The sequence below is a fragment of the Bufo bufo genome, chromosome 2, assembly GCF_905171765.1.
Source record: "Bufo bufo chromosome 2, aBufBuf1.1, whole genome shotgun sequence".
NCBI classification, from domain to species: domain Eukaryota; kingdom Metazoa; phylum Chordata; class Amphibia; order Anura; family Bufonidae; genus Bufo; species Bufo bufo.
Window position 1 is genome coordinate 2,992,610 of NC_053390.1, and position 67,094 is coordinate 3,059,703.

The window sequence follows — 67,094 nt, forward strand, 5'->3', positions numbered from 1 at the left end:
CAGGGCCCCTCCCAGTGTACGGCATCAGGGCCCCTTCCAGTGTACTGTGTCAGGGCCCCTCCCAGTGTACTGTGTCAGGGGCCCTCCCCGTGTACGGCGTCAGGGCCCCTTCCAGTGTACGGCGTCAGAGCCCCTCCCAGTGTACGGCATCAGGGCCCCTTCCAGTGTACTGTGTCAGGGGCCCTCCCTGTGTACGGTGTCAGGGCCCATCCCAGTGTACAGTGTCAGGGCCCCTCCCCGTGTATGGCGTCAGGGCCCCACCCCTCTATCATGGCTCTCTACCTCCTGCATGAAAACTGACATCAATGTGGGTGGAGCTCACCGATGTGACCTGTTGGGGGCGTCGCCCTCTGTGCGCTATCAGTGTGAGCTCAGGGGCACCAATCCATTTAACCCTTTAAATACAGCAGTTTCTTATTAAAGTAAGGCCTCATGCACATGACCGTTCCGTTTTTTGCGGTCCGTAAACCGCGGATCCGCAAAACACTGAAGCTGCCCGTGTGACTTCCGCAATTTGTGGAACTGAATGGGCAGCCCATTATAGAAATGCCTATTCTTGTCAGCAAAACGGACAAGAATATGACATGTTCTATTTTTTTTGCGGGGCCACAGAACGGAGCAACAGATGTGGACAGCACACGGATTGCTGTCCGCATCTTTTGCGGCCCCATTGAAGTGAATAGGTCCGCACCCAAGCCGTTAAAACTGAGTTCTCCTGCCCGGTCATGTGACCACCTCAGCCGCACTTCCCTCTGTCAGCACTAGAGGTCGCCGCAGAGTTCTCCTGCCCGGTCATGTGACCACCTCAGCCGCACTTCCCTCTGTCAGCACTAGGGGTCGCCGCAGAGTTCTCCTGCCCGGTCATGTGACCACCTCAGCCGCACTTCCCTCTGTCAGCACTAGGGGTCGCCGCAGAGTTCTCCTGCCCGGTCATGTGACCACCTCAGCCGCACTTCCCTCTGTCAGCACTAGGGGTCGCCGCAGAGTTCTCCTGCCTGGTCACGTGACCACCTCCGCCGCACTTCCCTCTGTCAGCACTAGAGGTCACCACAGAGTTCTCCTGCCCGATCATGTGACCACCTCCGCCGCACTTCCCTTTGTCAGCACTAGAGGTCGCCGCAGAGTTCTCCTGCCCGATCATGTGACCACCTCCGCAGCACTTCCCTCTGTCAGCACTAGGGGTCGTCGCAGAGTTCTCCTGCTCGGTCATGTGACCACCTCCGCCGCACTTCCCTTTGTCAGCACTAGAGGTCGCCGCAGAGTTCTCCTGCCCGGTCATGTGACCACCTCCGCCGCACTTCCCTCTGTCAGCACTAGGGGTCGCCGCAGAGTTCTCCTGCCCGGTCATGTGACCACCTCCGCCGCACTTCCCTTTGTCAGCACTAGAGGTCGCCGCAGAGTTCTCCTGCCCGGTCATGTGACCACCTCCGCCGCACTTCCCTCTGTCAGCACTAGGGGTCGCCGCAGAGTTCTCCTGCCCGGTCATGTGACCACCTCCGCCGCACTTCCCTCTGTCAGCACTAGGGGTCGCCGCAGAGTTCTCCTGCCCGGTCATGTGACCACCTCCGCCGCACTTCCCTCTGTCAGCACTAGAGGTCGCCGCAGAGTTCTCCTGCCCGGTCATGTGACCACCTCCCCCGCACTTCCCTCTGTCAGCACTAGAGGTCGCCGCAGAGTTCTCCTGCCCGGTCATGTGACCACCTCCGCCGCACTTCCCTCTGTCAGCACTAGAGGTCGCCGCAGAGTTCTCCTGCCCGGTCATGTGACCACCTCCGCCGCACTTCCTTCTGTCAGCACTAGGGGTCGCCGCAGAGTTCTCCTGCCCGGTCATGTGACCACCTCAGCCGCACTTCCCTCTGTCAGCACTAGGGGTCGCCGCAGAGTTCTCCTGCCCGGTCATGTGACCACCTCAGCCGCACTTCCCTCTGTCAGCACTAGAGGTCGCCGCAGAGTTCTCCTGCCCGGTCATGTGACCACCTCCGCCGCACTTCCCTCTGTCAGCACTAGAGGTCGCCGCAGAGTTCTCCTGCCCGGTCATGTGACCACCTCAGCCGCACTTCCCTCTGTCAGCACTAGAGGTCGCCGCAGAGTTCTCCTGCCCGGTCATGTGACCACCTCCGCCGCACTTCCCTCTGTCAGCACTAGAGGTCGCCGCAGAGTTCTCCTGCCCGGTCATGTGACCACCTCAGCCGCACTTCCCTCTGTCAGCACTAGGGGTCGCCGCAGAGTTCTCCTGCCCGGTCATGTGACCACCTCCGCCGCACTTCCCTCTGTCAGCACTAGGGGTCGCCGCAGAGTTCTCCTGCCCGGTCATGTGACCACCTCAGCCGCACTTCCCTCTGTCAGCACTAGGGGTCGCCGCAGAGTTCTCCTGCCTGGTCATGTGACCACCTCCGCCGCACTTCCCTCTGTCAGCACTAGAGGTCACCACAGAGTTCTCCTGCCCGATCATGTGACCACCTCCGCAGCACTTCCCTCTGTCAGCACTAGGGGTCGTCGCAGAGTTCTCCTGCTCGGTCATGTGACCACCTCCGCCGCACTTCCCTTTGTCAGCACTAGAGGTCGCCGCAGAGTTCTCCTGCCCGGTCATGTGACCACCTCCGCCGCACTTCCCTCTGTCAGCACTAGGGGTCGCCGCAGAGTTCTCCTGCCCGGTCATGTGACCACCTCCGCCGCACTTCCCTTTGTCAGCACTAGAGGTCGCCGCAGAGTTCTCCTGCCCGGTCATGTGACCACCTCCGCCGCTCTTCCCTCTGTCAGCACTAGGGGTCGCCGCAGAGTTCTCCTGCCCGGTCATGTGACCACCTCCGCCGCACTTCCCTCTGTCAGCACTAGGGGTCGCCGCAGAGTTCTCCTGCCCGGTCATGTGACCACCTCAGCCGCACTTCCCTCTGTCAGCACTAGAGGTCGCCGCAGAGCTCTCCTGCCCGGTCATGTGACCACCTCCGCCGCACTTCCCTCTGTCAGCACTAGGGGTCGCTGCAGAGTTCTCCTGCCCGGTCATGTGACCACCTCCGCCGCACTTCCCTCTGTCAGCACTAGGGGTCGCCGCAGAGTTCTCCTGCCCGGTCATGTGACCACCTCCGCCGCACTTCCATCTGGTCAGCACTAGAGGTCGCCGCAGAGTTCTCCTGCCCGGTCATGTGACCACCTCAGCCGCACTTCCCTCTGTCAGCACTAGAGGTCGCCGCAGAGCTCTCCTGCCCGGTCATGTGACCACCTCCGCCGCACTTCCCTCTGTCAGCACTAGGGGTCGCCGCAGAGTTCTCCTGCCCGGTCATGTGACCACCTCCGCCGCACTTCCATCTGGTCAGCACTAGAGGTCGCCGCAGAGTTCTCCTGCCCGGTCATGTGACCACCTCCGCCGCACTTCCCTCTGTCAGCACTAGGGGTCGCTGCAGAGTTCTCCTGCCCGGTCATGTGACCTTCTCAGCCGCACTTCCCTCTGTCAGCACTAGGGGTCGCCGCAGAGTTCTCCTGCCCGGTCATGTGACCACCTCCCTCGCACTTCCCTCTGTCAGCACTAGAGGTCGCCGCAGAGTTCTCCTGCCCGGTCATGTGACCACCTCCGCCGCACTTCCCTCTGTCAGCACTAGAGGTCGCCGCAGAGTTCTCCTGCCCGGTCATGTGACCACCTCAGCCGCACTTCCCTCTGTCAGCACTAGAGGTCGCCGCAGAGTTCTCCTGCCCGGTCATGTGACCACCTCCGCCGCACTTCCCTCTGTCAGCACTAGGGGTCGCCGCAGAGTTCTCCTGCCCGGTCATGTGACCACCTCAGCCGCACTTCCCTCTGTCAGCACTAGGGGTCGCCGCAGAGTTCTCCTGCCTGGTCATGTGACCACCTCCGCCGCACTTCCCTCTGTCAGCACTAGAGGTCACCACAGAGTTCTCCTGCCCGATCATGTGACCACCTCCGCCGCACTTCCCTCTGTCAGCACTAGGGGTCGTCGCAGAGTTCTCCTGCTCGGTCATGTGACCACCTCCGCCGCACTTCCCTTTGTCAGCACTAGAGGTCGCCGCAGAGTTCTCCTGCCCGGTCATGTGACCACCTCCGCCGCACTTCCCTCTGTCAGCACTAGGGGTCGCCGCAGAGTTCTCCTGCCCGGTCATGTGACCACCTCCGCCGCACTTCCCTTTGTCAGCACTAGAGGTCGCCGCAGAGTTCTCCTGCCCGGTCATGTGACCACCTCCGCCGCACTTCCCTCTGTCAGCACTAGGGGTCGCCGCAGAGTTCTCCTGCCCGGTCATGTGACCACCTCCGCCGCACTTCCCTCTGTCAGCACTAGAGGTCGCCGCAGAGTTCTCCTGCCCGGTCATGTGACCACCTCAGCCGCACTTCCCTCTGTCAGCACTAGAGGTCGCCGCAGAGCTCTCCTGCCCGGTCATGTGACCACCTCCGCCGCACTTCCCTCTGTCAGCACTAGGGGTCGCTGCAGAGTTCTCCTGCCCGGTCATGTGACCACCTCCGCCGCACTTCCCTCTGTCAGCACTAGAGGTCGCCGCAGAGTTCTCCTGCCCGGTCATGTGACCACCTCCGCCGCACTTCCCTCTGTCAGCACTAGAGGTCACCACAGAGTTCTCCTGCCCGATCATGTGACCACCTCCGCAGCACTTCCCTCTGTCAGCACTAGGGGTCGTCGCAGAGTTCTCCTGCTCGGTCATGTGACCACCTCCGCCGCACTTCCCTTTGTCAGCACTAGAGGTCGCCGCAGAGTTCTCCTGCCCGGTCATGTGACCACCTCCGCCGCACTTCCCTCTGTCAGCACTAGGGGTCGCCGCAGAGTTCTCCTGCCCGGTCATGTGACCACCTCCGCCGCACTTCCCTTTGTCAGCACTAGAGGTCGCCGCAGAGTTCTCCTGCCCGGTCATGTGACCACCTCCGCCGCACTTCCCTCTGTCAGCACTAGGGGTCGCCGCAGAGTTCTCCTGCCCGGTCATGTGACCACCTCCGCCGCACTTCCCTCTGTCAGCACTAGAGGTCGCCGCAGAGTTCTCCTGCCCGGTCATGTGACCACCTCAGCCGCACTTCCCTCTGTCAGCACTAGAGGTCGCCGCAGAGCTCTCCTGCCCGGTCATGTGACCACCTCCGCCGCACTTCCCTCTGTCAGCACTAGGGGTCGCCGCAGAGTTCTCCTGCCCGGTCATGTGACCACCTCCGCCGCACTTCCCTTTGTCAGCACTAGAGGTCGCCGCAGAGTTCTCCTGCCCGGTCATGTGACCACCTCCGCCGCACTTCCCTCTGTCAGCACTAGGGGTCGCCGCAGAGTTCTCCTGCCCGGTCATGTGACCACCTCAGCCGCACTTCCCTCTGTCAGCACTAGAGGTCGCCGCAGAGTTCTCCTGCCCGGTCATGTGACCACCTCCGCCGCACTTCCCTCTGTCAGCACTAGGGGTCGCCGCAGAGTTCTCCTGCCCGGTCATGTGACCACCTCCGCCGCACTTCCCTCTGTCAGCACTAGGGGTCGCTGCAGAGTTCTCCTGCCCGGTCATGTGACCACCTCCGCCGCACTTCCCTCTGTCAGCACTAGGGGTCGCCGCAGAGTTCTCCTGCCCGGTCATGTGACCACCTCCGCCGCACTTCCATCTGGTCAGCACTAGAGGTCGCCGCAGAGTTCTCCTGCCCGGTCATGTGACCACCTCCGCCGCACTTCCATCTGGTCAGCACTAGAGGTCGCCGCAGAGTTCTCCTGCCCGGTCATGTGACCACCTCCGCCGCACTTCCCTCTGTCAGCACTAGGGGTCGCTGCAGAGTTCTCCTGCCCGGTCATGTGACCTTCTCAGCCGCACTTCCCTCTGTCAGCACTAGGGGTCGCCGCAGAGTTCTCCTGCCCGGTCATGTGACCACCTCCCTCGCACTTCCCTCTGTCAGCACTAGAGGTCGCCGCAGAGTTCTCCTGCCCGGTCATGTGACCACCTCCGCCGGAAGTGGCTTTGAAATGCCCGCGCAGGGAGTCGGCAGGCAGGTCAGTGGTTCTTCCTGCGGCTGATTCGGATGCTGAGCAGTGAGAGATCTACTCCGGCATCAGCCTCTGATACATTGCTACAGCGGTCTGGGCTCCCTACTGTGGGGGGAGGAGGAGGAGGTGGTGAGTGACGTCACTGTGGGGGGGAGGTGAGTGACGTCACTGCCCGGCGGGGGACGAGGTGAGTGACGTCACTGTGGGGGGCGGAGGTGAGTGACGTCACTGTGGGGGGAGTGACTATTAACCCTGTAATACCTGGACATTACTCACTGTTACCCGTCCGTCTGTATCTGTTTAATCCTTTATTATTTAATAACCGGCAACATGTCTTTCCACCTCTAATTGACAGTCGTTTAGAGGCCCCGCCCCCCGCTCCTGAGAGGCCCCGCTTCTGAGAGGCTCCGCCCCCCGCTCCTGAGAGGCCCCGCCCCCCCGCTCCTGAGAGGCCCCGCCCCCCCGCTCCTGAGAGGCCCCGCCCCCGCTCCTGAGAGGCCCCGCCCCTGTGTTGTGCTGTTCCTCTGTTATTCCTGCTAGAAGTTCTGAGTGGCCAGCAGTCTGCAGAGAGGGTCCAGAGGGGGGGCACCTGCACAGTCTGACAATGGCAGCACTGATTGGATGGAGTCAGTCTGTGCAGGTCCCCCCCTCTGGACCCTCTCTGCAGACTGCTAGTAATTCCTTTCCAGTAGAAATAATGGAGCCATAAGAACAGAGGCCCCAGGAATGGTTATCGCAGGAAACCTCCAGCCGGGCCCCATAGAAGTGACTGCTGCTGAGCAGCAATACCCCACACGGCCACTATACACTGTGCGGCGCTGTGCTCGGCCAGAGCTCCAGAGAGCGGCTAATGAGCGGAGGTGCTGGGGGATAGGTGACGTCACTGGGAGGCTGATGACAGTGCTGGGGGATGGGTGACGTCACTGGTGATGACAGTGCTGGGGGATAGGTGACGTCACTGGGAGGCTGATGACAGTGCTGGGGGATAGGTGACGTCACTGGGAGGCTGATGACAGTGCTGGGGGATGGGTGACGTCACTGGTGATGACAGTGCTGGGGGATAGGTGACGTCACTGGGAGGCTGATGACAGTGCTGGGGGATAGGTGACGTCACTGGGAGGCTGATGACAGTGCTGGGGGATAGGTGACGTCACTGGGAGGCTGATGACAGTGCTGGGGGATGGGTGACGTCACTGGTGATGACAGTGCTGGGGGATAGGTGACGTCACTGGTGATGACAGTGCTGGGGGATAGGTGACGTCACTGGTGATGACAGTGCTGGGGGATAGGTGACGTCACTGGGAGGCTGATGACAGTGCTGGGGGATAGGTGATGTCACTGGGAGGCTGATGACAGTGCTGGGGGATAGGTGACGTCACTGGGAGGCTGATGACAGTGCTGGGGGATAGGTGACGTCACTGGGAGGCTGATGACAGTGCTGGGGGATAGGTGACGTCACTGGGAGTCTGATGACAGTGCCGGGGGATGGTGACGTCACTGGGAGTCTGATGACAGTGCCGGGGGATGGTGACGTCACTGGGAGGCTGATGACAGTGCTGGGGGATAGGTGACGTCACTGGGAGGCTGATGACAGTGCTGGGGGATAGGTGACGTCACTGGGAGGCTGATGACAGTGCTGGGGGATAGGTGACGTCACTGGGAGGCTGATGACAGTGCTGGGGGATAGGTGACGTCACTGGGAGGCTGATGACCGTGCTGGGGGATGGGTGACGTCACTGGGAGGCTGATCACAGTGCTGGGGGATGGGTGACGTCACTGGGAGGCTGATGACAGTGCTGGGGATAGGTGATGTCACTGGGAGGCTGATGACAGTGCTGGGGGATGGGTGACGTCACTGGGAGGCTGATGACAGTGCTGGGGGATGGGTGACGTCACTGGTGATGACAGTGCTGGGGGATAGGTGACGTCACTGGGAGGCTGATGACAGTGCTGGGGGATAGGTGACGTCACTGGGAGGCTGATGACAGTGCTGGGGGATGGGTGATGTCACTGGGAGGCTGATGACAGTGCTGTGGGATAGGTGACGTCACTGGGAGGCTGATGACAGTGCTGGGGATAGGTGATGTCACTGGGAGGCTGATGACAGTGCCGGGGGATGGTGACGTCACTGGGAGGCTGATGACAGTGCTGGGGGATGGGTGACGTCACTGGGAGGCTGATGACAGTGCTGGGGGATGGGTGACGTCACTGGGAGGCTGATGACAGTGCTGGGGGATGGGTGACGTCACTGGGAGGCTGATGACAGTGCTGGGGGATGGGTGACGTCACTGGGAGGCTGATGACAGTGCTGGGGGATAGGTGACGTCACTGGGAGGCTGATGACAGTGCTGGGGGATAGGTGACGTCACTGGGAGGCTGATGACAGTGCTGGGGGATGGGTGACGTCACTGGGAGGCTGATGACAGTGCTGGGGGATAGGTGACGTCACTGGGAGGCTGATGACAGTGCTGGGGGATAGGTGACGTCACTGGAGGCTGATGACAGTGCTGGGGGATGGTGACGTCACTGGGAGGCTGATGACAGTGGTGGGGGCTAGGTGACGTCACTGGGAGGCTGATGACAGTGCTGGGGGATAGGTGACGTCACTGGGAGGCTGATGACAGTGCTGGGGGATAGGTGACGTCACTGGGAGGCTGATGACAGTGCTGGGGGATAGGTGACGTCACTGGGAGGCTGATGACAGTGCTGGGGGATAGGTGATGTCACTGGGAGGCTGATGACAGTGCTGGGGGATAGGTGATGTCACTGGGAGGCTGATGACAGTGCTGGGGGATGGTGACGTCACTGGGAGGCTGATGACAGTGCTGGGGGATAGGTGACGTCACTGGGAGGCTGATGACAGTGCTGGGGGATAGGTGACGTCACTGGGAGGCTGATGACAGTGCTGGGGGATAGGTGACGTCACTGGTAGGCTGATGACAGTGCTGGGGGATAGGTGACGTCACTGGTGATGACAGTGCTGGGGGATAGGTGACGTCACTGAGAGGCTGATGACAGTGCTGGGGGATAGGTGACGTCACTGGGAGGCTGATGACAGTGCCGAGGGATAGGTGACGTCACTGGGAGGCTGATGACAGTGCCGGGGGATAGGTGACGTCACTGGGAGGCTGATGACAGTGCTGGGGGATGGGTGACGTCACTGGGAGGCTGATGACAGTGCTGGGGGATAGATGATGTCACTGGGAGGCTGATGACAGTGCCGGGGGATAGGTGACGTCACTGGGAGGCTGATGACAGTGCCGGGGGATAGGTGATGTCACTGGGAGGCTGATGACAGTGCTGGGGGATAGGTGACGTCACTGGGAGGCTGATGACAGTGCCGGGGGATAGGTGACGTCACTGGGAGGCTGATGACAGTGCTGGGGGATAGGTGACGTCACTGGGAGGCTGATGACAGTGCTGGTGGATGGGTGACGTCACTGGGAGGCTGATGACAGTGCCGGGGGATAGGTGACGTCACTGGGAGGCTGATGACAGTGCTGGGGGATAGGTGACGTCACTGGGAGGCTGATGACAGTGCTGGGGGATGGGTGACGTCACTGGGAGGCTGATGACAGTGCTGGGGATAGGTGACGTCACTGGGAGGCTGATGACAGTGCTGGGGGATGGGTGACGTCACTGGGAGGCTGATGACAGTGCTGGGGGATAGGTGACGTCACTGGGAGGCTGATGACAGTGCTGGGGGATGGGTGATGTCACTGGGAGGCTGATGACAGTGCTGGGGATAGGTGACGTCACTGGGAGGCTGATGACAGTGCTGGGGATAGGTGACGTCACTGGTGATGACAGTGCTGGGGGATAGGTGACGTCACTGGGAGGCTGATGACAGTGCCGGGGGATAGGTGACGTCAGTGGGAGGCTGATGACAGTGCTGGGGGATGGGTGACGTCACTGGTGATGACAGTGCTGGGGGATAGGTGACGTCACTGGGAGGCTGATGACAGTGCTGGGGGATAGGTGACGTCACTGGGAGGCTGATGACAGTGCTGGGGGATGGGTGACGTCACTGGGAGGCTGATGACAGTGCTGGGGATAGGTGACGTCACTGGGAGGCTGATGACAGTGCTGGGGGATGGGTGACGTCACTGGGAGGCTGATGACAGTGCTGGGGGATAGGTGACGTCACTGGGAGGCTGATGACAGTGCTGGGGGATGGGTGATGTCACTGGGAGGCTGATGACAGTGCTGGGGATAGGTGACGTCACTGGGAGGCTGATGACAGTGCTGGGGATAGGTGACGTCACTGGTGATGACAGTGCTGGGGGATAGGTGACGTCACTGGGAGGCTGATGACAGTGCCGGGGGATAGGTGACGTCAGTGGGAGGCTGATGACAGTGCTGGGGGATGGGTGACGTCACTGGTGATGACAGTGCTGGGGGATAGGTGATGTCACTGTACTAGTAGGCGACGTCATTGGGGGAGGATCTAGAGCAGGAGAACATGTGACTCCTCTCTGGTTACATATGCCCCTCCCCTGAGCAGCACATGACTTGAAGGCTCCGCCCTTTATTCACAGTTGGGGTCATGATGAGGTCAGTGAGCGCAGAGTCCCCTGTCCGGGATCAGAGACGTCGCTGGGAGCGGAAAAGAGGACGGACGGCGCGGGAACTGCTGGAGACAGAGCGGGAGTACGTGGAGGACCTGGAGCTCATCACAAAGGTGACATCATTGTAATCTGTGCCCCCGATATCAGCCGCCTCCCCCCACATAAGAGACGGCGGAATATCCTCTGTTACTCCTGTTATCATTTCATTCCCTCGGGGAAAGAATGTGACTGATATCAGCCGCTCCTCTTATAACGCTCCAGTACTGATATAACCTCCAGAGACATTACATCATATGTGACTGATATCAGCCGCTCCTCTTATAACGCTCCAGCACTGATATAACCTCCAGAGACATTACATCATATGTGACTGATATCAGCCGCTCCTCTTATAACGCTCCAGTACTGATATAACCTCCAGAGACATTACCTCATATGTGACTGATATCAGCCGCTCCTCTTATAACGCTCCAGCACTGATATAACCTCCAGAGACATTACATCACATGTGACTGATATCAGCCGCTCCTCTTATAACGCTCCAGCACTGATATAACCTCCAGAGACATTACATCATATGTGACTGATATCAGCAGCTCCTCTTATAACGCTCCAGTACTGATATAACCTCCAGAGACATTACATCATATGTGACTGATATCAGCCGCTCCTCTTATAACGCTCCAGCGCTGATATAACCTCCAGAGACATTACATCACATGTGACTGATATCAGCCGCTCCTCTTATAACGCTCCAGCACTGATATAACCTCCAGAGACATTACATTATATGTGACTGATATCAGCCGCTCCTCTTATAACGCTCCAGATCTGATATAACCTCCAGAGACATTACATCATATGTGACTGATATCAGCTGCTCCTCTTATAACGCTCCAGCGCTGATATAACCTCCAGAGACATTACATCATATGTGACTGATATCAGCGCTCCTCTTATAACGCTCCAATACTGATATAACCTCCAGAGACATTACATAATATGGTACTGATATCAGCCGCTCCTCTTATAACGCTCCAGCGCTGATATAATCTCCAGAGACATTACATCACATGTGACTGATATCAGCCGCTCCTCTTATAACGCTCCAGCACTGATATAACCTCCAGAGACATTACATCATATGTGACTGATATCAGCCGCTCCTCTTATAACTCTCCAGTACTGATATAACCTCCAGAGACATTACATAATATGGTACTGATATCAGCCGCTCCTCTTATAACGCTCCAGCACTGATATAACCTCCAGAGACATTACATGTGACTGATATCAGCCGCTCCTCTTATAACGCTCCAGTGCTGATATAACCTCCAGAGACATTACATCCTATGTGACTGATATCAGCCGCTCCTCTTATAACGCTCCAGTGCTGATATAACCTCCAGAGACATTACATCACATGTGACTGATATCAGCCGCTCTTCTTATAACGCTCCAGCACTGATATAACCTCCAGATATTACATCACATGTGACTGATATTAGCCGCTCCTCTTATAACGCTCCAGTGCTGATATAACCTCCAGAGACATTACATCACATGTGACTGATATCAGCCGCTCCTCTTATAACTCTCCAGTACTGATATAACCTCCAGTGACATTACATCATATGTGACTGATATCAGCCGCTCCTCTTATAACGCTCCAGCACTGATATAACCTCCAGACATTACATCACATGTGACTGATATCAGCCGCTCCTCTTATAACGCTCCAGCACTGATATAACCTCCAGAGACATTACATCCTATGTGACTGATATCAGCCGCTCCTCTTATAACGCTCCAGCACTGATATAACCTCCAGAGACATTACATCACATATGACTGATATCAGCCGCTCCTCTTATAACGCTCCAGCACTGATATAACCTCCAGAGACATTACATCACATGTGACTGATATCAGCCGCTCCTCTTATAACGCTCCAGCACTGATATAACCTCCAGACATTACATCACATGTGACTGATATCAGCTCCTCTTATAACGCTCCAGCACTGATATAACCTCCAGAGACATTACATCATATGTGACTGATATCAGCCCCTCCTCTTATAACGCTCCAGTACTGTTATAACCTCCAGACATTACATCACATGGAACTGATATCAGCCGCTCCTCTTATAACACTCCAGTACTGATATAACCTCCAGAGACATTACATCATATGTGACTGATATCAGCCGCTCCTCTTATAACGCTCCAGATCTGATATAACCTCCAGAGACATTACATCACATGGAACTGATATCAGCCGCTCCTCTTATAACACTCCAGTACTGATATAACCTCCAGAGACATTACATCATATGTGACTGATATCAGCCGCTCCTCTTATAACGCTCCAGTACTGATATAACCTCCAGAGACATTACATCACATGTGACTGATATCAGCCGCTCCTCTTATAACGCTCCAGCACTGATATAACCTCCAGAGACATTACATCATATGTGACTGATATCAGCCGCTCCTCTTATAACGCTCCAGATCTGATATAACCTCCAGACATTACATCATATGTGACCGATATCAGCCGCTCCTCTTATAACGCTCCAGTACTGATATAACCTCCAGAGACATTACATGATATGTGACTGATATCAGCCGCTCCTCTTATAACGCTCCAGTACTGATATAACCTCCAGACATTACATTATATGTGACTGATATCAGCCGCTCCTCTTATAACGCTCCAGTACTGATATAACCTCCAGAGACATTACATCATATGTGACTGATATCAGCCGCTCCTCTTATAACGCTCCAGCACTGATATAACCTCCAGAGACATTACATCACATATGACTGATATCAGCCGCTCCTCTTATAACGCTCCAGTACTGATATAACCTCCAGACATTACATCATATGTGACTGATATCAGCCGCTCCTCTTATAACGCTCCAGTACTGATATAACCTCCAGAGACATTACATCATATGTGACTGATATCAGCCGCTCCTCTTATAACGCTCCAGTACTGATATAACCTCCAGACATTACATCATATGTGACTGATATCAGCCGCTCTTCTTATAACGCTCCAGCACTGATATAACCTCCAGAGACATTACATCATATGTGACTGATATCAGCCGCTCCTCTTATAACGCTCCAGTACTGATATAACCTCCAGAGACATTACATCACATGTGACTGATATCAGCCGCTCCTCTTATAACGCTCCAGCACTGATATAACCTCCAGAGACATTACATCACATGTGACTGATATCAGCCGCTCCTCTTATAACGCTCCAGCTCTGATATAACCTCCAGAGACATTACATCACATATGACTGATATCAGCCGCTCCTCTTATAACGCTCCAGCACTGATATAACCTCCAGATACATTACATCATATGTGACTGATATCAGCCGCTCCTCTTATAACGCTCCAGTACTGATATAACCTCCAGTGACATTACATCACATGTGACTGATATCAGCCGCTCCTCTTATAACGCTCCAGGACTGATATAACCTCCAGAGACATTACATCATATGTGACTGATATCAGCCGCTCCTCTTATAACGCTCCAGTACTGATATAACCTCCAGAGACATTACATCACATGTGACTGATATCAGCCGCTCCTCTTATAACGCTCCAGCACTGATATAACCTCCAGAGACATTACATCATATGTGACTGATATCAGCCGCTCCTCTTATAACGCTCCAGATCTGATATAACCTCCAGAGACATTACATCATATGTGACTGATATCAGCCGCTTCTCTTATAACGCTCCAGTACTGATATAACCTCCAGACATTACATCATATGTGACCGATATCAGCCGCTCCTCTTATAACGCTCCAGTACTGATATAACCTCCAGAGACATTACATCCTATGTGACTGATATCAGCCGCTCCTCTTATAACGCTCCAGCACTGATATAACCTCCAGAGACATTACATCATATGTGACTGATATCAGCCGCTCCTCTTATAACGCTCCAGCACTGATATAACCTCCAGACATTACATCATATGTGACTGATATCAGCCGCTGCTCTTATAACGCTCCAGCACTGATATAACCTCCAGAGACATTACATCATATGTGACCGATATCAGCCGCTCCTCTTATAACGCTCCAGTACTGATATAACCTCCAGAGACATTACATGATATGTGACTGATATCAGCCGCTCCTCTTATAACGCTCCAGTACTGATATAACCTCCAGACATTACATTATATGTGACTGATATCAGCCGCTCCTCTTATAACGCTCCAGTACTGATATAACCTCCAGAGACATTACATCATATGTGACTGATATCAGCCGCTCCTCTTATAACGCTCCAGCACTGATATAACCTCCAGAGACATTACATCACATATGACTGATATCAGCCGCTCCTCTTATAACGCTCCAGTACTGATATAACCTCCAGACATTACATCATATGTGACTGATATCAGCCGCTCCTCTTATAACGCTCCAGCGCTGATATAATCTCCAGAGACATTACATCACATGTGACTGATATCAGCCGCTCCTCTTATAACGCTCCAGCACTGATATAGCCTCCAGAGACATTACATCATATGTGACTGATATCAGCTGCTCCTCTTATAACGCTCCAGTACTGATATAACCTCTAGAGACATTACATCACATGTGACTGATATCAGCCGCTCCTCTTATAACGCTCCAGCACTGATATAACCTCCAGAGACATTACATGTGACTGATATCAGCCGCTCCTCTTATAACGCTCCAGTGCTGATATAACCTCCAGAGACATTACATCCTATGTGACTGATATCAGCCGCTCCTCTTATAACGCTCCAGTGCTGATATAACCTCCAGAGACATTACATCACATGTGACTGATATCAGCCGCTCTTCTTATAACGCTCCAGTACTGATATAACCTCCAGAGACATTACATCATATGTGACTGATATCAGCCGCTCCTCTTATAACGCTCCAGTACTGATATAACCTCCAGAGACATTACATCATATGTGACTGATATCAGCCGCTCCTCTTATAACGCTCCAGTACTGATATAACCTCCAGACATTACATCACATGTGACTGATATCAGCCGCTCCTCTTATAACGCTCCAGCACTGATATAACCTCCAGAGACATTACATCATATGTGACTGATATCAGCCGCTCCTCTTATAACGCTCCAGTACTGATATAACCTCCAGAGACATTACATCATATGTGACTGATATCAGCCGCTCCTCTTATAACGCTCCAGTACTGATATAACCTCCAGACATTACATCACATGTGACTGATATCAGCCGCTCCTCTTATAACGCTCCAGCACTGATATAACCTCCAGAGACATTACATCCTATGTGACTGATATCAGCCGCTCCTCTTATAACGCTCCAGTACTGATATAACCTCCAGAGACATTACATCATATGTGACTGATATCAGCTGCTCCTCTTATAACGCTCCAGCACTGATATAACCTCCAGAGACATTACATCACATATGACTGATATCAGCCGCTCCTCTTATAATGCTCCAGCACTGATATAACCTCCAGAGACATTACATCACATGTGACTGATATCAGCCGCTCCTCTTATAACGCTCCAGTACTGATATAACCTCCAGAGACATTACATCATATGTGACTGATATCAGCCGCTCCTCTTATAATGCTCCAGTACTGATATAACCTCCAGAGACATTACATCACATATGACTGATATCAGCCGCTCCTCTTATAACGCTCCAGTACTGATATAACCTCCAGAGACATTACATCATATGTGACTGATATCAGCCGCTCCTCTTATAACGCTCCAGCGCTGATATAACCTCCAGAGACATTACATCATATGTGACTGATATCAGCCGCTCCTCTTATAACGCTCCAGTACTGATATAACCTCCAGAGACATTACATCACATGTGACTGATATCAGCCGCTCCTCTTATAATGCTCCAGCACTGATATAACCTCCAGAGACATTACATCACATGTGACTGATATCAGCCGCTCCTCTTATAACGCTCCAGTACTGATATAACCTCCAGAGACATTACATCATATGTGACTGATATCAGCCGCTCCTCTTATAACGCTCCAGCGCTGATATAACCTCCAGAGACATTACATCATATGTGACTGATATCAGCCGCTCCTCTTATAACGCTCCAGTACTGATATAACCTCCAGAGACATTACATCACATGTGACTGATATCAGCCGCTCCTCTTATAATGCTCCAGCACTGATATAACCTCCAGAGACATTACATCATATGTGACTGATATCAGCCGCTCCTCTTATAACGCTCCAGTATTGATATAACCTCCAGAGACATTACATCATATGTGACTGATATCAGCCGCTCCTCTTATAATGCTCCAGCGCTGATATAACCTCCAGAGACATTACATCACATGTGACTGATATCAGCCGCTCCTCTTATAATGCTCCAGCACTGATATAACTTTCAGAGACATTACATCACATGTGACTGATATCAGCCGCTCCTCTTATAACGCTCCAGTACTGATATAACCTCCAGAGACATTACATCATATGTGACTGATATCAGCCGCTCCTCTTATAATGCTCCAGTACTGATATAACCTCCAGAGACATTACATCACATATGACTGATATCAGCCGCTCCTCTTATAACGCTCCAGTACTGATATAACCTCCAGAGACATTACATCATATGTGACTGATATCAGCCGCTCCTCTTATAACGCTCCAGCGCTGATATAACCTCCAGAGACATTACATCACATATGACTGATATCAGCCGCTCCTCTTATAACGCTCCAGCTCTGATATAATCTTCTCTTCCAGTTCTATGATGAGGTGTTCAGGGTTCGCTGCGGGAGTCTGGCGTTGGCGCAGGAAGGAATCTGCGGCACCATCCCCAGTCTGGTGAAGGTGAACCGGTGAGGAGACGGGAGGACCCCGGGGGCAGCTCCTGCGGCTCCCACTGCGGGGGGACACGTGACTCAGGTGACGCCCTTTTTGTGTTGCAGGTCTCTGCTCATGTCTCTGGAGCGGGATATGGCGCCCTCCGGCTTCCAGACCTTCTCCCAGTACCTGCATCTCTACAAGAAGCACGCCGACTGCATGGACGCCACGCGGCACGCCGTACAGGTGAGGCTGCACTGCATTCTGGGAGAGTCCGTCATGTGACAGCTGGGGACGGGAGAATACGGTCTGCTAGAAGAGCAGAATTGTGACCGCAGCTCTGGATGTGAGTGTAATATGAGACATGATGGAACAGCAGAATTGTGACCGCAGCTCTGGATGTGGGAGGAGTATGAGACATGATGGAACAGCAGAATTGTGACTCCGCGAGAGCGGTCCAGGAGCGCGGTGTCTCCTCCGCGAGAGCGGTCCAGGAGCGCGGTGTCTCCTCCGCGAGAGCGGTCCAGGAGCGCGGTGTCTCCTCCGCGAGAGCGGTCCAGGAGCGCGGTGTCTCCTCCGCGAGAGCTGATGTGGCAGGGACAGGACCCCCTCACCTTCCCAGTTTGACAACACCTGCAGAAAGGGGGTCTTCTGAGGGGTGCTGGCGGAGTTGGGAGTTCTGTCACTGCTCCTCCCCCCGAGCCAGAGACGTGACACCACCCTCCAGTCAGTTCTTCTTCCCCACGCTGTCACTACACCCCCCCCCCCCCCCCCCCCCACTGCTCGGTCACAGCCGCTCCACGCCCCCAGCTCGTCCCCCGCTCCACTGCTCCGGTAAACAAGGCCATCCCAGCCCTGCTACTTGCCCGCAGCAGGGCTAAGCTACTGAACAAACTGCATGTCCCGGGCGTCGGGCGATACAATTTCCACACCCTTGTATCACTATTATCACTACTCTGTGTGCGGCTATGCTGCCCCTGTCGGTGACATCACTACTCTGTGTGCGGCTATGCTGCCCCTGTCGGTGACATCACTATTCTGTGTGCGGCTATGCTGCCCCTGTCGGTGACATCACTATTCTGTGTGCGGCTATGCTGCCCCTGTCGGTGACATCACTATTCTGTGTGCGGCTATGCTGCCCCTGTCGGTGACATCACTATTCTGTGTGTGGCTATGCTGCCCCTGTCGGTGACATCACTACTCTGTGTGCGGCTATGCTGCCCCTGTCAGTGACATCACTACTCTGTGTGCGGCTATGCTGCCCCTGTCGGTGACATCACTATTCTGTGTGCGGCTATGCTGCCCCTGTCGGTGACATCACTACTCTGTGTGCGGCTATGCTGCCCCGTCGGTGACATCACTACTCTGTGTGTGGCTATGCTGCCCCTGTCGGTGACATCACTACTCTGTGTGCGGCTATGCTGCCCCTGTCGGTGACATCACTACTCTGTGTGCGGCTATGCTGCCCCTGTCGGTGACATCACTACTCTGTGTGCGGCTATGCTGCCCCTGTCGGTGACATCACTATTCTGTGTGCGGCTATGCTGCCCCTGTCGGTGACATCACTACTCTGTGTGTGGCTATGCTGCCCCTGTTGGTGACATCACTATTCTGTGTGTGGCTATGCTGCCCCTGTCGGTGACATCACTACTCTGTGTGCGGCTATGCTGCCCCTGTCGGTGACATCACTACTCTGTGTGCGGCTATGCTGCCCCTGTCGGTGACATCACTATTCTGTGTGCGGCTATGCTGCCCCTGTCGGTGACATCACTACTCTGTGTGCGGCTATGCTGCCCCTGTCGGTGACATCACTATTCTGTGTGCGGCTATGCTGCCCCTGTCGGTGACATCACTATTCTGTGTGTGGCTATGCTGCCCCTGTCGGTGACATCACTACTCTGTGTGCGGCTATGCTGCCCCTGTCGGTGACATCACTACTCTGTGTGTGGCTATGCTGCCCCTGTCGGTGACATCACTATTCTGTGTGTGGCTATGCTGCCCCTGTCGGTGACATCACTACTCCCGTTGTACTGACATCTCGTCTCTTTCAGACTCAGGTAAAGAAGAAGAAATCTTTTGCTCGCTTCATGAAGTTGCAGGAATCCCGTCCGGAATTTCAGGGCCGAACCCTGGAGCAGCTGCTGGAGCTCCCCCTGCAGAGGGTCATGAGGTAAGTGCCCCTGTAATCCGGCATCCAATAATCCAGAACCCTGGAGCTCCCCCTGCAGAGGGTCATGAGGTAAGTGCCCCTGTAATCCGGCATCCAATAATCCAGAACCCTGGAGCTCCCCCTGCAGAGGGTCATGAGGTAAGTGCCCCTGTAAGCCGACATCCAATAATCCAGAACCCCGGAGCTCCCCCTGCAGAGGGTCATGAGATAAGTGCCCCTGTAATCCGGCATCCAATAATCCAGAACCCTGGAGCTCCCCCTGCAGAGGGTCATGAGGTAAGTGCCCCTGTAATCCGGCATCCAATAATCCAGAACCCTGGAGCTCCCCCTGCAGAGGGTCATGAGGTAGGTGCCCCTGTAATCCGGCATCCAATAATCCAGAACCCCGGAGCTCCCCCTGCAGAGGGTCATGAGGTAGGTGCCCCTTGTTTGATGCTCCGCCTCTTGCCGCAGGTACAGACACTACCTCCTGGACCTGGTGGAGAACACATTTCCGGACAGTCCTGACTCTGCCCATCTTAATGGTAAGAGATGATGCTTGTCTGGTGGGAGTAGTAGTATGGAGCATCCCTCCCCCGGAGCTGTGCTGTCTCGTGTGTGTGGCCAGTGACATGTGTCTTCTCAGGAGCTCTCCAGGCCGTGTGCCACGTGTGTGACCACATCGAGAACATGCAGCAGCTGCAGGAAAATGACCAACAGCTGCAGAGAGTCCAGAAACTGCTGAAAGGCCGGAGGACCCGAGTCCTGTCCCCAGGTGATGGCCGGAGGACTAACTCCTCTCTGCTGGGGGGGGGGGGGCGCAGAAAATGGCTCTGAGCACTATGTGGGGGGGAGCCAGCAAACGGCTCTGAGCACTACATGAGGGGGGGCGCAGCAAACGGCTCTGAGCACTACGTGGGGGGGGGGGGGGGCACAGCAAACGGCTCTGAGCACTACATGGGGGGGGTGCAAACGGCTCTGAGCACTAACCTGGAGGGGGGGTAGTAAACGGCTGTGAGCACTAACCTGGAGGGGGGTAGTAAACGGCTCTGAGCACTAACCTGGAGGTGGGGGTAGTAAACGGCTGTGAGCACTAACCTGGAGGCGGGGATAGTAAACGGCTCTGAGCACTAACCTGGAGGGGGGGGTAGTAAACGGCTCTGAGCACTAACCTGGAGGTGGGTGTAGTAAACGGCTGTGAGCACTAACCTGGAGGCGGGGGTTGTAAACGGCTCTGAGCACTAACCTGGAGGGGGGGGTAGTAAACGGCTCTGAGCACTAACCTGGAGGTGGGGGTAGTAAATGGCTGTGAGCACTAACCTGGAGGCGGAGGTAGTAAACTGCTCTGAGCACTAACCTGGAGGCGGGGGTAGTAAACGGCTCTGAGCACTAACCTGGAGGTGGGGGTAGTAAACTGCTCTGAGCACTAACCTGGAGGCGGGGGTAGTAAACTGCTCTGAGCACTAACCTGGAGGGGGGGGGTAGTAAACGGCTCTGAGCACTAACCTGGAGGTGGGGGTAGTAAACGGCTGTGAGCACTAACCTGGAGGCGGGGGTAGTAAACTGCTCTGAGCACTAACCTGGAGGGGGGGGGGGGTAGTAAATGGCTCTGAGCACTAACCTGGAGGGGGGGGGTAGTAAACGGCTCTGAGAGCTACATCTACACCAGGGGGCAGCAAATGAGTGTGACCAGAGGGGCGCTTCCTTATGATGGGGTGCTGGTCTCTTTGCGTCTGTCAGGTGGCTGTAATGTGGATGGATATCGGCGCCATTATTACGGCCAGAACCCCGGACCGCCGCCCTCATAGGCCCATACAGTGCTGTTAGTCCGGGTCCATACTAAATGTCATTGTTATGGGGGGGGGCTCTTGCTTTTGTGCTCAGTGTCTTTATATTGATGATGGGGAAACTACATTTGTGCAGAGACCTTGCTGATAACGGCGTCGGTTACAGCGCGGTGATGAGACACCTCTGACCAGTCCTGCCCCTCAGCTCATGGCAGAGATCATCAGTACAGTTGTAGGATTCAGCCAGCCGTGGTCTAGGGCCTTGAGTCTGGGGCAGGGGATCAGCTGGGGCCTGTAGTCCGGGACCCCGAGCTGTAGTCTGGTGCAGGGGATCAGCTGGGGCCTGTAGTCCGGGACCCCGGGCTGTAGTCTGGTGCAGGGGATCAGCTGGCGCCTGTAGTCTGGGGCCCTGGGCTGTAGTCTGGTGCAGGGGATCAGCTGGGGCCTGTAGTCTGGTGCAGGGGATCAGCTGGGGCCTGTAGTCCGGGACCCCGGGCTGTAGTCTGGTGCAGGGGATCCGCTGGCGCCTGTAGTCCGGGACCCCGGGCTGTAGTCTGGTGCAGGGGATCAGCTGGCGCCTGTAGTCCGGGTCCCCGGGCTGTAGTCTGGTGCAGGGGGTCAGCTTGGGCCCCAGGCTGTAAACTGACGCCTGCTCGTGTGACTCTCTTTTAGGGAGGCGCTTCATCAGAGAAGGCTGGCTGTCTCTTGTCCCTCCCAGTGGAGAAGAAGTTAAACCTCGGATGCTCTTCCTCTTCTCTGACATCCTCTTGGTCACCGCCCCATGTCACCCTTTGCACCCCTTCAACGCTCAGAAGTTCTGTTGTCGTGCTGTCTACCCCCTGATGGAGTGCCAAGTGGAGAAAGTTCTGGGACACACTCAGGGCCAAGGAGGTCTCATCAGTGTATGTACTTACCGTACAGGAGGTGACGGGCTCCTGGTTCTCCAGATCTGCAGTGAATACTCATGAGGAAACCAAAGAGTTGTTGGCTGTCCATTGGTGATGTGTGAGGGCAGACTGTCGGGGCAGCATCCTCCCATATAAAAGCACATTGTGCCTCTGTCCCCCGCAGGCTCGCTCTCGTACTCAGCAGCTCCTTCTCAAGCTCGTCGTGCTGGGCGGCGCTCTCAGATCCTGGTTTCCATTTCTCCCATCCCTGCGATCCTTGTTGTGTTGTTGATTTGGTGCTTGCTGTGTCATTGTCCACATGTGTCACATATCACAATCAACATCTCCTCGTGGACTCGTCCTGGGGCTCCAGCTCTTCCCCTTTCTCCCTGAGATCCTTGTTGCTTATTCGTTGCTCAGTGTAATTTTCTGTCCACATATATCACAGGGCTCCAGCTCTCAACCCTCTCTCCACTCCCTGAGGTCCTTGTTTCCCTTTCTCCACTCCCTAAGTTCTGTGCTTCCCTTTGTCCGCTCCCTGAGATCCTTCTTTACCTTTCTCCACTCCCTGAGATCCTTCTTTACCTCTCTCTGCTCCCTGAGATCTTTGTTTCCCTTTCTCTGCTCCCTGAGATCTTTGTTTCCCTTTCTCCACTCACTGAGATCCTTGTTTCCCTTTCTTCACTCACTGAGATCCTTGTTTCCCTTTCTTCACTCCCTGAGATCTTTCTTTACCTTTCTCCACTCCCTCAGATCCTTGTTTCCCTTTCTCCGCTCCCTCAGATCCTTGTTTCCCTTTCTCCACTCCCTCAGATCCTTGTTTCCCTTTCTCCACTCCCTCAGATCCTTGTTTCCCTTTCTCCACTCCCTCAGATCCTTGTTTCCCTTTCTCCACTCCCTCAGATCCTTGTTTCCCTTTCTCCACTCCCTCAGATCCTTGTTTCCCTTTCTCCACTCCCTCAGATCCTTGTTTCCCTTTCTCCACTCCCTCAGATCCTTGTTTCCCTTTCTCCACTCCCTCAGATCCTTGTTTCCCTTTCTCCACTCCCTCAGATCCTTGTTTCCCTTTCTCCACTCCCTCAGATCCTTGTTTCCCTTTCTCCACTCCCTCAGATCCTTGTTTCCCTTTCTCCACTCCCTCAGATCCTTGTTTCCCTTTCTCCACTCCCTCAGATCCTTGTTTCCCTTTCTCCACTCCCTCAGATCCTTGTTTCCCTTTCTCCACTCCCTCAGATCCTTGTTTCCCTTTCTCCACTCCCTCAGATCCTTGTTTCCCTTTCTCCACTCCCTCAGATCCTTGTTTCCCTTTCTCCGCTCCCTCAGATCCTTGTTTCCCTTTCTCCACTCCCTCAGATCCTTGTTTCCCTTTCTCCACTCCCTCAGATCCTTGTTTCCCTTTCTCCACTCCCTCAGATCCTTGTTTCCCTTTCTCCACTCCCTCAGATCCTTGTTTCCCTTTCTCCACTCCCTGAGATCCTTGTTTCCCTTTCTCCACTCCCTCAGATCCTTGTTTCCCTTTCTCCACTCCCTCAGATCCTTGTTTCCCTTTCTTTGCTCCCTCAGATCCTTGTTTCCCTTTCTCCACTCCCTCAGATCCTTGTTTCCCTTTCTCCACTCCCTCAGATCCTTGTTTCCCTTTCTCCACTCCCTCAGATCCTTGTTTCCCTTTCTCCACTCCCTCAGATCCTTGTTTCCCTTTCTCCACTCCCTCAGATCCTTGTTTCCCTTTCTCCACTCCCTCAGATCCTTGTTTCCCTTTCTCCACTCCCTCAGATCCTTGTTTCCCTTTCTCCACTCCCTCAGATCCTTGTTTCCCTTTCTCCACTCCCTCAGATCCTTGTTTCCCTTTCTCCACTCCCTCAGATCCTTGTTTCCCTTTCTCCACTCCCTCAGATCCTTGTTTCCCTTTCTCCACTCCCTCAGATCCTTGTTTCCCTTTCTCCACTCCCTCAGATCCTTGTTTCCCTTTCTCCACTCCCTCAGATCCTTGTTTCCCTTTCTCCACTCACTCAGATTTTTGTTGCTGATTCGGTGCTTGGTGTCATTTTCTATCCACATTGCATGCCACATATCACAGATGACGTCTCCTCAAAGACTAGTCACGGGGCTCCAGCTCTCAACCCTGAGGTCCTTGTTTCCCTCTCTCTGCTCCCTGAGATCTTTGTTTCCCTTTCTCTGCTCCCTGAGATCTTTGTTTCCCTTTCTCCACTCACTGAGATCCTTGTTTCCCTTTCTTCACTCACTGAGATCCTTGTTTCCCTTTCTTCACTCACTGAGATCCTTGTTTCCCTTTCTTCACTCCCTGAGATCTTTCTTTACCTTTCTCCACTCCCTCAGATCCTTGTTTCCCTTTCTCCACTCCCTCAGATCCTTGTTTCCCTTTCTCCACTCCCTCAGATCCTTGTTTCCCTTTCTCCACTCCCTCAGATCCTTGTTTCCCTTTCTCCACTCCCTCAGATCCTTGTTTCCCTTTCTCCACTCCCTCAGATCCTTGTTTCCCTTTCTCCACTCCCTCAGATCCTTGTTTCCCTTTCTCCACTCCCTCAGATCCTTGTTTCCCTTTCTCCACTCCCTCAGATCCTTGTTTCCCTTTCTCCACTCCCTCAGATCCTTGTTTCCCTTTCTCCACTCCCTCAGATCCTTGTTTCCCTTTCTCCACTCCCTCAGATCCTTCTTTCCCTTTCTCCACTCCCTCAGATCCTTGTTTCCCTTTCTCCACTCCCTCAGATCCTTGTTTCCCTTTCTCCACTCCCTCAGATCCTTGTTTCCCTTTCTCCACTCCCTCAGATCCTTGTTTCCCTTTCTCCACTCACTCAGATTTTTGTTGCTGATTCGGTGCTTGGTGTCATTTTCTATCCACATTGCATGCCACATATCACAGATGACGTCTCCTCAAAGACTAGTCACGGGGCTCCAGCTCTCAACCCTGAGGTCCTTGTTTCCCTTTCTACACTAACTGAGATCCTTGTTTCTTTCTCTCCGAGATCCTTATTTTTTCCCCTCTCTCTGCTCCCTGATAACCTTGTTTGCCTTTCTTAGCTCCCTTAGATCCTTGATTTCCTTTCTAAGGCTACTTTCACACTAGCGTTCTGCTGTCCGCTCGTGAGCTCCGTTTGAAGGGGCTCACGAGCGGAGCAGAACGCTTCCGTCCAGCCCTGATGCAGTCTGAATGGATGCGGATCCGCTCAGACTGCATCAGTCTGGCGGCGTTCAGCCTCCGCTCGCCTCCGCACGGCCAGGCGGACAGCTGAACGCTGCTTGCAGCGTTCGGGTGTCCGCCTGGCCGTGCGGAGGCGAGCGGATCCGTCCAGACTTATAATGTAAGTCAATGGGGGCGGATCCGCTTGAAGATGACACCATATGGCTCAATCTTCAAGCGGATCCGTTCCCCATTGACTTACAATGGAAAGTCTGAACGGATCCGCTCAGGCTACTTTCATACTTAGAAAATTTTCTACGTTTTAATGCAGACGGATCCGTTCTGAACGGATGCGAACGTCTGCATTATCGGAGCGGATCCGTCTGATGAAACATCAGACGGATCCGCTCCGAACGCTAGTGTGAAAGTAGCCTTAGCTCCTTGTTTCCCTCTCTCCACTCCCTGAGATCCTTTTTTCCCTTTGTCTGCTCCCCAAGATCCTTGTTGCCCTTTCTCTGCTCTCTGACATCCTTGCTTCCCTCTCTGATATCCTTGCGTCCCTTTCTTTGTTCCCTGAGATCCTTGCGTCCTTTTCTTTGTTTCCTGAGATCCTTGCGTCCCTTTCTTTGTTCCCTGAGATCCTTGCTTCCCTTTCTTTGCTCCCTGAGATCCTTGCGTCCTTTTCTTTGCTCCCTGAGATCCTTGCGTCCCTTTCTTTGCTCCCTGAGATCCTTGCGTCCCTTTCTTTGCTCCCTGAGATCCTTGCGTCCCTTTCTTTGCTCCCTGAGATCCTTGCGTCCCTTTCTTTGCTCCCTGAGATCTTTGCTCCCTGAGATCCTTGCTTCCCTTTCTTTGCTCCCTGAGATCTTTGCTTCCCTTTCTTTGCTCCCTGAGATCTTTCTCTTTCTTTGCTCCCTGAGATCTTTCCTTCCCTTTCTTTGCTCCCTGAGATCTTTGCTTCCCTTTCTTTGCTCCCTGAGATCTTTGCTTCCCTTTCTTTGTTCCCTGAGATCCTTGCGTCCTTTTCTTTGTTTCCTGAGATCCTTGCGTCCCTTTGTTTGTTTGTTCCCTGAGATCCTTGCGTCCCTTTCTTTGTTCCCTGAGATCCTTGCTTCCCTTTCTTTGCTCCCTGAGATCCTTGCGTCCTTTTCTTTGCTCCCTGAGATCCTTGCGTCCCTTTCTTTGCTCCCTGAGATCCTTGCGTCCCTTTCTTTGCTCCCTGAGATCCTTGCGTCCCTTTCTTTGCTCCCTGAGATCCTTGCGTCCCTTTCTTTGCTCCCTGAGATCTTTGCTCCCTGAGATCCTTGCTTCCCTTTCTTTGCTCCCTGAGATCTTTGCTTCCCTTTCTTTGCTCCCTGAGATCTTTCTCTTTCTTTGCTCCCTGAGATCTTTCCTTCCCTTTCTTTGCTCCCTGAGATCTTTGCTTCCCTTTCTTTGCTCCCTGAGATCTTTGCTTCCCTTTCTTTGCTCCCTGAGATCTTTGCTTCCCTTTCTTTGCTCCCTGAGATCTTTGCTCCCTGAGATCTTTGCTTCCCTTTCTTTGCTCCCTGAGATCTTTGCTTCCCTTTCTTTGCTCCCTGAGATCTTTGCTTCCCTTTCTTTGCTCCCTGAGATCTTTGCTCCCTGAGATCTTTGCTTCCCTTTCTTTGCTCCCTGAGATCTTTGCTTCCCTTTCTTTGCTCCCTGAGATCTTTGCTTCCCTTTCTTTGCTCCCTGAGATCTTTGCTTCCCTTTCTTTGCTCCCTGAGATCTTTGCTTCCCTTTCTTTGCTCCCTGAGATCCTTGCGTCCCTTTCGTCCCTTTCTTTGCTCCCTGAGATCCTTGCGTCCCTTTCGTCCCTTTCTTTGCTCCCTGAGATCTTTGCTTCCCTTTCTTTGCTCCCTGAGATCTTTGCTTCCCTTTCTTCGCTCCCTGAGATCCTTGTAGCTTATTCAGTGCCATTTTTCTCCACAGCTGTCATTCAAAAGAGAAAAACTTCTGTTCATGTCGTCTAACCATCAAGATATGAACGGCTGGTACGAGAGCCTGGTGATGGCCGTGAGGTGAGTGCTGCGCCCCGATCTTACCAGTCAGTTCTCATCCTCTGTTTAGTCCTCGTTCTGGTCGGTCAGTCTTGTTCTCCTCAGTCCTAGTCATTAATCGGTTCTCATTTACCTCTACTTAAAGGCGTTGTCTCACCCCATATAACTTGGAGGTGGGACATAGAAACCTAGAATGTGTCGGCAGATGAGAACCATTTGGCCCATCTAGTCTGCCCAATATACTGAATACTATGGATAGCCCCCGGCCCTATCTTATATGAAGGATGGCCTTATGCCTATCCCATGCATGCTTAAACCCCTTCACTGTATTTGCAGCTACCACTTCTGCAGGAAGGCTATTCCATGCATCCACTACTCTCTCAGTAAAGTAATACTTCCTTATATTACTTTTAAACCTTTGCCCCTCTAATTTAAAACTGTGTCCTCTTGTGGTAGTTTTTCTTCTTTTAAATCTTCTCTCCTCCTTTACCGAGTTGATTCCCTTTATGTATTTAAAAGTTTCTATCATATCCCCTCTGTCTCTTCTTTCTTCCAAGCTATACATATTAAGGTCCTTTAACCTTTCCTGGTAAGTTTTATCCTGCAATCCATGTACTAGTTTAGTAGCTCTTCTCGCCTATCTTTAGAACGGAGCCTGTAAAGTGAAGGAGGGCACATCACACATGCCGAAAATAACCGGGCACTGGCTCGGCTGTTTCTATAAGCCTCATAGAAGTGAATAGAGCGGTGGCCGCGCTTGCAAGGTGCGCTTCCCATTCATTTAAATGGGACTTCTGAAAAGTCGCTCAACTATTTTCGGCATTCCCATAGGCATGATTGATGGGCGCCCTCCTTCACTTTACAGGCTCCGTTCTAAAGATGAGTGTGGGTCCCAGAGGTGGGAGTTGCACCTACGAGACATTAGGGGCATTTCCTGGTGATATATACCCCAATGTCTGAGGTGAGACAGTCCCTTTTATCCTGTATCAGCCAATTCTCATTCTCCATGAAGTCCTCATTATGGTCAGTCAGTTCTTGTTCTCTTCTCAGTCTTCGTCATCATTTCTCATCTTGCTCTTCTCATCAGTCAGTTCTCATTCTGTGCAGTCCTCGTTATCAGCAGTCGGTTCTCCCCAGTCCTCGTTATCGGCAGTCTGTCCTCCCCAGTCCTCGTTATCAGCAGTCGGTTCTCCCCAGTCCTCGTTATCAGCAGTCGGTTCTCCCCAGTCCTCGTTATCGGCAGTCTGTCCTCCCCAGTCCTCGTTATCAGCAGTCGCTTCTCCCCAGTCCTCGTTATCAGCAGTCTGTCCTCCCCAGTCCTCGTTATCAGCAGTCGGTTCTCCCCAGTCCTCGTTATCAGCAGTCGCTTCTCCCCAGTCCTCGTTATCAGCAGTCGCTTCTCCCCAGTCCTCGTTATCAGCAGTCGCTTCTCCCCAGTCCTCGTTATCAGCAGTCGCTTCTCCCCAGTCCTCGTTATCAGCAGTCGCTTCTCCCCAGTCCTCGTTATCAGCAGTCGCTTCTCCCCAGTCCTCGTTATCAGCAGTCGCTTCTCCCCAGTCCTCGTTATCAGCAGTCGCTTCTCCCCAGTCCTCGTTATCAGCAGTCGCTTCTCCCCAGTCCTCGTTATCAGCAGTCGCTTCTCCCCAGTCCTCGTTATCAGCAGTCGGTTCTCCCCAGTCCTCGTTATCAGCAGTCTGTCCTCCCCAGTCCTCGTTATCAGCAGTCGGTTCTCCCCAGTCCTCGTTATCAGCAGTCGGTTCTCCCCAGTCCTCGTTATCAGCAGTCTGTCCTCCCCAGTCCTCGTTATCGGCAGTCTGTTCTCCCCAGTCCTCGTTATCAGCAGTCGGTTCTCCCCAGTCCTCGTTATCAGCAGTCGGTTCTCCCCAGTCCTCGTTATCAGCAGTCTGTCCTCCCCAGTCCTCGTTATCAGCAGTCGGTTCTCCCCAGTCCTCGTTATCAGCAGTCTGTTCTCCCCAGTCCTCGTTATCAGCAGTCGGTTCTCCCCAGTCCTCGTTATCAGCAGTCGCTTCTCCCCAGTCCTCGTTATCAGCAGTCGCTTCTCCCCAGTCCTCGTTATCAGCAGTCGGTTCTCCCCAGTCCTCGTTATCAGCAGTCGCTTCTCCCCAGTCCTCGTTATCAGCAGTCTGTCCTCCCCAGTCCTCGTTATCAGCAGTCGGTTCTCCCCAGTCCTCGTTATCAGCAGTCTGTTCTCCCCAGTCCTCGTTATCAGCAGTCTGTTCTCCCCAGTCCTCGTTATCAGCAGTCGGTTCTCCCCAGTCCTCGTTATCAGCAGTCGGTTCTCCCCAGTCCTCGGTATCAGCAGTCGGTTCTCCCCAGTCCTCGTTATCAGCAGTCGCTTCTCCCCAGTCCTCGTTATCAGCAGTCGCTTCTCCCCAGTCCTCGTTATCAGCAGTCGCTTCTCCCCAGTCCTCGTTATCAGCAGTCGCTTCTCCCCAGTCCTCGTTATCAGCAGTCGCTTCTCCCCAGTCCTCGTTATCAGCAGTCGCTTCTCCCCAGTCCTCGTTATCAGCAGTCGCTTCTCCCCAGTCCTCGTTATCAGCAGTCGCTTCTCCCCAGTCCTCGTTATCAGCAGTCGCTTCTCCCCAGTCCTCGTTATCAGCAGTCGCTTCTCCCCAGTCCTCGTTATCAGCAGTCGCTTCTCCCCAGTCCTCGTTATCAGCAGTCGCTTCTCCCCAGTCCTCGTTATCAGCAGTCGCTTCTCCCCAGTCCTCGTTATCAGCAGTCGCTTCTCCCCAGTCCTCGTTATCAGCAGTCGCTTCTCCCCAGTCCTCGTTATCAGCAGTCGCTTCTCCCCAGTCCTCGTTATCAGCAGTCGCTTCTCCCCAGTCCTCGTTATCAGCAGTCGCTTCTCCCCAGTCCTCGTTATCAGCAGTCGCTTCTCCCCAGTCCTCGTTATCAGCAGTCGCTTCTCCCCAGTCCTCGTTATCAGCAGTCGCTTCTCCCCAGTCCTCGTTATCAGCAGTCGCTTCTCCCCAGTCCTCGTTATCAGCAGTCGCTTCTCCCCAGTCCTCGTTACCAGCAGTCGCTTCTCCCCAGTCCTCGTTACCAGCAGTCGCTTCTCCCCAGTCCTCGTTACCAGCAGTCGCTTCTCCCCAGTCCTCGTTACCAGCAGTCGCTTCTCCCCAGTCCTCGTTACCAGCAGTCGCTTCTCCCCAGTCCTCGTTATCAGCAGTCGCTTCTCCCCAGTCCTCGTTATCAGCAGTCGCTTCTCCCCAGTCCTCGTTATCAGCAGTCGCTTCTCCCCAGTCCTCGTTATCAGCAGTCGCTTCTCCCCAGTCCTCGTTATCAGCAGTCGCTTCTCCCCAGTCCTCGTTATCAGCAGTCGCTTCTCCCCAGTCCTCGTTATCAGCAGTCGCTTCTCCCCAGTCCTCGTTATCAGCAGTCGCTTCTCCCCAGTCCTCGTTATCAGCAGTCTGTTCTCCCCAGTCCTCGTTATCAGCAGTCTGTTCTCCCCAGTCCTCGTTATCAGCAGTCTGTTCTCCCCAGTCCTCGTTATCAGCAGTCTGTTCTCCCCAGTCCTCGTTATCAGCAGTCGGTTCTTCCCAGTCCTCGTTATCAGCAGTCGCTTCTCCCCAGTCCTCGTTATCAGCAGTCGCTTCTCCCCAGTCCTCGTTATCAGCAGTCGCTTCTCCCCAGTCCTCGTTATCAGCAGTCGCTTCTCCCCAGTCCTCGTTATCAGCAGTCGCTTCTCCCCAGTCCTCGTTATCAGCAGTCGCTTCTCCCCAGTCCTCGTTATCAGCAGTCGCTTCTCCCCAGTCCTCGTTATCAGCAGTCGCTTCTCCCCAGTCCTCGTTATCAGCAGTCGCTTCTCCCCAGTCCTCGTTATCAGCAGTCGCTTCTCCCCAGTCCTCGTTATCAGCAGTCGCTTCTCCCCAGTCCTCGTTATCAGCAGTCGCTTCTCCCCAGTCCTCGTTATCAGCAGTCGCTTCTCCCCAGTCCTCGTTATCAGCAGTCGCTTCTCCCCAGTCCTCGTTATCAGCAGTCGCTTCTCCCCAGTCCTCGTTATCAGCAGTCGCTTCTCCCCAGTCCTCGTTATCAGCAGTCGCTTCTCCCCAGTCCTCGTTATCAGCAGTCGCTTCTCCCCAGTCCTCGTTATCAGCAGTCGCTTCTCCCCAGTCCTCGTTATCAGCAGTCGCTTCTCCCCAGTCCTCGTTATCAGCAGTCGCTTCTCCCCAGTCCTCGTTATCAGCAGTCGCTTCTCCCCAGTCCTCGTTATCAGCAGTCGCTTCTCCCCAGTCCTCGTTATCAGCAGTCGCTTCTCCCCAGTCCTCGTTATCAGCAGTCGCTTCTCCCCAGTCCTCGTTACCAGCAGTCGCTTCTCCCCAGTCCTCGTTACCAGCAGTCGCTTCTCCCCAGTCCTCGTTACCAGCAGTCGCTTCTCCCCAGTCCTCGTTACCAGCAGTCGCTTCTCCCCAGTCCTCGTTACCAGCAGTCGCTTCTCCCCAGTCCTCGTTACCAGCAGTCGCTTCTCCCCAGTCCTCGTTACCAGCAGTCGCTTCTCCCCAGTCCTCGTTATCAGCAGTCGCTTCTCCCCAGTCCTCGTTATCAGCAGTCGCTTCTCCCCAGTCCTCGTTATCAGCAGTCGCTTCTCCCCAGTCCTCGTTATCAGCAGTCGCTTCTCCCCAGTCCTCGTTATCAGCAGTCGCTTCTCCCCAGTCCTCGTTATCAGCAGTCGCTTCTCCCCAGTCCTCGTTATCAGCAGTCGCTTCTCCCCAGTCCTCGTTATCAGCAGTCGCTTCTCCCCAGTCCTCGTTATCAGCAGTCGCTTCTCCCCAGTCCTCGTTATCAGCAGTCGCTTCTCCCCAGTCCTCGTTATCAGCAGTCGCTTCTCCCCAGTCCTCGTTATCAGCAGTCGCTTCTCCCCAGTCCTCGTTATCAGCAGTCGCTTCTCCCCAGTCCTCGTTATCAGCAGTCGCTTCTCCCCAGCCCTCGTTATCAGCAGTCGCTTCTCCCCAGTCCTCGTTATCAGCAGTCGCTTCTCCCCAGTCCTCGTTATCAGCAGTCGCTTCTCCCCAGTCCTCGTTATCAGCAGTCGCTTCTCCCCAGTCCTCGTTATCAGCAGTCGCCTCTCCCCAGTCCTCGTTATCAGCAGTCGCCTCTCCCCAGTCCTCGTTATCAGCAGTCGCCTCTCCCCAGTCCTCGTTATCAGCAGTCGCCTCTCCCCAGTCCTCGTTATCAGCAGTCGCCTCTCCCCAGTCCTCGTTATCAGCAGTCGCCTCTCCCCAGTCCTCGTTATCAGCAGTCGCTTCTCCCCAGTCCTCGTTATCAGCAGTCGCTTCTCCCCAGTCCTCGTTATCAGCAGTCGCTTCTCCCCAGTCCTCGTTATCAGCAGTCGCTTCTCCCCAGTCCTCGTTATCAGCAGTCGCTTCTCCCCAGTCCTCGTTATCAGCAGTCGCTTCTCCCCAGTCCTCGTTATCAGCAGTCGCTTCTCCCCAGTCCTCGTTACCAGCAGTCGCTTCTCCCCAGTCCTCGTTACCAGCAGTCGCTTCTCCCCAGTCCTCGTTACCAGCAGTCGCTTCTCCCCAGTCCTCGTTACCAGCAGTCGCTTCTCCCCAGTCCTCGTTACCAGCAGTCGCTTCTCCCCAGTCCTCGTTATCAGCAGTCGCTTCTCCCCAGTCCTCGTTATCAGCAGTCGCTTCTCCCCAGTCCTCGTTATCAGCAGTCGCTTCTCCCCAGTCCTCGTTATCAGCAGTCGCTTCTCCCCAGTCCTCGTTATCAGCAGTCGCTTCTCCCCAGTCCTCGTTATCAGCAGTCGCTTCTCCCCAGTCCTCGTTATCAGCAGTCGCTTCTCCCCAGTCCTCGTTATCAGCAGTCGCTTCTCCCCAGTCCTCGTTATCAGCAGTCGCTTCTCCCCAGTCCTCGTTATCAGCAGTCGCTTCTCCCCAGTCCTCGTTATCAGCAGTCGCTTCTCCCCAGTCCTCGTTATCAGCAGTCGCTTCTCCCCAGTCCTCGTTATCAGCAGTCGCTTCTCCCCAGTCCTCGTTATCAGCAGTCGCTTCTCCCCAGTCCTCGTTATCAGCAGTCGCTTCTCCCCAGTCCTCGTTATCAGCAGTCGCTTCTCCCCAGTCCTCGTTATCAGCAGTCGCTTCTCCCCAGTCCTCGTTATCAGCAGTCGCTTCTCCCCAGTCCTCGTTATCAGCAGTCGCTTCTCCCCAGTCCTCGTTATCAGCAGTCGCTTCTCCCCAGTCCTCGTTATCAGCAGTCGCTTCTCCCCAGTCCTCGTTATCAGCAGTCGCTTCTCCCCAGTCCTCGTTATCAGCAGTCGCTTCTCCCCAGTCCTCGTTATCAGCAGTCGCTTCTCCCCAGTCCTCGTTATCAGCAGTCGCTTCTCCCCAGTCCTCGTTATCAGCAGTCGCTTCTCCCCAGTCCTCGTTATCAGCAGTCGCTTCTCCCCAGTCCTCGTTATCAGCAGTCGCTTCTCCCCAGTCCTCGTTATCAGCAGTCGCTTCTCCCCAGTCCTCGTTATCAGCAGTCGCTTCTCCCCAGTCCTCGTTATCAGCAGTCGCTTCTCCCCAGTCCTCGTTATCAGCAGTCGCTTCTCCCCAGTCCTCGTTATCAGCAGTCGCTTCTCCCCAGTCCTCGTTATCAGCAGTCGCTTCTCCCCAGTCCTCGTTATCAGCAGTCGCTTCTCCCCAGTCCTCGTTATCAGCAGTCGCTTCTCCCCAGTCCTCGTTATCAGCAGTCGCTTCTCCCCAGTCCTCGTTATCAGCAGTCGCTTCTCCCCAGTCCTCGTTATCAGCAGTCGCTTCTCCCCAGTCCTCGTTATCAGCAGTCGCTTCTCCCCAGTCCTCGTTATCAGCAGTCGCTTCTCCCCAGTCCTCGTTATCAGCAGTCGCTTCTCCCCAGTCCTCGTTATCAGCAGTCGCTTCTCCCCAGTCCTCGTTATCAGCAGTCGCTTCTCCCCAGTCCTCGTTATCAGCAGTCGCTTCTCCCCAGTCCTCGTTATCAGCAGTCGCTTCTCCCCAGTCCTCGTTATCAGCAGTCGCTTCTCCCCAGTCCTCGTTATCAGCAGTCGCTTCTCCCCAGTCCTCGTTATCAGCAGTCGCTTCTCCCCAGTCCTCGTTATCAGCAGTCGCTTCTCCCCAGTCCTCGTTATCAGCAGTCGCTTCTCCCCAGTCCTCGTTATCAGCAGTCGCTTCTCCCCAGTCCTCGTTATCAGCAGTCGCTTCTCCCCAGTCCTCGTTATCAGCAGTCGCTTCTCCCCAGTCCTCGTTATCAGCAGTCGCTTCTCCCCAGTCCTCGTTATCAGCAGTCGCTTCTCCCCAGTCCTCGTTATCAGCAGTCGCTTCTCCCCAGTCCTCGTTATCAGCAGTCGCTTCTCCCCAGTCCTCGTTATCAGCAGTCGCTTCTCCCCAGTCCTCGTTATCAGCAGTCGCTTCTCCCCAGTCCTCGTTATCACCAGTCGCTTCTCCCCAGTCCTCGTTATCAGCAGTCGCTTCTCCCCAGTCCTCGTTATCACCAGTCGCTTCTCCCCAGTCCTCGTTATCACCAGTCGCTTCTCCCCAGTCCTCGTTATCACCAGTCGCTTCTCCCCAGTCCTCGTTATCACCAGTCGCTTCTCCCCAGTCCTCGTTATCACCAGTCGCTTCTCCCCAGTCCTCGTTATCACCAGTCGCTTCTCCCCAGTCCTCGTTATCACCAGTCGCTTCTCCCCAGTCCTCGTTATCACCAGTCGCTTCTCCCCAGTCCTCGTTATCACCAGTCTGTTCTCCCCAGTCCTCCATATCAGTCACTTTTCACACTCTACATTATCAACCTCTTCTCGTCAGTCGTCGATTTCAGTCCGTTCTAGTTCTCATTATCATCATTCAGTTCTTGTTCTCATTCCTTATTATCAGTCGCTTTTCATTCTCTTCAGTCCTTATCAGTCAGTTCTCATTCTTAGTCCTCATTCTCGATCTATTCAGCTCTCGTTATAACTCAGGTCTCATTCTCAGTGTGGTGGCCATTACCTCTGACAGGGTATCCTGCAGGAGAAGCTTGTATTTTTTAATAATTGAAGTTGGTTCTGCAGGAAGCTTCACACAGACAGATACACGAGAAGAGACGCTCCACAGAGAGGCCAGCGAACAATGACCGAGCTACAAAATGTTCCTGCAGCAAGAGCCCCAAAGAGACATCATGTAAGAGATGACAGAAGTGTGGGGATAAGAAAGCAGCATGGCGAAATCATGGGACAGAATTTAGAACATTGAGATGAGAATGTAAACAATGTGGAGGTAAAGGGGAGCCTCCGAATGGAAAGATAATGGAGGCAGAGAGGTGCAGCACAAGAAGATGATGGAGGTAGAGGTGTAGCACCTGAAGATGACTGAGGTGAGAGTAGAAGGTAGAGAGAAGCAGAGCTAGGAGATGACTGAGGTGGAGAGAAGCAGAGCTAGGAGATGACTGAGGTGGAGAGAAGCAGAGCTAGGAGATGATCGAGGTGGAGAGAAGCAGAACTAGGAGATGACTGAGGTGGAGAGAAGCAGAACTAGGAGATGACTGAGGTGGAGAGAAGCAGAACTAGGAGATGACTGAGGTGGAGAGAAGCAGAACTAGGAGATGACTGAGGTGGAGAGAAGCAGAACTAGGAGATGACTGAGGTGGAGAGAAGCAGAGCTAGGAGATGACTGAGGTGGAGAGAAGCAGAGCTAGGAGATGACTGAGGTGGAGAGAAGCAGAACTAGGAGATGACTGAGGTGGAGAAAAGCAGAGCTAGGAGATGACTGAGGTGGAGAGAAGCAGAGCTAGGAGATGACCGAGGTGGAGAGAAGCAGAGCTAGGAGATGACCGAGGTGGAGAGAAGCAGAGCTAGGAGATGACTGAGGTGGAGAGAAGCAGAGCTAGGAGATGACTGAGGTGGAGAGGAGCAGAGCTAGGAGATGACTGAGGTGGAGAGGAGCAGAGCTAGGAGATGACTGAGGTGGAGAGGAGCAGAGCTAGGAGATGACTGAGGTGGAGAGGAGCAGAACTAGGAGATGACTGAGGTGGAGAGGAGCAGAACTAGGAGATGGTAGAGGTGGAGAGGAGCAGAACAAGGAGATGGTAGAGGTAGAGAGGAGCAGAATATGGAGATGGTGGAGGTACAGAGGCGCAGTGTCACGTTTGGGTCTGGGAGGGAAACACCACAATGAACATAGGAGGGAAAGGGCTGAGGGAATAGTAAAACCCTAATCAAAGTCCTGACTAACTACCGGTATGAACAGACCCCAGAGGTAGGTGAGTTCATACACAGGAATACCTAGTGTCATAACTCACCCTATAGGACCCTGGTACTAATGTCAGGACTGAGACAACCTGTTTCTCTAAAAGGAAGGACGAACAGGAGTCTCCCTCAGGCCTTAATACAAATAATAGGGAAATGCAACACACAAAATAACCCATACAAAAGGGAAAGAAAACACTTAACTTCAAGTGGCTATGGCAGCACCAGGAACTCAGCCGAGATCCACACACAAGTTATCCACAACTCCCAACAGAAGCTATAAACCGGACAGCATAGTGGGAGAAGCAACTATAAATAGAGAAGGCTAAATGACCCTAATAGCCACACCTGGGGAAAGAAGGTGCGGCAAGCACCAGAAACAACACCGGCGTCATTTGATACAAACGAAAACCATGTCAGATCAAACCACGTGTTAAAAGTCTCACCGATCTCCTGCCACCTGTACCGGGAACATCCATGACAAGCAAAAGGTGGAGATGGTGAAGGTAGAGAGGAGCAGAATGTGGAGACGGTGAAGGTAGTGAGGAGCAGAATGTGGAGACGGTGAAGGTAGTGAGGAGCAGAATGTGGAGATGGTAAAGGTAGTGAGGTTCAGAATGTGGAGATGGTAAAGGTAGTGAGGAGCAGAATGTGGAGATGGTGAAGGTAGTGAGGAGCAGAATGTGGAGATGGTGAAGGTAGTGAGGAGCAGAATGTGGAGATGGTGAAGGTAGTGAGGAGCAGAATGTGGTGGTGGTGAAGGTAGTGAGGAGCAGAACGTGGAGATGGTGAAGGTAGTGAGGAGCAGAACGTGGTGGTGGTGAAGGTAGTGAGGAGCAGAATGTGGAGATGGTGAAGGTAGTGAGGAGCAGAATGTGGTGGTGGTGAAGGTAGTGAGGAGCAGAATGTGGTGGTGGTGGTGAAGGTAGTGAGGAGCAGAATGTGGAGATGGTGAAGGTAGTGAGGAGCAGAATGTGGAGATGGTGAAGGTAGTGAGGAGCAGAATGTGGAGATGGTGAAGGTAGTGAGGAGCAGAATGTGGTGGTGGTGAAGGTAGTGAGGAGCAGAACGTGGAGATGGTGAAGGTAGTGAGGAGCAGAATGTGGAGATGGTGAAGGTAGTGAGGAGCAGAATGTGGAGATGGTGAAGGTAGTGAGGAGCAGAATGTGGTGGTGGTGGTGAAGGTAGTGAGGAGCAGAATGTGGTAGTGGTGAAGGTAGTGAGGAGCAGAATGTGGTGGTGGTGAAGGTAGTGAGGAGCAGAATGTGGAGATGGTGGAGGTAGAGAGGAGCAGAATGTGGAGATGGTGAATGTAGTGAGGAGCAGAATGTGGTGGAGAGGAGCTGAATGTGGAGACGGTTGTAGTGCTATTACTGGACATGTGTTGTTCTCCCAGGTAAACTCTTCCATGGATGTTCTGAACACTGCAGCTCCTCAAGAAGATCCGGTGTGTAAGCGTCCGAAAACATCAAATCGGTAGGTAGTTTCTAGACTAGGGCAGCGTCTCATTTCTTTCTTTGTGTTTTTGTATTGATAGTTTCTGTGACCCTCATGGGGTACTGATAGTTACTGAGGGAGGGGCGAATATCAGTGGAATGTAATATGGAATGTGAATTGTTTCTTCCTCATTGTCAGACCTGAAGATGGAAGCTCACAGCCTGCAGCATCTGAAGAAGGATCCGGATGGAAGTGTGTGATCCTGTGAGTGCTCTGCAGGTGTTTTATCCTGGGAGCTCTCCTTACGTCTATATGTGATCCCGGGAGTGCTCCATACGTCTATATATGTGATCCCGGGAGCGCTCCTTACCTCTGTATGTGATCCCGGGAGCGCTCCTTACGTCTATATGTGATCCCGGGAGTGCTCCATACGTCTATATATGTGATCCCGGGAGCGCTCCTTACCTCTATATGTGATCCCGGGAGTGCTCCATACGTTTATATATGTGATCCCGGGAGCGCTCCTTACCTCTGTATGTGATCCCGGGAGCGCTCCTTACGTCTGTATGTGATCCCGGGAGTTCTCCTTGTGTCTGTATGCGATTCCGGGAGCTCTCCTTCCAGATGTAAGGAGCGCTCCCGGGATCACATACAGAGGTAAGGAACGCTCCCGGGATCACATATATAGACGTATGGAGCACTCCCGGGATCACATACAGATGTAAGGAGCGCTCCCGGGATCACATACAGATGTATGTGATCCTGGGAGCGCTCCTTAGATCTGTATGTGATCCCGGGAGCGCTCCTTAGATCTGTATGTGATCCCGGGAGCGCTCCTTAGATCTGTATGTGATCCCGGGAGCGCTCCTTAGATCTGTATGTGATCCCGGGAGCGCTCCTTACATCTGTATGTGATCCCAGGAGCGCTCCTTACATCTGTATGTGATCCCGGGAGCGCTCCTTACCTCTGTATGTGATCCCGGGAGCGCTCCTTACGTCTGTATGTGATCCCGGGAGTTCTCCTTGTGTCTGTATGCGATTCCGGGAGCTCTCCTTCCAGATGTAAGGTGCGCTCCCGGGATCACATACAGAGGTAAGGAACGCTCCCGGGATCACATATATAGACGTATGGAGCACTCCCGGGATCACATACAGATGTAAGGAGCGCTCCCGGGATCACATACAGATGTATGTGATCCCGAGAGCGCTCCTTAGATCTGTATGTGATCCTGGGAGCGCTCCTTAGATCTGTATGTGATCCCGAGAGCGCTCCTTAGATCTGTATGTGATCCCGGGAGCGCTCCTTAGATCTGTATGTGATCCCGGGAGCGCTCCTTAGATCTGTATGTGATCCCGGGAGCGCTCCTTAGATCTGTATGTGATCCCGGGAGCGCTCCTTAGATCTGTATGTGATCCCGGGAGCGCTCCTTAGATCTGTATGTGATCCCGGGAGCGCTCCTTAGATCTGTATGTGATCCCGGGAGCGCTCCTTAGATCTGTATGTGATCCCGGGAGCGCTCATTAGATCTGTATGTGATCCCGGGAGCGCTCCTTACATCTGTATGTGATCCCGGGAGCGCTCATTAGATCTGTATGTGATCCCGGGAGCGCTCCTTAGATCTGTATGTGATCCCGGGAGCGCTCCTTAGATCTGTATGTGATCCCGGGAGCGCTCCTTAGATCTGTATGTGCTCCCGGGAGCGCTCCTTAGATCTGTATGTGATCCCGGGAGCGCTCCTTAGATCTGTATGTGATCCCGGGAGCGCTCCTTAGATCTGTATGTGATCCCGGGAGCGCTCCTTAGATCTGTATGTGATCCCGGGAGCGCTCCTTAGATCTGTATGTGATCCCGGGAGCGCTCCTTAGATCTGTATGTGATCCCGGGAGCGCTCCTTACGTCTGTATGTGATCCCGGGAGCGCTCCTTACGTCTGTATGTGATCCCGGGAGCGCTCCTTACGTCTGTATGTGATCCCGGGAGCGCTCCTTACGTCTGTATGTGATCCCGGGAGCGCTCCTTACGTCTGTATGTGATCCCGGGAGCGCTCCTTACGTCTGTATGTGATCCCGGGAGCGCTCCTTACGTCTGTATGTGATCCCGGGAGCGCTCCTTACGTCTGTATGTGATCCCGGGAGCGCTCCTTACGTCTGTATGTGATCCCGGGAGCGCTCCTTACGTCTGTATGTGATCCCGGGAGCACTCCTTACATCTGTCTGATCCCGGGAGCTCTCCTTACAGATGTATGTGATCCTGGGAGCGCTCCTTATGTCTATATGTGATCCTGGGAGCGCTCCTTACATCTGTATGTTATCCCGGGAGTTCTCCTTATGTCTGTATGTGATCCCGGGAGTTCTCCTTACGTCTGTCTGATCCTAGGAGTGATGCTCAGGGGAGGGGGGGTGATCCTGTACTCTGACCACATATATTGCTGCGGCCTTCATGTTAAGCTGGAGGAGGAGGGGATTGATGCAGCCAGCTGTCACTCTCCCTTTCATTTCAAGATTTGAGGAAGAACAATCCGTACGTCCTGGATGCAGAGTTTTCTGGACTTTTTCTGCCTCTGCTGTTACTTTTTTTATTTGAATAAATGTGCTGTAAGATCTGCCTTCAGCGTCCCCTCTTCTCCACTCACAGATATGAGATATCCGTCTTCTCAGTCCTTAAGAGTCCGTTCTCCTTCTCTTCTTGTGATCAGTCAGATCTCATTCCCAGTTTAGTCCTCGCGGTCGGTCACCTTCTCCTCAGTCCCTTCTTGTTGGCTCCTTCCTCTCTGGCAGCAGGGTATGAAGGATGGAGCATGCTGAAATGCAGCTGCCCGATCCTTCCTGCATTGTAGATGGTTCTCTACTCCTTCATGGCTTTGGGGCGTTTTTTAGATTCTTGGCTCCTACAGACGAGAGGACTCCATACTGTGAACGGGCACAAGGTGAAGAGCCACGCCGGACCCCCGCGTAAGAGGTGCAGCCCCCTTATGGGTAACACGTTCAGGATTTATGCCGGACAATCTGTGCAGTCAGTTCGCATCAATTGGTGCAGATTTTCCTCCCTTGAAGTGAATAAAGAAAATATGGTCAGAAAAAATATAAATCTGCATGGTGTGCATGAGAATGTCAAGTTTCCATAGAACACAATATACATGACCTATGGTGCAGATTTTCCGCACAGAATGCTGACTGTCTGCATTTACCCTGACACGTCCTCATTAGCATATTTGGCTCCGGAATTTGTGATTCCCAGAGCTCAGGGAGCCATACTAGATGGCGGTAGGCAGGTGACGGTGCTGAGAGTCGCTGCAGTGTGAACTGCTGAGAAATCCATCCCAACCTCCAGCTATTGATACAAAAGTTCTGGGAAAGCCTCAAAATAAGAAAGATGTCAGGTAAGTGGTTAACGCTGACACAGGAGCGCGGAGTAGAAACCACCAGGGGAACCGTCGCATCACCGACTCCCCCGTATGCATCACTGCTCCGCTATACACTCACCTAAAGAATTATCAGGAACACCTGTTCTAGTTCTCATTAATGCAATTCTCTAGTCAACCAATCACATGGCAGTTGCTTCGATGCATTTAGGGGGGTGCTCCTGGTCAAGACAATCTCCTGAACTCCAAACTGAATGTCAGAATGGGAAAGAAAGGTGATTTAAGCCATTCTGAGCGTGGCATGGTTGTTGGTGCCAGACGGGCCGGTCTGAGTATTTCACAATCTGCTCAGTTACTGGGATTTTCACGCACAACCATTTCTAGGGTTTACAAAGAATGGTGTGAAAAGGGAAAAACATCCAGTATGCGGCGTCCTGTGGGCAAAAATGCCTTGTGGATGCTGGAGGTCAGAGGAGAATGGGCCGACTGATTCAAGCTGATAGAAGAGCAACGTTGGCTGAAATAACCACTCGTTACAACCGAGGTCTGCAGCAAAGCATTTGTGAAGCCACAACACGCACAACCTTGAGGCGGATGGGCTACAACAGCAGAAGACCCCACCGGGTACCACTCATCTCCACTACAAATAGGAAAAAGAGGCTACAATTTGCACAAGCTCACCAAAACTGGACTGTTGAAGACTGGAAAAATGCTGCCTGGTCTGATGAGTCTCGATTTCTGTTGAGACATTCAAATGGTAGAGTCCGAATTTGGGGTAAACAGAATGAGAACATGTATCCATCCTCTGATGGCTACTTCCAGCAGGATAATGCACCATGTCACAAAGCTCGAATCATTTCACATTGGTTTCTTGAACATGACAATGAGTTCACTGCACTAAAATGGCCCCACAGTCACCAGATCTCAACCCAATAGAGCATCTTTGGGATGTGGTGGAACGGGAGCTTCGTGCCCTGGATGTGCATCCCTCAAATCTCCATCAACTGCAAGATGCGATCCTATCAATATGGGCCGACATTTCTAAAGAATGCTATCAGCACCTTGTGGAATCAATGCCACGTAGAATTAAGGCAGCTCTGAAGGCAAAAGGGGGTCCAACACCGTATTAGTATGGTGGCACTAATAATTCTTTAGGTGAGTGTATATATCCAGGATATCTGCTGCGTCACTGACTCCTCTGTATACACCACTGCTCTGCTATATACAGTCAGGTCCATAATTATAGGGACATAGACACAATTATAACATTTCTGGCTCTATTCACCACCACAATGAATTTGAAATGAACAAGATGTGCTTTACCTGCAGACCGTCAGCTGTAATGTGAGGGTATTTACATCCAAATCAGGTGAACGGGGCGGGAATTACAGCAGTTTGCATATGTGCCTCCCACTTGTTAAGGGACCAGAAGTAATGGGACAATTGTCTTCTCCACTGTTCCATGACCAGGTGTGTGTTATTCCCTCATTATCCCAATTACAATGAGCAGATGAAAGGTCAGAGGTCATTTCCAGTCTGCTATTTGCATTTGGAATCTGTTGCTGTCAACTCTCAAGATGAGACCCAAAGAGCTGTCACTATGAGTGAAGCCATCATTAGGCTGAAAAACACAACAAACCCATCAGAGAGATAGTAAAAACATTAGGCCTGGCCAAAACAACTGTTTGGAACATTCTTAAAAAGAAGGAACGCACCGGTGAGCTCAGCAACACCAGAAGACCACGGAAAACAACTGTGGTGGATGACCGAAGAATTCTTTCCCTGGTGAAGAAAACCCCCTTCACAACAGTTGGCCAGATCAAGAACACTCTCCAGGAGGTAGGTGTATGTGTGTCAAAGTCAACCATCAGGAGAAGACTTCACCAGAGTGAATACAGAGGGTTCACCACAAAATGTAAACCATTGGTGAGCCTCAAACACAGGAAGGCCAGATTAGAGTTTGCCAAACGACATCTAAGAAAGCCTTCACAGTTCTGGAACAACATCCTATGGACAGATGAGACCAAGACCAACTTGTACCAGAGTGATGGGAAGAGAAGAGTATGGAGAAGGAAAGGAACTGCTCATGATCCTAAGCATACCACCTCATCAGTGAAGCATGGTGGTGGTAGTGTCATGGCGTGGGCATGTATGGCTGCCAATGGAACTGCTTCTCTTGTATTTATTGATGATGTGACTGCTGACAAAAGCAGCAGGATGAATTCTGAAGTGATTCGGGCAATATTATCTGCTCATATTCAGCCAAATGCTTCAGAACTCATTGGACGGAGCTTCACAGTGCAGATGGACAATGACCAAAGCATACTGCAAAAGCCACCAAAGAGTTTAAGGGAAAGAAGTGGAATGTTCTGCAATGGCCAAGTCAATCACCGGACCTGAATCCAATTGAGGCTTTCACTTGCTGAAGACAAAACTGAAGGGAAAATGGCCCAAGAACAAGCAGGAACTGAAGACAGTTGCAGTAGAGGCCTGGCAGAGCATCACTGGGGATGAGACCCAGCGTCTGGTGATGTCTATGCGTTCCAGACTTCAGGCTGTAATTGACTGCAAAGGATTTGTAACCAAGTATTAAAAAGTGAAAGTTTGATTTATGATTATTATTCTGTCCCATTACTTTTGGTCCCTTAACAAGTGGGAGTCACATATGTAACTGCTGTAATTCCTGCACCGTTCACCTGATTTGGATGTAAATCCCTCAGATTACAGCTGACAGTCTGCAGGTAAAGCACATCTCGTCCGTTTCATTTCAAATCCATTGTGGTGGTGTATAGAGCCAAAAATGTTACAATTGTGTCCATGTCCCAATATTTATGGACCTGACTGTATATGTCTCTGTAGTGTAGTGCCCTGGAGCAGGGGGTACTTGGACATTTGTAGACATTTTCCCCTGTTTCCTCTATGCAAAGTTATACACTTCTTACTTTATTTCACTTGAAAGGGTTAACTTGCACTGTTTAATACTGTGTAACTGCATATTTTTTTTATATATATATATATATATATATATATATATATATGTTGTGATATATATCCTGTTCATTATCACTGTATTTGCAAGGTTCTGTGGAAAGGGTTAATGAATACTGAGAGACTTTTGGGACTTTGATTGAGAAGCTGGTAATTTTCCACAGCTGCCATAGGGTTTAAAGAAGATCATGTTTTGGAAGGAAAAACCCAGACGTTGTTACCACCAAAACCAGACAGACTGACCTTGTGACTGGTTTAGCTCTGTTGTTATGTCTGGAAACTTGTTTTTGTCTGGAAAAACTGCTGTGTCATTACTATCGAGTATCATTGATGCTGTACTATAAGTCTATACCAGATGGAAGTGTCACAATGTATCTGTTTGTGCTGAGTTTCTCTGCTCCACCCCCCCCCCCCCCCCCCCCCCCACTAGATGGGTCTAGTCTAGCTAAAACTGTATATACGGAGAGCAGTCAGAGCTAGGGTGTCACAGTGGGGGAAACTCCCCACCGTACGATAATGGGTATGCAGGGAAGCAGCTAGGCCAGGACAAGGGAGCAGGTCACCTCCTAAAGAGTCCCTAATCCTCACCCTAACTCCTAACCGTATGAGCGGACCTGGATGGTGGGACGGCTCATACCTAGGAGTCACAACCGGCCTAGTTGCAGAGAAAAGCCAAGTGGAACGGCAGGTAAGTATCCAGTGGCGGGGATAACCACTGAACCTAGAACCGAGGAAGGCATGGTAACTTACCTGCCGCAGCTGCTGGATAGCACAACAGAAGACCACACAAAGGTGAACTGGAACCCATACAAATGTACTGCAATCCAAACACCAAACGGATGCAGTACGTACTGACACACAGGAAGCAGCACTCCAGCAACAGCTCACAGACTTGACTTTAGGGTCACCCCTCCGGGAAACCACAAACAGAGTACGACTTGCATACATGCCGGACATAAAACACCAACTGACCAGACATGTAACAACAAGACGAGACCCCTAAACATAAACCCACACCGAACATAAGAACAGGTAAGGTAGGGAAAATGGAGGAGACAAAAGGAAGACCTCTCTGGAGACATCGATGTCCCACTAGGTGGCCCTCACACTGGAAGATGGAACAACCAGACAAGGAGCATAACTCCAGCACACACCAAGGCTGGAGTACAACTGACTCCTGGCCAAAGGCCACAGGTATAAGAAGCACCTGGTGACCGCACCCAGCAAGGTAGTTAACCCCTCCAGCACCAGACCGAGGCGGAACCAGGAGAAGGGGAGCAATGCAGACAACCACGGGTTGCCCCTGGCAACCAGCAAGCATGGCAAACGTGTCACAGCGCACAAAACCGAGGCCGTGACAGGGATGAGCGAACCCAGACTGCACTGTTTGTACCGAACGTTACAGTTAGCCGAACACAGACATTGGTGCAAAAATCTGTGTTTGGTGTTTAAATAAAGCTTGTGGAAAGGATGCAGCGCAGACAATCAACAAGCGTTTAAGCTGTGGGCACTTGGAAGCCATCAGTCATGTCTAGTATTGGCTGTGATTGACCGATGCACCATGTGACCATGTACAGTCAGGTCCATAAATATTGGGACATGGACACAATTCTACCATTTCTGGCTCTATACTCCACCACAATGGATGTGAGATGAAGCGGACAAGATGTGCTTTACCTGCAGACTGTCAGCTGTAATCTGAGGGGATTTACATCCAGATCAGGTGAACGGTGCAGGAATTACAGCAGTTACATATGTGCCTCCCACTTGTTATGGGACCAGAAGTAATGGGACAGAATAATAATCATAAATCAAACTCTCACTGTTTAATACTTGGTTGCAAATCCTTTGCAGTCAATCACAGCCTGAAGTCTGGATCGCATAGACATCACCAGACGCTGGTCTCATCCCCAGTGATGCTCGGCCAGGCCTCTACTGTCTTCAGTTCCTGCTTGTTCTTGGGGCATTTTCCCTTCAGTTTTGTCTTCACCAAGTGAAATGCTCAATCGGATTCAGGTCCGGGGATTGACTTGGCCATTGCAGAACATTCCACTTCTTTCCCTTAAACTCTTTGGTTGCTTTTGCAGTATGCTTTGGGTCATTGTCCATCTGCACTGTGAAGCGCCGTCCAATGAGTTCTGAAGCATTGGGCTGAATATGAGCAGATAATATTGCCCCAAACACTTCAGAATTCATCCTGCTGCTTCTGTCAGCAGTCACATCATCAATAAATACAAGAGAAGCAGTTCCATTGGCAGCCATACATGCCCACGCCATGACACCACCACCACCATGCTTCACTGATGAGGTGGTATGCTTAGGATAATGAGCAGCTCCTTTCCTTCTCCATACTCTTCTCTTCCCATCGCTCTGGTACAAGTTGGTCTTGGTCTCATCTGTCCATAGGATGTTGTTCCAGAACTGTGAAGGCTTTTTTAGATGTCGTTTGGCAAACTCTAATCTGGCCTTCCTGTTTGAGGCTCACCAATGGTTTCCATCTTGTGGTGAACCCTCTGTATTCACTCTGGTGAAGTCTTCTCCTGATTGTTGACTTTGACACACATACACCTACCTCCTGGAGAGTGTTCTTGATCTGGCCAACTGTTGTGAATGGCGTTTTCTTCACCAGGGAAAGAATTCTTCACTCATCCACCACAGTTGTTTTCCGTGGTCTTCCGGGTCTTTTGGTGTTGCTGAGCTCACCGGTGCGTTCCTTCTTTTTAAGAATGCTCCAAACAGTTGTTTTGGCCGCGCCTAATGTTTTTGCTATCTCTCTGATGGGTTTGTTGTGTTTTTTCAGCCTAATGATGGCTTCACTGATGGTGACAGCTCTTTGGATCTCATCTTGAGAGTTGACAGCAACAGATTCCAAATGCAGATAGCAGACTGGAAATGACCTCTGGACCTTTTATCTGCTCATTGTAATTGGGATAATGAGGGAATAACACACACCTGGCCATGGGACAGCTGAGAAGACAATTGTCCTATTACATTTGGTCCCTTAACAAGTGGGAGGCACATATGGAAACTGCTGTAATTCCTGCACCGTTCACCTGATCTGGATGTAAATCCCCTCAGATTACAGCTGACAGTCTGCAGGTAAAGCACATCTTGTCCGTTTCATTTCACATCCATTGTGGTGGTGCATAGAGCCAGAAATGTTAGAATTGTGTCCATGTCCCAATATTTTCTGGACCTGACTGTATGTATCAATGCTGGATCACATGGTGCGCCGCCATTCTGCTCTGACTAGTGTAGGGACAGGATGCTGCAGCCGGCAGGGAGAGGGTTAGGCCGTTATTAGTATTATACAGTGTGCTGGTGACCTGTAGGTATTACTGATGGGGGCAGTACAGCTCCTCTGCACCACTGAGACAGAAATACCAGACTGAGGGGGCCCTGTAGGTATTACTGATGGGGGCAGTACAGCTCCTCTGCACCACTGAGACAGAAATACCAGACTGAATCCTGCTGGTCAGTCTGAGGGGGACTTACTCCTGTGCACCAGGGACAGGGAGATGTAATAGTCTGTTAATTCTGTGGGTGACCTATAGCCATTTTTTAAGGTGCAAAACACATTTGCTTTTTGACACGGATATACAATTGTTCGTCTGTCAGCCAATTTTGTGGGTGACTGTAACAAAATGAGGAGATCGTCAAATAAGGGACGTGGCCCAGGTCGTGGTGCTGCTGGTGGAGCTCCTGTTACAGGGGGAGGACGTGGTCGATCTGTGCCAGCTACACGCACAAGTGAAGTCTTCAGGTGCGAGTAGGCGACAGAACCTGCAGCGGTATTTGGTTGGGCCTAATGCTGCTCTACGAATGGTGAGGCCTGAACAAGTACAGGCGATAGTAGATTGGGTGGCTGACCGTGGCTCCAGTTCCTTTACATTGTCTCCCACCCAGTCTCCTGCTGAAAGATCAGAGTTGGCACCTGCAGCCGATGTCCATCAGTCTTTCACTTCGCCCCCTTGCACATCAGCCAAGCAGTCTGAGCCCCAAGTCATGCAGCAGTCTCTTCTGCTTTTTGATGACTCTGTTAGGGCTCTTTCACACTTGCGTTGTTCTGTTCCGGCATAGAGTTCCGTCGTCGGGGCTCTATGCCGGAAGAATCCTGATCAGTTTTATCCTAATGCATTTTGAATGGAGAGAAATCCGTTCAGGATGCATCAGGACGTCTTCAGTTCCGGAACGGAACGTTTTTTGGCCGGAGAAAATACCGCAGCATGCTGCGCTTTTTGCTCCGGCCAAAAATCCTGAACACTTGCCGCAAGGCCGGATCCGGAATTAATACCCATTGAAAGGCATTAATCCGGATCCGGCCTTAAGCTAAACGTTGTTTCGGCGCATTGCCGGACCCGACGTTTAGCTTTTTCTGAATGGTTACCATGGCTGCCGGGACGCTAAAGTCCTGGCAGCCATGGTAAAGTGTAGTGGGAGAGGGGGAGCAGTATACTTACCGTCCGTGCGGCTCCCCGGGCGCTCCAGAGTGACGTCAGGGCGCCCCACGTGCATGGGTGACGTGATCGCATGGATCACGTCATCCATGCGCATGGGGCGCTCTGACGTAATTCTGGAGCGCCCCGGGAGCCGCACGGACTGTAAGTATACCGCTCCCCACTACTACTATGGCAACCAGGACTTTAATAGCGTCCTGGGTGCCATAGTAACACTGAACGCATTTTGAAGACGCATCCGTCTTCAAATGCTTTCAGTTCACTTGCGTTTTTTCCGGATCCGGCGGGCACCTCCGGCAAATGGAGTGCACGACGGTTCCGGACAACGCAAGGGTGAAAGAGCCTTTAGCAGGGTTTCCGAGGGCTATCCACCTAGCCCTGCCCCAGAAGTGGAAGAGATTGAGTGCACCGATGGCCAACCACTTATGTTTGAGGATGAGTACATGGGAGGACCATCGCAGCACGTCTCAGATGATGACGAAACACAGATGCCAACTGCTGGGGCTTTCTGCAGTGTGCAGTGGCCGTCCCCCAGCCTGTACGCCCACTGCGCCACGAGACATAGCACAACGAAGCTGGCGCAAAGGAGTTCCCTGGCGTGGCAGTTCTTCAGACAATGTTCTGACCACAGGACACGAGTGGTTTGCACGCTGCGCAGTCAGAGCCTGATGCGAGGCATAAACGTTCTGTTTCAATTATTTTTATTGGATTTTTCCACATACTAATGTACATTACCTGCATGTATTGGAAGAGCAATATTTAGATCAATCAGTTTGTACAGACAATGGCACAACACCAACGGAGTTAGCAGCATGCCGCCCGGAATCCATATTGTATCTCTCGTGTCTACATGAAGGGTGTGTTGTCCAGAGCGCCGAATCTTATCCACCTAAGGCCTCATGCACACGAGCGTTGTTCGGGTCCGCATCCGAGACGCAGTTTTTGCAGCTTGGGTGCGGACCCATTCACTTCAATGGGGCCGCAAAAGATACGGACAGCATCTGTTGCTCTGTTCCATGGCCCCACAAAAGAAATATAACATGTCTTATTCTTGTCCGTTTTGCGGACAAGAATAGGCATGTCTACAATGGGCCGCCCGTTCCGTTCCGCAAATTGCGGAAGGCACACGGGCAGCTTCCGTTTTTTGCGGACCGCAACAAATGGAACGGTCGTGTGCATGAGGCCTTAGTGTTATTAAATACACTGTAGGAAAGCAAGTGTATGTGGTATTAAGAGATGCTCTCCAGAGCTCCAGACTCTTTCCAATGTCTCACTATCTCCAATTTCACGATCAGCAAAACATGGCCCCCAATTTAACTGGTACTGATGAAGGAGAGCCAGACCTGGAGGAGGGTCCACTCGGTAAGGGAGGAGAACGTGGTACAGAGTCTCCAACAATAGGGTGAGGAGTTCAGAAAGATAGTATGTAGACTACTAGGCGAGTAATACCAGCGCAAGAGAGCTTCATAGCTGTCTCATAGTGGGTGGCTTTAGTTTTCTCAAACGTTGTAGCCTGTAATAATATATCATATATCGGTCTCATTATTGTAACCCTATTAGAGATCCATAATAGCATTATTAAAAGAAGGGAGAGACTGAATTGAAGACGTGAGCAGATGCCTTATCCGTAAGTATTTATAAAGTCCTTATTTTGGATTCCATAGGCCTTGTGTAAATCAGTAAAGGACCACAATGTCCCTTGTGAGTACAGCTGCTGGACCGTGTCCAGACCTCTGAGTGTCCAGTTGGATAAGGATATGTTCTCTATTAATATTTCCAAGGACCCCAAAGGAGCTATGGATATGGATTTCCCCAGGAAAAGGTGAAGGACCAATTTATGCGCTCAAACGCCTTCTCAGCGTCTAAAGTAGCTGCCACCATTGGAACTTTGACTCTCTCCGCATAATCCAAGATGTTCAGAACATGCCTGGTGTTTCCTGAGACAAAACCAGGTTGATCGGGGCTAACCAAAAAAGGTATTACAGATGACATTCTGAGGGCCAATAATTTAGTACACAGCTTAACATCTACATTTAATAGAGATATGGGTCGAAAGTTTTGAGGAACATCTGCTGGCTTCGGTGACGTAACTACTAGTGCAGACATCTCAGATCGGAAGGGAGCATCTTGCATGGCCTTTTGGAACATTAATTTTAATTAATGGGATATCAGTGTAGAAAATCTTTTATAAAACTCACTCGAGATGCCATCTGGGCCCGGGGATTTCCCGGAGGGCAGCAGTTTTTTAGTGTTAAGAATCTCGGCTATAGTGATGGGGGCACAAAGAGAAGCCAAATGTTCATCTGTAAGAACTGGTAGTTGTACAGCAGAAGTCTTTTATGGAGGCAGAGAGACTATCCTAAGGGGGTTGGTGTTCCTCAATATTGGAAAGATTATAGAAATACTCTTCAAACTGGGCCGCGATATCCCTGGGGTCTGTGAGTTTAACTCCAGAGGCAGAATTCTAGAGCAGGCACGTTGTGACTTTAATATGGAAGGGTTTAGCAGCTTTATTGTTTTGGGCGTGATTCTTCGCTTTAGTTTTTACCATAGAACGCTTATAGTCTGCAGAAGCAGGGTACACATGTAGTGGCCTCACGGACTAAGCGTGGGCACTACACGAGGGTCAATTGGGGTGTGCGTGACTTCTCTTCACTTGGTATAGGAGTGTCATTTCCCATTGTGCATAGTTTATGTAAATTGTAAAGTATTGTTTTTGTATTGTGCAATGTTTCCCTGTTATAGGCATTATCAGGCCTAGTCCCTGTAGTTAGTCATCCCAGATGCTAGAGGGAGCTAGAGTACCCCTAGTATAAGTATTCAGGCCCCAGACAGGGAAGGGAGTTGAAGGTCAGGAGTCTGCAAAGACAAGCTGGAAGGCACCAGTCAGGGCCTTCTCCTGACATGCAACTAGACAGCCCAGGCTTCTAGTTGCCACCAGGAGACTAGTAGAGGGATCCTAGTCTGCCTCCTGATCCACAGAGCCATGGTTAGCTCAGAAGATCTAACCCAGGGGAAGAGGTTGCCTCCTGGGAACAACCCTGCAGTTACCACCGAGTCGAGCAGAGCCAACAGGTCCAGCTGATACAAGTAAGCTGAAGGGCAGAGAGAATAGAGGTATGGAGCAAGAATGAGCACCTAAGGAGGATTATTTACCAAGGATAAAAGCCTACAATAAGGTATCTGGGCCTTGGGATTAAAGCCAGACAGGAGTCCGAAAGGGACAGTGTACACTAATCTCCGAGGAGTCTGTACAGCCTGATTCTGCGCATGTGGATGTTTCACCTCTGTGTATCTTGCCTAACCACCATATACCTGACATAAATTGTGAAACCTGCTTGTGAAGTGTATTTGACATGTGGAACTGAGTTGCCATCTAACTGTACAAAGTGGAATTTACTACAGTAAAGCAAAGTTTGGTTCACCCTGCCACCTGTGTTCTATTCTTATTAAGACCTTCCACCGGTGTGCCACCGTTACCGGCACTGGCGTCACGTACTTCAAAGGGACCTTGCCCCAGGCACATAAAACACCTGCAACACCCAGGGCACCTCATCCACCACCAGGCCTGGTCCCTAAACACAGAGTGTGCCCCAGAGGACTCTTGTGCCAACCTCTCCTTCACTGCCGTATGCCTGCCCAGGGTTTCCTTATACAACTGTGAGTGACCCTCGCTTGCCATTGACCGTGACCTCACAATCGCAATACCCTGCAGGTCTGGCGTGCCGCATAAATTGGCGTCACGAACAGGATACGGAACATATCTGCGCCATTGTTGGATTACAAAACTGTGTGCTGAAAATCATCTTAAAGTGACCAAGCCCTAATTGTTTTATTCAAAATTGCTGGGCCAAAGAACTGTTCTAAGTAGCGGTGTGAAAATAGTGTTTTATGGACTGTTTGCTGCTTGTTTAAGCCACCGCTTGCTGTCAGTGAATAGACAGAGTCTCTACTAAAGATGGCCGCTGAGCTTATTTGGGATTACTGCTGCGTCATCTTCATCCTGAATTGGCGGTAAAAGTTGGCGCCTTTTTGCTGAGAAGAGCGGGAAAAAGCTCAATATTGGCGCCACCGCCTATCTGGACATTTGCATGTCTGCCAGAATGGACTCCGCCTTCCCCATACTGGAGTACCTGGGGGGCGGCCTCCCAGTGCAATGGGAGGATCTGTCTGAACTTATTGGCGCCACCCTGTCGCTCTCCAGAGAAGGATCGAGCATGTTGGAGAGTGAAGACTGCTCTGCTGAGATGTCTGCGCCTGATCTTTTGAATACGGATATCGTTGGTGTCGAGCCAGAGGAGGCTCCACCGGCCTACTCTCCGGGACCGGAGAGACCCGCCTGCCCGCCACTGGGGAAAGAACCGGAGCACTGCTACGGCTCCTGGAGAGACTTCTTTCAGCCCTCATTCAAGTGGTCAACACTAATGGCAGAGATCCGGGAGGCCGCTATAAAGAGGAATACTAAAACTAAAATATACTATGAAGAACTGACCAAGTCCATTCACGAACGTCACACTAATACCCAACCCCGCCTGGAAAGGAGAAAGGGGTTGGTGCTGTCCTTTGACAAGACCCGTGGCTACGGGTTCATACAAGACCACATTACTGGCAGAGACTTGTACGTCAACCGGAGGTCTGTCAAGAGAGGTTACCTCCCTGAGCATCTGCATAACCTCCGCGAGGGAGAGGAAGTGGAATTCACCCCTGCCGAGAGCCTGCGAGGCCCATATGCTACTGCCGTGACCCGTCCTAAGAAGTAACCGGAGGACTGGGAGGCAGATGAGGACTACTCTGGCTGCGAGTGCAAACCTGAGCGCTCTCCAGAACCGGCCCATCACGCATTCCAAGAGCGGGGCTCTTTCATTGGTCCTAATGTGTTTTGGCAGCCAACTGTGTTGGAAAAATGGGTGAGTCCCTATCCGTCCCCCGAGCTGCCTCGCCGGAGAAAACCATCCAGGACATGGAGAATCTAAAAGGACTCCGCTTTACCCTGGAGAATATCCGGAAGGGTAGGAGACCTGATGCGCCACCGGAGCCTGCAGCGGCCGCGTCCGATGCATCTTACACTGTACCTGCGCCGGCGGCGACAGCAGAGGACAGCGATTCTGAGACCGACAGCATAGGTGACCAGATCGTCCGTCTGGAAGAGAAGTTGCGGGAGTTGCGCAGGATTGCCACCGCCAGGATCCAGACGCCGCCTAAGAAGGACGAGGTAAGGGTGCCTGTCACCACCCGTAGACCACCTTCTACTACCTCCGCTCCGTCGGTGCCCCCAAGACGGCCCTCTAGCTCTATGACTTGCTGCACAGAGTCAGTCCTTCCACAGCCCACCGGACCGCTTGCGGCGGCGGTATCAAGTCCACCACAGCCTACAATAATTATGCCTGGACCGGTGCGGTCCTCAAATGTCCTTAACCCTAGGCCTATGGGGCCGATACCTATAAGGGGTCCTTTCACGTTGCAGCTGCCCCCTAACACTGTAATGTGGGCACATCCACCTGTAGAGGATTACTACAGACCTTATTTGCCAGCAGAGCCGGGTAACTATGATACGCCCTTGTGAATTAGCCTGCTAGGCCTTTGATTTGTTTTGCCAAGGGATGACTTTTAAAAATGTAACCCTTTCAGGACAGGAGTCCTTTGTTTCTGGTCCTTTGTTGCTGCTGCCAGTTTTCCCACGGCTCAGTGGTAGTGGTCACCCACTGAAATGATAAAGTCAGCAAAGCCAAGTTTGTTTCCAGGACCTCCTGCCTGCTTCTGCTATCACTCACCAAGTTGTGCGTTGTTGCACCTTTTACCCTAAACCCCCTTTTCAGGTTGATCAGGGGTATTACAGCACTTGTTTTTAGCTGTCATTTTTATTGTGCAACGGAACTCCAAGGATACGTGCCCAGTGATAGACTCAAAAGTACCTGAGCCTCTGAGATCTTTGTTTTTAAGGAAATGTGCCCAGAGATGGACTCCACTGCCTGCGAGCCTCTGTGATTTATAAGAAAGGAACCTGGGTACGGACTCATAATTGTTCTTTGAGCCTCCAAGAACTTTTAAATTGTTTTATTGTGTTCTGCTCTTCTCTTAAGGACAATTGCACATATGGACTATCCTGGTCATAATGTACGCTGTGCCAGGCCAGCGCCCCTGTTCCCTCATACGATCCTGAGAGAAGAGAACGACGCCCCTTTTCACCGAACTTGTTCCTAAGCCAGTTGGAACTGCCTGATGTGTGCATATATTATGCTTCTGCAAATGTAGATGTGTTTCCTGCTTTGCTTTTTGGTCTCTTTTTCAGGTGCAGTATCCAGCTGGGCAGGGCCCCTCCATGTTGCGCCGAGGTCGGGCAACGTTAAAGCGAGGGGGTATGTAGTGGCCTCACGGACTAAGCGTGGGCACTACACGAGGGTCAATTGGGGTGTGCGTGACTTCTCTTCACTTGGTATAGGAGTGTCATTTCCCATTGTGCATAGTTTATGTAAATTGTAAAGTATTGTTTTTGTATTGTGCAATGTTTCCCTGTTATAGGCATTATCAGGCCTAGTCCCTGTAGTTAGTCATCCCAGACGCTAGAGGGAGCTAGAGTAGCCCTAGTATAAGTATTCAGGCCCCAGACAGGGAAGGGAGTTGAAGGTCAGGAGTCTGCAAAGACAAGCTGGAAGGCACCAGTCAGGGCCTTCTCCTGACATGCAACTAGACAGTCCAGGCTTCTAGTTGCCACCAGGAGACTAGTAAAGGGATTCTAGTCTGCCTCCTGATCCACAGAGCCATGGTTAGCTCAGAAGATCTAACCCAGGGGAAGAGGTTGCCTCCTGGGAACAACCCTGCAGTTACCACCGAGTCGAGCAGAGCCAACAGGTCCAGCTGATACAAGTAAGCTGAAGGGCAGAGAGAATAGAGATATGGCGCAAGAATGAGCACCTAAGGAGGATTATTTACCAAGGATAAAAGCCTACAATAAGGTATCTGGGCCTTGGGATTAAAGCCAGACAGGAGTCCGAAAGGGACAGTGTACACTAATCTCCGAGGAGTCTGTACAGCCTGATTCTGCGCATGTGGATGTTTCACCTCTGTGTATCTTGCCTAACCACCATATACCTGCCATAATTGTGAAACCTGCTTGTGAAGTGTATTTGACATGTGGAACTGAGTTGCCATCTAACTGTACAAAGTGGAATTTACTACAGTAAAGCAAAGTTTGGTTCACCCTGCCACCTGTGTTCCATTCTTATTAAGACCTTCCACCGGTGTGCCACCGTTACCGGCACTGGCGTCACGTACATCAAAGGGACCTTGCCCCAGGCCCATAAAACACCTGCAACACCCAGGGCACCTCAACCACCACCAGGCCTGGTCCCTAAACACAGAGTGTGCCCCAGAGGACTCCTGTGCCAGCCTCTCCTTCACTGCTGTATGCCTGCCCAGGGTTTCCTTATACAACTGTGAGTGACCCTCGCTTGCCATTGACCGTGACCTCACAATCGCAATACCCTGCAGGTCTGGCGTACCGCACACAGCGGATTGAGAAGTAGTAGGAGTGGGGTGTTGTGCATTTGTCCTCTCAGACAATGGTGTGTTCTCTTTTTGTTCCCATCAGTATGCCCTGTATATACGCTGGAAGCTGTCCTAGGGTTAAATCTGAAGACTAATGGCGGCTTCTATACGGAATGACTCAAGAGAACAGTATTACTTCTCCATATCCCGTCAGGGTTGATATCAGTCTCAAGCGTTATTGCTTTGTGGTCTCACCACTTAATTCAATGCCTGATGTGCAGCTCCTATAGAGTTGTGTGCGGTCTACCAAAAATAAACCTATACGGAGTATGTCCCATGACTTTCTGAAAAAAAGGTGGAATCCCTCTCTGTATTATGAGGTGCCCTCCAGACATCGAACAGCTCTTCTGAATGTATAAGAGATGATAGCTGAATGCTGGGGTGCACCACCAATGAGGCCGGGTGAGGCAATCGCCTCAGGCAGCACCAGGTGGGGGCAGGGCCCTCCCCCCGCACACTGCATTTTACTTTACTAACTATACAGCAGCACATACCTCTCACATCCAGGGCCTCCAGGTGACATCTTCTCATCATCTCCATTTGGTCCGGACATCTTCTCTCAGCCGTCTCGTCTCTGCAGAGTGTGACGCACGGACATCTTAGCTTCCTCACTTTTCTATCATCATCCCCCAACCTGGAGACCCCACAGTGTTATCCTGCTGCTCGCTGTGCCCCCCAATAGTAATAGTACTCCTTATAGTTCCACCAATAGCAATGTCCTTCTAGAATGCCCTCATTAGTAATACTTCCCCCTACAGTGCCCCAACAGTAATAATGCTCCCCAAGAGTGCCCCATTAGTAGAAGTATTAATAATACCCTCACAGATCCCCCAGTAGAAATAAGGCCCCCTATTGTTCCCACAGTGGTAATAAAGCTCTCTACAGACCCCTCAGTAGTAATAGGGCCCCCATAGTGCGCTTAGTAGAAGTAAGGCGGATCTATAAGACCCTCTTATAGAGCCCCCAGTAGTAATAAGAACGCCTATAGTGTCCCCTACAGTGCCCCCAGTATTTATACTGCCCCCTACTGTTATAATGCTCACCCTGAAGTGGCCCTAGTAGTTATATTTCTCTCTTCACCATTCAGTCCCATGTAAATAACATCACACCATCTCTCCAGCCACCTCCAATATACAGTCCCATGTAAATAACATCACTTCCCTCCCTTCAGCCCCTCCAATATACAGTTCCATGTAAATAACCTCACCCCCTCCCACAGCCACCTTCAACATACAGTCCCATGTAAATAATATCCCCAGCCGCCTCCAACATGCAGTCCCATGTAAATAACATCACCCTGCCTCAGCCACCTCCAACATGCAGCCTCATGTAAATAACATCACCACTCTAACATTCAGTCCCATGTAAATAACATCACTCCCTCCCATAGCCACCATCAACATACAGTCCCATGTAAGTAACATCACTCCCTCCTACATCCACCTCCAACACACAGTCCCATGTAAATACCCTGCCTCCCTTTAGCCCTAACATACAGTCCCAGTTAAATAACCACAACTCCCAGCATTGCTCTGCCTCTCCCTTTACTTCTCCTCATGTACAGACCTCACCACAGCTTCTTCCCCAGGACTTCTTTGTCCTCTCCTGCACTGGTCACATGATGGTGACATCATCGCAGGTCCTCGACCACTGCCTGTTTTACTGGTCACTAGTGTTGATCGCGAATATTCTAATCGCGAATATATCGGCACTTTGAGAATTCACGAAGATCTAGAATATAGTGCTATGTCTTCATAATCGCGAATATTCTAGATTTTTCTTTCATCAGTAAACTCCCTGCTTATTGCTTGTCGGCCAATGAGAAGGCTGCAATATCTTTGTCAGAGCTTAGCAACATCTCTAGAAATCAATAGGAAAGTTGCCTACCCCTTATTATATACAGTTGCAAGAAAAAGTATGTGAACCCTTTGGAATAATATGGATTTCTGCACAAATTGGTCATAAAATGTGATCTGATCTTCATCTAAGTCACAACAATAGACAATCACAGTCTGATTAAACTAATAACACACAAAGAGTTAAATGTTACCATGTTTTTATTGAACACACCATGTAAATATTCACAGTGCAGGTGGAAAAAGTATGTGAACCCCTAGACTAATGACATCTCCAAGAGCTAATTGGAGTGAGGTGTCAGCCAACTGGAGTCCAATCAATGAGATGAGATTGGAGGTGTTGGTTACAGCTGCCCTGCCCTATAAAAAACACCCACCAGTTCTGGGTTTGCTTTTCACAAGAAGCATTGCCTGATGTGAATGATGCCTCGCACAAAAGAGCTCTCAGAAGACCTACGATTAAGAATTGTTGACTTGCATAAAGCTGGAAAGGTTTATAAAAGTATCTCCAAAAGCCTTGCTGTTCATCAGTCCACGGTAAGACAAATTGTCTATAAATGGAGAAAGTTCAGCTCTGCTGCTACTCTCCCTAGGAGTGGCCGTCCTGTAAAGATGACTGCAAGAGCACAGCGCAGACTGCTCAATGAGGTGAAGAAGAATCCTAGAGTGTCAGCTAAAGACTTACAGAAGTCTCTGTCATATGCTAACATCCCTGTTAGCGAATCTACGATACGTAAAACACTAAACAAGAATGGATTTCATGGGAGGATACCACAGAGGAAGCCACTGCTGTCCAAAAAAAACATTGCTGCACATTTACAGTTTGTACAAGAGCACCTGGATGTTCCACAGCAGTACTGGCAAAATATTCTGTGGACAGATGAAACCAAAGTGGAGTTGTTTGGAAGAAATACACAACACTACAGGTCCTTCTCAAAAAATTAGCATATTGTGATAAAGTTCATTATTTTCTGTAATGTACTGATAAACATTAGACTTTCATATATTTTAGATTCATTACACACAACTGAAGTAGTTCAAGCCTTTTCTTGTTTTAATATTGATGATTTTGGAATACAGCTCATGAAAACCCCAAATTCCTATCTCAAAAAATTAGCATATTTCATCCGACCAATAAAAGAAAAGTGTTTTTAATACAAAAAAAGTCAACCTTCAAATAATGAAGTTCAGTTCTGCACTCAATACTTGGTCGGGAATCCTTTTGCAGAAATGACTGCTTCAATGCGGCAATGTGGCATGGAGGCAATCAGCCTGTGGCACTGCTGAGGGGTTATGGAGGCCCAGGATGCTTCCATAGCGGCCTTAAGCTCATCCAGAGTGTTGGGTCTTGCGTCTCTCAATATCCCACAGATTCTCTATGGGGTTCAGGTCAGGAGAGTTGGCAGGCCAATTGAGCACAGTAATACCATGGTCAGTAAACCATTCACCAATGGTTTTGGCACTGTGAGCAGGTGCCAGGTCGTGCTGAAAAATGAAATCTTCATCTCCATAAAGCTTTTCAGCAGATGGAAGCATGAAGTGCTCCAAAATCTCCTGATAGCTAGCTGCATTGATCCTGCCCTTGATAAAACACAGTGGACCAACACCAGCAGCTGACATGGCACCCCAGACCATCACTGACTGTGGGTACTTGACACTGGACTTCAGGCATTTTGGCATTTCCCTCTCCCCAGTCTTCCTCCAGACTCTGGCACTTTGATTTCCGAATGACATGCAAAATTTGCTTTCATCCGAAAAAAGTACTTTGGACCACTGAGCAACAGTCCAGTGCTGCTTCTCTGTAGCCCAGGTCAGGCGCTTCTGCAGCTGTTTCTGGTTCAAAAGTGGCTTGACCTGGGGAATGCGGCACCTGTAGCCCATTTCCTGCACACGCCTGTACACGGTGGCTCTGGATGTTTCTACTCCAGACTCAGTCCACTGCTTCTGCACGTCCCCCAAGGTCTGGAATCGGTCCTTCTCCACAATCTTCCTCATGGTCCGGTCACCTCTTCTCATTGTGCAGCGTTTTCTGCCACACTTTTTCCTTCCCACAGACTTCCCACTGAGGTGCCTTGATACAGCACTCTGGGAACAGCCTATTCGTTCAGAAATTTCTTTCTGTGTCTTACCCTCTTGCTTGAGGGTGTCAATGATGGCCTTCTGGACAGCAGTCAGGTCGGCAGTCGTACCCATGATTGCGGTTTTGAGTAATGAACCAGGCTGGGAGTTTTTAAAAGCCTCAGGAATCTTTTGCAGATGTTTAGAGTTAATTAGTTGATTCAGATGATTAGGTTAATAGCTCGTTTAGAGAACCTTTTCATGATATGCTAATTTTTTGATATAGGAATTTTGGGTTTTCATGCCAAAATCATCAATATTAAAACAAGAAAAGGCTTGAACTACTTCAGTTGTGTGTAATGAATCTAAAATATATGAAAGTCTAATGTTTATCAGTACATTACAGAAAATAATGAACTTTATCACAATATGCTAATTTTTTGAGACGGACCTGTATGTGTGGAGAAAAAGGAGGCACAGCACACCAACATCAGAACCTCATCCCAACTGTGAAGTATGGTGGTGGGGGCATCATGGTTTGGGGCTGCTTTGCTGCGTCAGGGCCTGGACGGATTGCTACCATCGAAGGAAAAATGAATTCCCAAGTTTATCAAGACGTTTTGCAGGAGAACTTAAGGCCATCTGTCCACCAGCTGAAGCTGAACAGAAGATGGGTGTTGCAACAGGACAACGACCCAAAGCATAGAAGTAAATCAACAACAGAATGGCTTAAACAGAAGAAAATACACCTTCTGGAGTGGCCCAGTCAGAGTCCTGACCTCAGCCCGATGGAGATGCTGTGGCATGACCTCAAGAAAGCGATTCACACCAGACATCCCTAGAATATTGCTGAACTGAAACAGTTCTGTAAAGAGGAATGGTCAAGAATTACTCCTGACCGTTGTGCACGTCTGATCTGCAACTACAGGAAACGTTTGGTTGAAGTTTATTGCTGCCAAAGGAGGTTCAACCAGTTATTAAATCCAAGGGTTCACATACTTTTTCCACCTGCACTGTGAATGTTTACATGGTGTGTTCAATAAAAACATGGTAACATTTAACTCTTTGTGTGTTATTAGTTTAAGCAGACTGTGATTGTCTATTGTTGTGACTTAGATGAAGATCAGATCACATTTTATGACCAATTTGTGCAGAAATCCACATCATTCCAAAGGGTTCACATACTTTTTCTTTCAACTGTAAGAACCTCCCCAGCAGCCATTTTTTGCAGTTCTGAGAGAGAGAGCAGCGACATTGCTGGGCTCTGTGCTTTCATCTGGATCCTATTCCTTATCCAATTACATTAGTTAGTTAGCTGATATACAGTATATAATACAGATAGTGAGAGATAGTCAGTGTAGGTTAGATCCTGATATAGTGCAGCTGATAGGGTCCAGTGCAGGGTGTTAGGTAGTGTGATAGGAATTACTGTTTCTCTGCTGTCCATATTGTGGGGTTTCGCTCTGGTAGACAGGATTAGCGGACGCAGTATAGAGGCAACAACAAGTTCTTTGGATCAAACAGTTCAGTGTTTTAATCACACTTTAGGCAAGTGATAAAACAAGCAGTCATAGTTAAACAAAAAGTCACCTTGCAGTGTTGGTGGTAATTTACACCATGCAGCAATTCTGCCTCAAAGAGTCCTTGCTGACAGCAGCACCAACCTGTTTTCATGCCAAACAGGTAGCAAGCCTTCATCCAGACACCAGGCTCCCAGATCCCAACACAGAGACCTGGCTTCTGAGCCCAGCTGACTATTTAAGGACAGCCAGGTGCTACCAAAACCCAGACTAGCACTTAAAATCTGGTCCGGTATTTGACCTCACCTGGCTGTAAATCGGCCCAGCAGCATATGCTGGGAGGACAATACCTGTTTTCCCAGACAAAACCTCTCACTGTGTCACATATCCCCCCCTTTGTTCAATCCTGAGGGGGTAAACACACGCCAGACAGTATACCCGGGACAGGGCATCCACGTTTCCCTGTAACCGGCCTGCCCTGTGTTCCACCGAAAACGTAAAGTTTTGTAGGGAGAGAAACCATCGGGTGACCCGAGCATTCCTCTCCTTGGCCTGGCTCATCCACTTGAGAGGGTAATGGTCGGTCACCAGGCAGAATTTTCTCCCCAATAAATAATAGCGGAGAGATTGTAGTGCCCACTTGATGGCCAGGCACTCTCTCTCTCTACTATACTGTACCGGGTCTCGGCTGGGGTGAGCTTACGGCTGAGGAAGAAAACAGGATGGTCCTCCCCGTTGACTTCCTGAGACAGTCCAGCACCGAGGCCTACTTTGGAGGCATCGGTCTGTACTATAAACGCCCTTTTGATATCGGGCGTCAATAAAATCGGGTACCCACACAGGGCCAACTTCAAAGCGGAGAAAGCCTCATCCATCCGATCATCCCAGTGAACCATCATTGACCTATGTCCCTTCAAGAGCCCTGTCAAGGGCGCGGCTAGAGTAGCAAAGTGGGGGACAAACCTCATGTAATAGCCACCATTCCCAGGAATGACTTTACTTGTCTAGAGGTGACAGGTCGGGGCCAATTCCGTATCGCCTCTATTTTGTTTACTTGGGGTTTGATGACTCCGCGCCCAATGGCATACCCCAGGTACTTAGTCTCTTCTAACCCTATCACACATTATTGGGTTAGCGGTTAGGCCAGCTTCCAAAGGGAGTCCACTACAGCCTGGACTTTGTGTAGGTGACTTTCCCAGTCGGTACTGTGGATGACAATATCGTCCAGGTAAGTAGTGATGAGCGGCAGGGGCAATATTCAAATTCGCTATATATCACGAATATTTAGGCGACTATTCGCCAAATATTCATGAAATTATTTTCAATTTCGCTATTATGCGCGCACGCACTATTAGCTACATAAGTGATGAAAATGGTTGGCAGCAACTTTCGAGATGGTGAGGAAGAACTCCTGATCACGATAAGTAATTGCACATTACAGCTCTGTTTTAGATTTAAATTCCATGCATGTCATAACAATAGCTTTATATGTAGAGTTTTTCAAAGTATTCGAGATCGCGCGAATCACCACTATTGATTCAAATATTTTAGCGCAATACATACAACTTCACCTTTAATCAGGTCTGACAGCATAATACTGATTGTTGAGCTTAGTATTGTTGGGACATCACAGCACTATTTGTGTAGCATGTATGTATAGACAGCAGAGAAATCTCTCTCACATTGCACATTTATTTTCCTGCCACACACTATATATATATATATATATATATAATAACACACACTATATACCCCACGAGTGAGAGCAGCAGGTCTCCCCTGGACACCCCGGGGCGGCACCAAAAACTAAGATGCCGCCACATGTGATGATCCCTCCCCGGCGCCTCGGAGGGACACCCAATGGGCAGTGAAGCTGATGTATTGTCCCTGCCCATGTCTGCTGGTCCAAGCATCCATTGTCAGATGCACCCTGTCGTTGACAGCCTAAAACCCGCGACAGGCATACATTCTGCACAAGGTGCTGGTGTAGGGCAGGGACGCCGGTCCTGGCAAAGAAATGGCGGCTGGGAACACACACATCCCGCTGCACCGTACTATTATGGCGCTGGTCGTGAAGGGTATAAAGGGGCCAACAATGTGGGGACCACACAAACTATAGTAATAGAAAACAACAGCATTGCACAATAACTCTGTAATCTACATAAAATAATATTTACTAACCCAAAAAATAACATTATACTCTACTAAACTCTCAATAAATAGCCAACTATATAATTATTGTAAATATCCTTAACTAAACAATTGAGATGTAAATCGTCAGCGCTGTAGTAGAAATTTGCTTGCATCAAGCAAATGTATCAAGCTCCTTTGTGTAAGGAAAGGTATCCCTCTTCAAGACTCAGACAAAGGGGCTTTCATCCTGAGTTCGGCTGAGCACTGCCCCCCCTCCTGCCCAGTCTCTTCACCTTTATTTCTTAGTCACAAAAGGGTGTAACAATAGAAAGGGGCCGGCCCGTCACCCGACCACTTCCTTCATGTAACAAACATACAGGAAGTGATGACACAGGAAGATGAGAAACCACCATCACTTGCCTTTTACTGGGCTAACCCCGCCCTCCATGGCACATGGCCGCCCAATAATATTACAGATAGGCAGGTACAATCCAGCTCATGCCTTGACCAATAGGAATACATTTCAGAACTGGAAGGTACACATTTGGACACCCGCTAAGTGTGCCGTTGGGTAGAGCTCAAACATGCTCACAATCCACCACCACACCCAGAACACGTCCGAATGCTTCCAAATGAATCAGCCTTTACTTAAGCAAATATTGTACTAACCGGACAACATCCATTTAATCTGGTACAAATCTCCTACTGACCCAAAGTGAACCTCTGCTAGACATGGTTCTGAAAGGGGGCTCAGTCCCTGAGGAAGGTCTTTTAAAACAGGGTCGACCAAGAAAGGTGATATAGCATTCACATGGCCACCAGTCCCACCCACCAATGTTTCATGTTGGGGCCCCCATGGTTCAGTGAGACCGGCATCAGCGTGCTATACCCCACCGTTGCTGATGAGGACCCACTGGTAGCTTTACTGTTTCCCCTGCTCTGTGTTGTCATGGATCCTGTCTCTGCACTGGTGGATCGCATGCAGGGGTTGTCGCTGGAGGTAGCAGACCTCCGTGAAACTGTTGCAAGGTGTCAGGCGTCTGTCTCCGCCAGTGGGGTCCAGACCTGCTCTGAACCTAAGATCGCCCTCCCGGACCGATTTGCCGGAGGAAGTGACAACTTTGTTCGGTTCAGGGAGTCATGTAAACTTTATTTTCACTTACGCCCTCACTCCTCTGGTGACGGGAGTCAAAAGGTGGGGATCGTTATTTCTTTATTGAAAGGTGACGCTCAATCCTGGATCTTTTCTTTGCCGACCGGATCCCAATCCCTCCGGTCGGTGGATGATTTTTCAGGGCCCTAGGACTTATTTATGATGACCCAGACCGAGTTTCTCTGGCTGAATCTATGTTGCGCGGGTTGCATCAGGGAAATCGGTCTGCTGAGTCCTACTGCTCTGAATTCAGGAGGTGGTCAACTGATCCTGAGTGGAATGACCCTGCCCTCCGGAGTCCGTTCTGTCAGGGGCTATCTGAGAGACTAAAACATGCCCTAGAACTCCATGAAAATCCTGTTTCATTAGAGGCTGCCATGTCTCTTGCGGTACGAATTGATAGACGTCTGAGGGAAAGGTGCAAGACTCCGTTCTCTCGGGACGTATTACCTGAAGGGAGGTCGGTCCTCTCTGAATTCTCGGGGTACTGAGACACCTGAGCCCATGTCTGGAGAGGAACCTATGCAATTGGGACGGGTCTCTCCAGACCCTGGTGATAAGAACTTCAGGGCTAGAAAGAGACTCTGTTTTTATTGTGGTAAAGGGGGTCATTTTGTTAATGTTGTTCCTATGTAAAATATCAAGGGGAGAATAAAAAAAAAGGTGTTACCAATAAGTTTTGTTCTTTAACTCTTGGCAGAGTAGTTGGGGAATCTGAGAACATGCTCTTGTCTTTTACCGGTAGTACCCGTTTTCTCCTGCCTGCCAGGGTGGCGCTAGATTCCAAAAATATTGATGTGGAGGTATTTTTGGACAGCGGGGCAGGGGTTAACCTTGTTGATGACCAGTTTGGCCTGATGCATGGTTTTAAGTCTAATGCACTGGACAAAGAGATCTCAGTGTTCGCTATTGATTCTGCTCCCCTTTCTCAAAAATCTTTGACTCACATGGTGCAGGATATCCAGTTAAGGGTGGGGGATTCTCATGTTGAGGGTATTTCTTGTTTTATAATGAAGGGTCTGCCGGCCCCTCTGGTAATAGGGTTGCCATGGTTGACCAAATATAACCCTACCATTGATTGGCAAGCGAGACAGATCAAGGGCTGGAGTGATTACTGTATGGACAACTGTCTCGTCACATCTCTTGCTGGGATATCCACTAAGATGTGGCCCCCGTTTCTCTTTGATTTCTCTGATGTGTTTGCTGAGGGTGCGGATCAGGAGTTACCCCCTCAAAGAGAATATGATTGCCCTATCAATCTGATTCCCGGAGCTAAGTTGCCAAAGTCTCGGTTGTATAACCTGTCTGAACCCGAAAGAGTTTCTATGTGAAAGTATATTATTGAGAGTTTGGCAAAGGGACACATCAGACCATCTAAGTCACCTATGGTGGCGGGGTTCTTTTTTGTAAAGAAAAAAGATGGGACATTGAGACCGTGTCTAGATTTCCGAAAGTTGAATCGCATCACTATCCGTGATCCTTATCCCCTTCCCCTGATCCCAGATTGTTGCAGCTAAGGTGTTTTCTAAATTAGACCTAAGAGGGGCATATAATCTGGTCAGGATCAGAGAGGGGGGTGAATGGAAGACAGCTTTTAATACTCCTGTGGGTCATTTTGAGAACTTGGTCATGCCTTTTGGTTTCACAAATGCCCCGGCAGTATTTCAACATTTCATCAATGACATTTTTCATCATTTGTTGGGAAGGTTTGTTGTCGTATACCTGGATGACATATCGATTTATTTGCCCAACATAGACAGTCATCGGGATCATTTGAGACAAGTCTTGCTGATCCTCCGGGAGAATAAGTTATATGCCAAGATAGAAAAATGTGTGTTTGCTGTTCAAGAGATTCCTTTTCTGGGTTACCTGCTTTCTGCTTAGGACTTTCGCATGGATTCCGAAAAAGTCAGTGCGGTCTTGGAATGGGATCTGCCCAAGAATCAGAAAGCGCTTATGAGGTT

General features: G+C 51.2%; 1 protein-coding gene and 1 long non-coding RNA gene across 14 annotated transcripts; both read left to right on the forward strand.

Annotated features, from left to right (window-relative positions):
- The first annotated feature begins 5,942 nt into the window (after positions 1-5,942).
- Positions 5,943-40,270, forward strand: ARHGEF39 (Rho guanine nucleotide exchange factor 39). 8 transcript variants are annotated; one of them, XM_040420686.1, is made up of 15 exons: positions 5,960-6,070; positions 6,877-6,889; positions 10,493-10,638; positions 17,372-17,466; positions 17,557-17,677; positions 19,483-19,601; positions 20,055-20,125; positions 20,227-20,355; positions 22,040-22,269; positions 27,347-27,435; positions 35,450-35,558; positions 38,019-38,098; positions 38,258-38,460; positions 38,839-39,055; positions 39,585-40,270. In XM_040420686.1, the coding sequence occupies exons 1-13, from the start codon at positions 5,993-5,995 to the stop codon at positions 38,325-38,327; spliced, it is 1,350 nt and encodes a 449-aa protein (XP_040276620.1). In that variant the 5' UTR covers positions 5,960-5,992; the 3' UTR covers positions 38,328-38,460; positions 38,839-39,055; positions 39,585-40,270. The 8 variants fall into 8 exon arrangements, with proteins under 8 accessions (XP_040276626.1, XP_040276620.1, XP_040276623.1 ...); XM_040420689.1 differs by lacking the exon at positions 39,585-40,270 and adding an exon at positions 39,337-39,437; XM_040420687.1 differs by lacking the exon at positions 39,585-40,270 and adding an exon at positions 39,275-39,386.
- Positions 36,260-38,012, forward strand: LOC120991949. 6 transcript variants are annotated; one of them, XR_005776883.1, is made up of 4 exons: positions 36,260-36,500; positions 37,129-37,416; positions 37,449-37,480; positions 37,548-37,821. It is a non-coding gene; the product is annotated as an uncharacterized LOC120991949 (long non-coding RNA). The 6 variants fall into 6 exon arrangements; XR_005776881.1 differs by lacking the exon at positions 36,260-36,500 and adding an exon at positions 37,839-38,012 and having other exon boundaries at positions 36,952-37,416; positions 37,548-37,771; XR_005776880.1 differs by lacking the exon at positions 36,260-36,500 and adding an exon at positions 37,871-38,012 and having other exon boundaries at positions 36,952-37,416; positions 37,548-37,771.
- Positions 40,271-67,094: the final 26,824 nt, after the last annotated feature.

Excerpts from the sequence above, each read along its gene's own strand:
- ARHGEF39 (XM_040420686.1), top strand. The coding sequence starts at position 5,993 with ATGCTGAGCAGTGAGAGATCTACTCCGGCATCAGCCTCTGATACATTG. Across the intron at positions 35,559-38,018 it reads GAGCCCCAAAGAGACATCAT|GTAAACTCTTCCATGGATGT; the intron begins GTAAGAGATGAC and ends TTGTTCTCCCAG. Across the intron at positions 38,099-38,257 it reads CGTCCGAAAACATCAAATCG|ACCTGAAGATGGAAGCTCAC; the intron begins GTAGGTAGTTTC and ends CCTCATTGTCAG.